The sequence below is a fragment of the Humulus lupulus genome, chromosome 2 (assembly GCF_963169125.1).
Source record: "Humulus lupulus chromosome 2, drHumLupu1.1, whole genome shotgun sequence".
Lineage (NCBI taxonomy): Eukaryota > Viridiplantae > Streptophyta > Magnoliopsida > Rosales > Cannabaceae > Humulus > Humulus lupulus.
In genome coordinates this window covers 44,035,636-44,107,724 of record NC_084794.1, presented here as the reverse complement: position 1 = coordinate 44,107,724, position 72,089 = coordinate 44,035,636, and the positions used below count along the sequence as shown (strand labels likewise).

At 36.7% G+C, this 72,089-nt stretch overlaps 1 protein-coding gene and 1 long non-coding RNA gene across 9 annotated transcripts; both read left to right on the top strand.

The window, feature by feature from the left end:
- The first annotated feature begins 24,423 nt into the window (after window positions 1-24,423).
- LOC133817731 (NADPH-dependent diflavin oxidoreductase 1) lies at window positions 24,424-29,651 on the top strand. 8 transcript variants are annotated; one of them, XM_062250319.1, is made up of 12 exons: window positions 24,424-24,719; window positions 24,844-24,921; window positions 25,030-25,134; window positions 25,327-25,418; window positions 26,037-26,221; window positions 26,411-26,508; window positions 26,910-26,984; window positions 27,126-27,236; window positions 27,668-27,793; window positions 28,092-28,211; window positions 28,548-28,764; window positions 28,855-29,651. In XM_062250319.1, the coding sequence occupies exons 1-12, from the start codon at window positions 24,447-24,449 to the stop codon at window positions 29,382-29,384; spliced, it is 2,010 nt and encodes a 669-aa protein (XP_062106303.1). In that variant the 5' UTR covers window positions 24,424-24,446; the 3' UTR covers window positions 29,385-29,651. The 8 variants fall into 8 exon arrangements, with proteins under 8 accessions (XP_062106303.1, XP_062106302.1, XP_062106304.1 ...); XM_062250318.1 differs by having other exon boundaries at window positions 24,425-24,719; window positions 26,405-26,508; XM_062250320.1 differs by lacking the exons at window positions 24,424-24,719; window positions 24,844-24,921 and having other exon boundaries at window positions 25,039-25,134; window positions 25,327-25,751; window positions 26,405-26,508.
- A 5,317-nt stretch (window positions 29,652-34,968) lies between these two features.
- On the top strand, window positions 34,969-36,251 carry LOC133817730 (uncharacterized). Its single transcript, XR_009885688.1, has 2 exons — window positions 34,969-35,435; window positions 35,527-36,251. It is a non-coding gene; the product is annotated as an uncharacterized LOC133817730 (long non-coding RNA).
- Window positions 36,252-72,089: the final 35,838 nt, after the last annotated feature.

Genomic DNA, 72,089 nt, shown 5'->3' with positions numbered 1-72,089 from the left:
TGACATATGATATATGTTTGGTGGCATGGCTTACTTATGTATGGCACTGACTTATAAGTCATAATCAGCAATGGTGTTAGATCCATCTGTGAAGCTGTGATTTATGAGTCAAGTTCATAATGGGTTGAACACTGGTTGTGTTTTACTGACCTAAGAGTCAGAAGTGGCATAGTGTCATGAACGCCGAGCCAAATGAAGATTAGATCTAATTGATATCAGCGTTGAATGACTCATATGGGGTATTAATGCTGGACCGACCAGAAGGTCGATGAAAATCATAAGCGCTTGCCTAGTCTAAGACTAGTTGCTAGAGCCAGGGCCTAAGGCCTAGGAGACTACTTGTCACATGGCTAGGAGGGTATGGGACCTCCGAGATGGACTTATTAGTCATCTGATTGAGATTGACTTATCAGTCATCAGACCGGGATAGACTTATCAGTCATCTGACCAAGATGGACTTATCAGTCATCTATCTTTTATCCCGGGCTATCAGCCCGATATTGTTACCGGAACCATCAGTGTTAAATCACTTATCTGAATGAGACTGACTTGATAGTCATCCATTCAGGAGGGCAGGATTCTTTATCCTAGATACCCATTGCTACGTGGTTTTTCTTGCCTGCTTGGCTAGGGCTATATCTGCTAGGCGTATGCCTTATGATTTGATGACATGTTATTACTATTCATGAGCATATTGAGTTTTCTTACTGGGCTTCGGCTCACGGGTGCTATGTGGTGCAGGTAAAGGCAAAAGAAAGCTGGACCATCCTTGAGTTGGAGAGCTTCTGTGACGAGGTGTACATATGCAGCTGCTCGACCATCAATGCCGAGGTTTGAAGAGGAACTAGGGTTAAACCCTGTTTTGCCGCTTAGATCGGCCTGTTGTAAATATTTTCTTGTAATGGACCTTTAAATTATATTTTTGGGATCCCAATGTATATAATAAACGTTCTAATGAAACGTTATATCTTAACCAAATTTTTTTTGAAACCCTAAGTCGCTAATCATACTTAGTTACACGATTTTAGCCAAATGACTCGATTAGCGAGTTTAGCACTGTTTATAAGGCACACCGTAACGGTCCCTGGATTTGGGGCGTTACACCAACCCTGAGTCGAGCTTGTCTTTGGCAGCAAGCGTACATGTTCAGTCAATCTCAAGGAACCATAAACCTTGGCACGCTCTGATACCAAGTTGTAAGGCCCTACTACCCTAGATTCGTTACCATGTGATTTTAAAATGTGTCATTAGCTCGCTAATTGAGGTTTTAGCCCAAAAGTGTGATTAAATTAAAATAAAAACTCAATTAATGAAACTCCTAGAGAAAAGTTTTGGACATTCATTTAAATTATAAAAGTGTTTCATTGGGATCCAAAAATACTGTTTAGAACTTATTTACAACTCAAAAGTGAATGTACAGTTGACCTAGGCGACAAAATCAAATATTTATAATGTTCCTCGAAACAACCCCAGCTGTGGTGGCCGGTAGGCCAAACATATACATGTCGCTCCATGCCCTCCAACTCATGCTTGGTCGGCATTTCCCTTGCCCTTACCTGCACCATATAGCACCCGTGGGCCAAGGCCTAGCGAGAAAACTCCACACACATAGCACATAACAATTCAATCTAGCAAATGCATAATTTTAAACAGATAACACAGACTATTTACATAGCGGCTTATGCCGACCAAGATGCTTTACTAGGCACCCGGTTCACGGTCTTCGTCGAACGGGTGAGTACAACACCCTAGATGGCCATGCCATGGTGGTTTGCATTCAGCATGTGTGACAGTCAGAATCATGTGATCTGTAGGGGGAAAGACCGGGTAAAGCTGTGCAATCCCACATCGCCTGGGGAAGGTCAAGTGTGATGATTCTAAGATTGTGTAGGCATGGGACTACATAGTTGAAGAGGACTTAAATGGATTGATGGGTACTACCTATGCCAACAAGATGCATCTTCTTTTCGGTAGCCCATCACTTGAGAACTCTAAAGTTAAGCGTGCTTGACCTGGAGTAGTCTCATGATGGGTGACCTCTTGGGAAGTTTTCCCAAGAAGCATGTGAGTGAGGACAAAGCATGCTGGAAAGACTCGTGTTGGTTTGTAGGGCCAGTTGTCATTCCAGGAAGCAGCCATAGTGATGTGGGGCATCACAAATGGTATTAGAGCCTTGACCCAACCGAAACCGATGGGGACATCGAACCCCTAAGGGGGGGTGATTGTGATAGACAGAATCCCGTGATCTGTAGGGGGAAAGACCGGGTAAAGTTGTGCAATCCCACATCGCTTGGGGAAGGTCAAGTGTGATGATTCTAAGATTGTGTAGGTATGGGACTACACAGTTAAAGAGGGCTTAAATGGATTGATGGGTACTACCTATGCCAACAAGATGCATCTTCTTTTCGGTAGCCCATCACTTGAGAACTCCAAACTTAAGCGTGCTTGACCTTGAGTAGTCTCATAATGGGTGACCTCCTAGGAAGTTTCCCCAAGAAGCGTGCGAGTGAGGACAAAGCATGCTGGAAAGACTCATGTTGGTTTGTAGGGCCAGTCGTCATTCCAAGAAGGCCATAGTGATGTGGGGCGTCACAACATGCTTGTTGTCGTTCCCGGCCTTCGCCGATCCTGGCTGCAACGCCCCAAACTCCAGGGACCGTTACGGTGTGCCTTGTAAACAGTGCTAAACTCGCTAACCGAGTCATTTGGCCAAAATCGTGAACTAAGTAAGATTAGCGGTTTTGGGATTAAAAACTTTGGTTAAGATGTAACGTTTCACTAGAACGTTTAATATATACATTGGGATCCCGAAAATATAATTTCACAGTCTATTACAGAAAATATTTACAACAGGCCATTCTAAGCGGCAAAACAGGGTTCAACCCTAGTTCCACTTTAAACCTCGGCCGTGGCGGACGAGCAGCTGCATATGTACACATCATCACCTAAGCTCTCCAACTCAAGGATGGTTCAGTTTCCTCTTGCCTTTACCTGCACCACGTAGCACCCATGAGCCAAAGCCCAGCAAGAAAACACAATAAAGCATGATATACTATCAACAATGATCATAATAACCATTCAGGACTATCAGTCCAGGCAAATAGGTGACAATAGCCAAAAGTCACAATAATGAGCATAGCTCCCTCTAGCCATGTGACGATAGGGTCACTAGGGCTTAACTGATAGTTGATTCTTTCATAAGTTTGATCAGGACAGGTGCATGGTGAATGGTCACCAACATAACCTTCCTCCCGACTCTAGAGTCGTGCTATGGACAACGTCCCCTAGCCATGTGACAAACAGTCACCGGGGTCGTATACCTTGGCTATAAACATCTGGTCATAGACCAGGCAAGCGCTTATAAGTTCTTCGACCTTAGGGTCGGTCCCGCATTAATGCCATGGAGCTATTCAATACGTGATCATCGACTTTAGGGTTGGTCTGGCATTAGTGCCTTAGAGCCACTCAATGCACAATTCTCGACTTTAGAGTCGGTCTAGCATTAATGCCATAGAGCCATTCAATGCATGATTCATCGACCTTAGGGTCAGTCTAGCATTAACTCCATAGAGCCATTCAATGCGTGATTCCCGACTTTAGAGTCGGTCCCTGACTAGTCAGTGTCATACACAAGTAAGTCATGCCGCCAATCATATATCACATGTTCCATATCCATAAACAAGGTATTCAACATGCTTACTAAACAGGTATTAGTACAATTAGGACCATGCATAAACACAGAGGCTCAAGCCTTAACGATATCATACCCAGTATATAAAGCATGTCCCAATCACATGTTTCTCATGCATCATATGCAATATATCCAGCAATCCAACATGCACCAATAGCAGCCATGCATGTCACGTTTAATAATCAACTGACATGCATCAATAATAACCATGCATGTCATACATAATAATCAACCGACATGCATCAATAATAACCATGCATGTCATACTCAATAATCAACCAACATGCATCAATAATAGCCATGCATGTCACATATACACAGGGTGCAGTTTTCTTACCTCAAAGTCGAGCTAGAACTAGTAAAAGAACGGCCCTTGAGAATGATCAATCCTTTGGTCCTTTAACAGTCACCTAGTCATAACCAAATATGGAATCCCATCAATAAAATAAATCATAAGAATGTTTACAATCTAAAACCTCACTCCCGGGATCCATCCCACACTCTCGGGACTCTCAATCTACCCAAACGGGGTAAAGGAACCAACCCCCAAGCCTTAAAAGTCCTCCCGAGCCCAAAATATGCTTGCTGGAAAGTGCACTAGCGCTGGGGCGCTCCCTAATGGCGCTGGGGCGCTGCCCCAAAGTCAGAGAGCACCAGAAACAGCTCTGCCTAGCGTTAGGGCGCCAGGAATGGCGCTGGGGCACCATCAGCAAACCAGAAACTTTTCTAGTCTTCTCCCCTGCAATTTCCCTTGAAAAACAAACCTCCAAATCAATCCCAAATATCATCAAAACATCAAACTCAACCCCCAAACCTCATCTACACCACACCCTCATCAAAACCCAAGCAATCTTACACAAGAACTTCCATGAATTCTCATAACTAACATCTCAAATTCCCAACTGAAAACCAACTTGAAAAACAGGGTAAAGCTTAAGTTCTTGGATGAAACCTTACCTCAAGTTGGATTTGAGTCCTCTTCAATGATTGAACTAAGTTCCTAAGCTCCCACCTTTGATTTCCTAGCTTGATTCTTCAAGTTGGCTTCAAAAATTCCAAAGGATGGAAGAGGAGAAATGGTGTACGGGAAGGAGAGAAGGCCTGAAGATGAGGATGCTCTGTTTTGGTCTAAAGGTTTCTACAGCCTTGAATTGATATATATCTTAGGGGTGAAAAGACCATTTTGCCCCTAGGTCAAATAAAGGCTTCCAAAGACTCCCAAGGGTAAAATCGTCCTTTCCCGCCTATCTCGTTAATTATAATTAACACCCTCCAATTCCCATTATTCTCAATATTCTCAAATACCAATAAATCATATCCCATTATCTTTTTATTCCTGATAATGTTCTAGTCATCAAAATGACCCCGAGACTCACCTCGAGCCCCGAACTTAAACCCGTTATGACTAGACCGAACACTTACATCTCATGATCGTCTCATGCCGATTAGCTCGAACCAATCCACCTTATAATGTGGCTATATTAATTAATCACAACCATGCACCCAAAATATACAATTACGCTCACAGTGGACAAATTACCAAAGTACCCTTCTTATAATAAATACTCCCATATGCATGCATTCACCATCATATAATAATATAATTCACGTAGAGATGCATATAATCATAAAATAACATAATAAATCAATTATGGCCCTCCCGGCCTCCTAATCAAGGTCATAAACCTTATTAGGAAATTTGGGGCATTACACTGGCCTTCGTCGATCAGTCATAATCACACATGGCATGACAATTATAGATATTCACACATAACATTAAACATGAATAATCGGGCCATGCCCTACTCTATGGGCACAAATAGTTTTCTTACCTGTGTCCCGAGCTGACAGAATAGTGTGATCCCGAGCACGATCCCCTAAACGCAAGCCTAAGCTGTAAAACCTAGTCATAACGCAATAATAATAAATATCCATCAAACCCTAAACCAATTAAAGACTTTGGAATAATATTCTAGCTTCTGGGACCTCGAATACTACTAAACCAGGTAGTTGAATCCTTCCCGAGCCCTTAAGTTTGGGTTCGCGAGCTTAAAACCCTATTTTGGTCATTTCGTCATTCAAGGCAACATCATCAGTATAAACACCCCAAAAACTATCCCATATCTCATTAAAATCCACAAACCAGCCGAAAGTTCAAACCCCATGAAAACCCTTAAATCACAGCAGAAACTCAACAAGAACATCAGAATGAAACCCTTACCTTAACTGAGAATCCGACCCTAAGCTAAACTCAAACACTTCAAGCATCAATTACCTTCAATTCCAAGCTTCATCCTTGAATTTAAGTAAAACCCCCAAGTTAAAGAGAGAGAGAGAGATAGAGAGAAAAGTTGAGAGTGTTGTATTTTTTCCTGGTTAGTTCTAGAGTTCTAAGGTACCAGTCCAAGTCTACCCTTAAAAAATGACCAAATTACCCCTAAGTTAACCCTTAGCCATTTAATGCATCCAAGGGCAATCCCATCATTTGCCACATTCCCGCTAATTCCTTGAGTAGTCCTATAAATTCCCAATTAATCCTGACATACGCAAATAATCGCTAAATAGCTACCTGTTATGCGTAACCCCGAACATGTACTACATTTCCAAAACACCCACGGGCTTACCCCGAGCCAAGTATCTGATCTCGTTGTGACTATTCCGCTAATCCGCTCCCTAGGATCGTCTCAAACCACACATTTCGAATATATCTCCGCAATATTGTGGTCTCAGACATATCACAACGTAACACACACATAATCAAATTTATGCCATCAACGGGCCAAAATTACAAATATGCCCTTGTTAACAAGAATAGGCTCACATGCATATTTAATTTACCTAAACATGCATATCTAGTCATAATATATCATAACTCAAGTAATTAAGTACTAATGCACATATATCGCAATTAATTACATAATAATACGATTAAATCAATTATTACCCTCCTAGCACGCTAATCAAGGCACTAAGCCTTATTAGTAAATTTGGGACGTGACACTCTCCCTCTTTCAAACTATGCTCCTTCGTACCTCAACCCTCCACTAGGATAAAGTTAGAAATTTCATTTATCTTTAGCCCCTTGACTTTGAAGAGGTTTTAACACTAAGATGAAGGACTTCTTTCTGAAGGCAAATGGACTGCGTTGGAGTTGGGGCACCAGAAAATTTTCTAACCTTTAATAATGATTTTGGGAAAAAGGACTTCTGACGGACCAATGGTATGACGGGGGAACAACCAACCCTAGACCATTTGGTAATTTTGACCTACTCATATAAAAAAAAAAATTGGGTTATAATTTCTCTATTTGCGAAAAACAAAGATTGCCCCCTGTGTAGGGACGCCCTTACTTAAAAAAACTCCCTATAAGTATATAACTAAGAGAAATTATTTGGTACTCCAACCTAAAAAGGGCATCCTGCTAGTTTTCAGGAAATCTTGAATAAATTACGATGCTAAAATCAGGTTCAAGCTGTGTTACACGCATTAAAAAAACATACATGTGCAATACTAAAACCTGTTTTTAGCATGGTGAATTATTCAGAATTTCTCGTAGGATGCCTAAAGGATGTCATGCATAATATTTTAAATTATGATTTCATATTCAATATAAGAAAACATGAAAAATTAAGAGTGTGCATATTGAAACCAGAAGATGAAATACACATAATTACTTACATGTACGCAGCAGGAATATTGACTCCTCCCTTTCGATTCTCTAACCTTTTATCATTTTTCCTTGCTAGGTATTGCCAAGAATTGAAACTATGATAAGAACTATACCATGATTTTCCACGTCTTTCTCTGATCAAACCTAATTAAGGGTGGGCTTGCTCTCAACACATGAGATAAAAATTCTTAGAGAGAGAGAGATGGGCGAAAATGGGTGCTAAGGTTTGGTGAATTTTTCTTACCCAAAAGTCTAAAATAACTCACACCTTAGCACCTCTATTTATAGTTAAAACCTAGGTCCATAAGTTGGAAAAGTTAATTACCAACTTAATGGTGAATATTAGCAAATAAAAAAAAAGTAAATAGTTAAGATTGTGATCAATCAAAATTAGACATAAAATTCTCTATAGTGACTGCACATATAAAGAGCCACAATTCCAAAATATTCACTTGAATTTGTTTCTAATTTGGTACAAATTCATTCTTTTTTTTATTTTTCTAATATTAATTAAATTATTATCAAATTAACTAATTATAATTTGAACATTGATTTAAATTTATTTTATCAATATCAGTACCAATTTATCAATAATAATAAAATGGCCCAAATGACTAGAAGAAACTTCTACTTAAATCTCTCTCGAGAATTTCCAATTAAATTCTCGATATTTCTCTTATTTCTTTACTCATGAATATTTCAATAAAAAAATGTGACATTATTTATTCTCGCAGACCTAGCCAACATGATATTTATAGTTGATAATTAAATCAACAGTTTGAGAATATTACGCCTGATTTAATTAGAGACGATGTGGGGATCATGGATCCATGAATGCAGCTACAACAAGTTCCCATGAGTTCATTCAACAGATAAATTTCCTCATAAGTTATTAATTTCGAATGACTCCACTATAGACTCGAAATTGAACTCTTGATTCATAGAACGTGTTTAACCATAATATAAAATACGCAATCCATTATTATAATAATTTCCGTCTATCAATTTTATATTGATGACTTACTAATGAGATGGGTTAAATTATCGTTTAACCCATCATTTGTATTTTTATCATTAACTCCGACTAAGTCCCTTGTAAATGATAAATTCATGAAGTGAATCACAAATATGAGCGCTCAATCATTTAATCATTTGGACTAAGCTATTAAGGAAGTCATATTTTCACTTCTTGTACAGAAGCTATAGATTTCGTATCTATGACACATATTATCATTCAATTGTATTACTGAATCTACAAGATGTAAGTATTAGCCACGTCAAAAAAGACAAGCTTTAACTAACAAGTAAAAAAACTCAAATAATATAATCAATATATATTATCATTTAGAATTGAGATTGACTTCACAAATGATCAACATTGTGATATTGATTAGATTTGATAATAATGATATTTATTTATCTATCAATAATCAATATCGGTCCTAGTTCGATGTAACAAAACACATCCAAATTTATCTACTTAGTTAATATTTTGGATAAAACATCACACCATCGTGTAAGTAGACCTTATCGTAGATTTCAAAATCAATGAAAATCCTATACACTAATTTAATCTTATGACATTCTTTTGAGCATATAATTACAATTATAATCCACCGTGACCTAGTCGCTATAAGTGTACGATAAATATGTTCAGGATTGTACAGTCGTTTGTATTAACAATAATCATATAATAATATATGTAAGCAATGCAAATATGAATAAAATGATATCTACCCTTTGGTGAGCGGAGTGGCTATCTTAGAAAAGCCCTCTACGAACTTCCTATAATAACCTGCTAACCCTAGAAAGCTTCTTACTTCAGACGCGTTCTTTGGTCTGGGCCAATCCTTCACGTCCTCTACCTTTGATGAATCTACTGCAACTCCATTTTTTGATATAATGTGCCTGAGGAATGCCACTTGCGAAAGCCAAAACTCGCATTTCTTGAACTTTGCGTAGAGTTGATGCTCCTTCAATCACGTCAAAATTAACCTCAAATGTTCCTCGTGCTCTACTTCATCCTTGGAGTATACTAAGATATCGTCGATGAATACAACGATGAATTTATCTAAGTAGTCCTTGAAGACCCTATTCATTAAGTCCATAAACGCGGCTGGTGCGTTAGTAAGACCAAAGGACATAACCAAGAACTCGTTATGGGCCGTCTTAGGAATATCTTCTCCCTTTACCTTGAGCTGATGATACTCGGACCGTAAATCAATCTTTGAAAATACAGTCGCTCCTCAGAGTTGATCAAACAAGTCATCAATCCGGGGTAGCGGGTACTTGTTCTTAATCGTTACCTTGTTCAGCTCACGGTAGTCTATGCACATCTGCATGCTCCCATCCTTCTTCTTCACGAATAGCACCGGAGCTCCCCATGGCGAATGGCTCGGCCTAATAAAACCCAAGTCTAGGAGTTCTTGTAGCTACGTCTTTAACTCCTTGAGTTCTGTAGGTGCCATTCGGTATGGTGCCTTAGAGATAGGCTCGGTGCTCGGTACTAATTCTATCGTGAAGTCAATCTCCCGGGTTGGCGGCAATACTGGTAAGTCATCGGGAAATACCTCTGGGAATTCTCGTACCATACGGACGTCTCCAACCTTAAGTTGTGTCTCCTTTACCACATCTGTGATGCTGGCTAAGAACGCTTGACATCCTTTTTTCCATCATTCTTTGAGCTTTGAGAGATGATACTAACGGGGTGCGTAATCCTGAAGCTTGTCCCATGAAGCATAGTTTCTGGCCGTCAGGAGTCTCGAACATCACCTTTTTGCGTTTACAGTCGATGGTTGCACCATGCCGTGCTAGCCAATCCATGCCTAGTATCACATCAAAGTCCTTGATCACTAGTTCTATCAGGTCTCCTTCTAGTTCTACATCCTCAATCTTGATCGGTACACCTAGTACTATCCGTGATGATAGAACTACTTTTCCCGAAGGAAACTTGGTTACAAACCTAGTTCTAAATCTTTCACAAGGTTTGTCTAGTTTTTCTATCATTCCTAACGAGATATACGAATGAGTGGCTCTCGAATCAAATAATGCAGAGTATATGTTATTGAGGATAGAAACATGACCTGTGACCACCTTATTGCTAGCATCAGCCTCTCCTTGGGTTAAGGCAAAAACCCTAGCAGGAACCATCTTGTCGTCCTTCTTTCCTTCTGGCTTGCGCTGAGGACAATCTCTTTTTCGAAGTCCTTCCTGACCATAGTTAAAACATTCCTTGGTGTTTGTGCGACATTCTCCAGGATGTTTCTTCTGACACTTAGCACATGGCGGGTATTCCACGTAGCCCGGCCTATTTCCCCCATTATTTGTCCGTGCCCTCTTATCGTTGTCAGATTGCTTGTTGTCAGGATGCCTTCTCTTCTGACCGTTACCGTTGTTGCCTGACTGATTGTTGCCATTATAGTTGTTGTTCTGACTGGTCTGAGGTTGACTCTGATGTCTAGGTTCAGGCTTACTGGCCTCCTCTTTACTTTCATTAGCCTGCAACTTCTCTACTTTTATTGCCGTCTCAAGAACGTCGCCATACGTAGTATTTCCCGGGTTTGGTAGCTTAACCCCCATCTCAATTTTTGGTCGAAGTCCTCTGAAAAACTTGTTCACCCTCAGAAAATCGGTTGGAACCATCTCAGATGCAAACTTAGCTAGACAGTCGAACTGACGAGCATACTCTGCCACTGATAAATTTCCTTGCTTCAAGTTGGCAAACTCCTCAACTCTTGAAGCGAGTACAGCCGAATTGTAGTACTTCTTGTGGAACAGCTCCACAAATTGAGTCCATGTCATGGTGGCAACATCATGCGATTGCTGGACAAAGTCCCACCATATCCTGGCATCCTTCTTGAGCAATGACGAGACGCATGATATACGGTCCGCATTATTGAGATTCATGTGCGTCAAAATCGACTCTACATTCCTTAGCCACTCTTCTGCCTCAAAGGGGTCTGTAGTCCCTTCGAAGTTTGGAGCGTGTTGTTTGCGGAACCTCTCATACACTGGCTCCATGTGCTGTACCGGATATGGCGCGTAGTTCGCCACTGGCCATCCCCCATATGGACCAACTTGTTGGGGCGCTGGGGCCATTTGTTGTGGCTGCGGCGGAGGCTGAGGTTAAGTCTGAGCCTGTTGTCGTTGCTGCTGCAAAAGTTCCTTGACTTGCTGTCACAATCTAGCGATCTCCGCAGTGTTGCCAGCTGGCGGTGCTGGCGCATTGCGGCTAGCAGTAGCACGCACTCCCCTTCTGTGAACTGGAGGGGCTTCATTGTTCGCTGAAACAGCGTTGGAGGCGTTTCTGTTGGTGCGTGCAGATCTTCAGAGCGACATCGTAGCAGAGTTCTAACAGTTGAAAGAAACATGTTAGAACTTTACCTAATAGGCTCTAAGGCAAAACTTATTCTAAAACAAACATATCTCAGACCTATTGATTATGACTTTTTATGAAAATTTTATAAGTCTTCTTTATTATTTAGAGTGGGTTTCTATACTTAGAAAAACAAGCCATCTTTATTTTTTCTAAGTTTGTTTCTAATCATCCTATATGACTTAATTCTCAGGCTCGAAACTTATCTTTGTTCCAAAGTTAACCATATTGAGGGAGGGCTGGGATCAGTAAAATCGATCCCACTACTATGGCCCCCTAACTCTCAATAAGGAAACTTGGTTCATTGATTTGTATCCACCCTCACCGAACTTAGTCATTATTTATTTTATTTATTATTTATTATGATTGCGAAATAAAAAAAATCAAACTCATACATGATAACAAAATAACATGATATTTATTTGGAAAAGCATTTTTCACTTATTATAACCATAAAACAAAGAAATAAATAAAACAAACAATGAAAACTAACTATTCTAAAAATCAGGATCTTCTACATCCGATCCTTCATCTAGCATATCATCATCTAGCTCTTCATAATCGTCATTATCATGTGCCTCAAAATGTCCTCTAGGAAGGTTTGTAAAAATCCTATGTTTTTGCTCATTTATAAACTGAAATTCTGATTTTGCAGTGAACCTAACTAAGAGAAAATAATATCGCATTGCTGCTGGCAGTTCATCTTCATCATCCATTGTTTCCCATATCTCTTCTAAGGCTGCTATTACTGGGTGAAAATCTTTAAACAGTCTAATTACTAATACATATTGCTATGTTGCTCTCATCATAATTTGCTTAGACTCTTGAAGATGACCTATCTCTTTGTGGAACAAAAGCAGTCTTCGAGTGATTCTTTCTAATGCTCCTACGGTATTTCTTGGTTCCCTTATTCTTTTTAAAGCCTTAATGGCTCTGATATCCTCATTGGTTAATACTCTGTTCATACTTAACTGAAAACATAAATACTAAAATCATTAGCTATACACATAAGAAAAATAACTATAACTTAAATACTTACTTGGCGGTCAGATTCGGAGCTTTGAGTGTGTGTATCAAGGAGAACTTCTTGCGAAGGAACCATTTTCTCTGATACCAACTGTAATGACCCAACTACTCTAGACTTTGGACCATTAACGAAAACTATACATAGACACTAATCCTTAACCAAACTTACAAGTGAAATGATCATAACTTTATTAAAACTTGTAAAAATAAATGTTAAACTTACATAAAACTTAAAGTAGGATATGGGATCCCATTGTTTTAAAATCAAAACATAACATAATTGTAATTAAAAGGGATTACATAACAAAGTGCGGAAAAATACACATAAAACCATAAGTAAAGAAACTTCATCCTCAAATCGAACTCTCGGCCGTTTGATTCCATTCCGCCTCAATACACATGCCCAAACTACCAAGAACCTTTCCCGCCACCAAAGCTATTTTCCTGCACATATAAACATAAAAGGAGTGAGCCTAATGCCCAGCAAGGAAAATCTAACACATAAACCATATAAATTTCATAATGTAACATAAAACATATCATAACACATATGTCACATACATACTATAATGGCCATTATTACTTGGGGTCCCATAAACTAGACAAGTCATATGGCCATTAGATTTGTGTGGGCTTGCTAGCTAAGCAAGTCATATGCCCATAAATTTATTGGGGCTTGTTAGTTGTACGAGTCATATGCCCAAGTCTACAATTATATATATTATGTTACATAACACATAATCATAAGATAACATTTATCATAACATATAAATCATATAGCATAACACATAAATCCTATCCTATTTTCCTTACCAAAATTACCGGGTTATGAGAACAGTTTTGGGACTTTGGAACACTCCTAAAAATCATAAATGGAAGGATGAGTATACTAAAGAGAATGAGATGAAAAGAATGGAAGAACTATACCATTAAGAATATACTTACCAAAAACCTTATGTTCAAGAACTTAGATTTCCTATCCAAGAATAAAGAATAAAGTTAGGGGCTGAGTAGAAAACTATAAGAACTTGAAGAAAATAATACCAAATGAACTAGAGTTTTGGAATACCTTGAATGCTTCTATAGCCAATCTAAACCTTGAACTGAAATATGCTATAAACCTTACTTCCCAAGTGTTTGGTAAGCTTATAATGATTAAGCTTATAATTCCCAACCCAAGTGTTTATACTCTCACAATAACCTAGCAACTTGCAGCCTCTGAACTTAGCTTGATGAATGAATAAATGGCTGGGTACTAGGTCCTATTTATAGAGTTTAAGAATGAAAAGATCTTCATTTAACTTGAATAAAAATAATAGCTTTTTAAGTGAAAAATATTTGAATTATCGTTCAGCAAAGGCTGAAGACTCGTTCAGAAAGATGCTGGACTTATCAAGAGGTTAAAGATTTGAATTGAGAACATTTTCAAAAACTTTCAAAATGCACTAAAGGAGGCGATATATCGCCCCCTGTAGGCGATATATCGCCTGGGCCAGCATGCCCGAGGCAATCGTGAGAAGTTTCGTGTTTTTCGTATCCCCGTGCTGCGATATATCGCACCCTATAGCTGCGATATATTGGCATACGCTGAATATTTAAACACGAAATTACACAATTTTAGCTTAATTTGAATTGAGTAAACAGCCTTGACTAAGCCCTCTAACGTTTTCAAAGCTGCTGACAGACCCTAGGATATTCAAATATTACTCTTAATAAACTTATTCCTCAAAAATACTTAATTATCATTAACATACACATGACAAGTGTTACTTTCTTATTGGGTTTATCTAAACCTTATAATATAATAAATATCACCATCAATATCAGTCATATTAATCAAACCTTAGGTTAAAATTAATATTCTTAAACTATAGGTTAAACTTTGAAAATCTACAAGTGTTACTATGAGTGTCCAAATAAATCCCGATCTGAACCAAAGTCCACAGTCATAAAAATACTACTACTATTACTATTATATTACTATCTAACTAGCTAAGTAAAGTTCTTGGACTCTACACTATTATTTGACATTTTTGGTTTTTTGGTGTTTTTATATATAATTTTTAAATTGCATAAACATATTTGAATAATTCTTGTTAAGTTGACCTCTAAAGCAACTAGCAAGTATTTGGTAGGGAAAAAAAGAAGCAAGTATTTGGTCTCAATACCTATATTTCATGCTGATTTGTTATTGGATATATTTTTATGTTCATTTGCAAATAATAGATTTAGGAAAAAAATTTGACAGCGGGCAAAAATTCAAATAGTTATGCTTGTATACTATTCGATGAAATGTCTAATCGAATTTATCCTAACCAAAACTTCAAATATGAGGCTTTCTCTGAATGAAAATTATTTGATTTTGGTATAAACTGTTTTTAATTTTTTTAGGGGTAAGCATTCTCGGATTTGTGAGAATTTTAAGGGTTATTTTTGTAGCTAATGTAATTGAATCTAATTGTAGTTCAAGTTGACAAAGACCGCTTTAAGTAGTCTAACATTTTCTATATATAAGATAGATTATGTTTGGTAGGGAAGAAAAATTAGAGGAAAGAAAGTATTGGAGAGAAAAGTGAAAATAAAGAAAAAAATAGGGTATTTGGTGGTAAAGAAAAGTGGAAATAAGAGAAAAGTAGGGAGAAGAATATTGAGTAGGGCCCACAAAAAATATCTCCCTCCAAATTGGAGAGAAGAGTCCTATAAAAGCACACAAATGAGAAATTACTAAATTATTTTTATAAAACAATTTTTATAGTAATAATTTAAGGGTGATATAGTAATTTTAAAATAAACATATTTTATTTCCTTCTTACATACCAAACAACTAAGAAATAAATGTGTTTCTATCATTTTTTTTCTAATTTTCTATCTCTCCTATATTTTCTTTCCTTCATACCAAACATATGGTTGATCTCAAAATTCATGACTACTACTCTGTTGTAATATGGGAGCAATGATTGTTGTAAATTTTAGATTATGAGCAATTTAGTTCTTTGTGCAATTTATATGTATTGGAATAAAGTGTTAAATTCTGAGTCAGATTAATTGTGAGCAATTTAAATTATAAAATACAAATTTACAGGACATGTCTATGGCCTAATGAGTACAAATCATTGGTAATTTGGTCATTCATTCTTTGTTTTCCTCTACAAGCCTATGCCATTTTTGGGGAACAATGATGCTTTTATAGTTGATTTTGGTAGATTAGGTAAGACTAGTCTTAGATTAGGTGTATGAGAGAGTAGGGTGATTATTAGTTTTATGTTTAAGATGAGAGGTTTTGGTAGGGTATTTTTTAGTTGCGAATGAGTGATATTTATGCACTTATCTCTCTGGTTATGATCATTTAGCTATGCATTTTTTTAAGCTATTTTTAGTTTCTTGGATTCAAAAAGTCTTTTTGGAAGTGTTTGGGTAAAAAAAAGTATATAAAAGAAATTAAAAGAAAAGCTTCCCAAAATAAGTTTCATTTTCTAAATTAGAATAATTTTCATAGTTCCTAATTTACTCATAAAATATCTTTATTTATTGATATCCAAACACTTTGAAAAAAATCATTAAAAAAGATCTTAATATAATAGTTATCCAAACTAGGGGTGAGCAGATTATTCGCTAAATTGCGAAAGCCGCCCAACCCACACTGTTGGGAATATATGGTTTCACTCTTTGAAAATCAACAATGAATCATAATAATAATAATAATAATGCAATTTTCCAAACCCTATATGTTAATCAAAATTCAAATTTAAAGTATGAGTGCAATTCTTGATAATCAAATAAACATGTTCATGATATGAATGTTAATCTTGAATATGAGAAACTAAATGATTAAATGATGAAAAGATAAACTTAGATACATTTAATCATCTATCCAACAATGAAAAACATAATAGAATGACAAAATACAAGATTAGGGTTAGAGAGATACAACATTTGTATTGAGCAACTTGAATCTTCAAACTTTGAGAACTTCCAAGGCTTATACACAATATGATATTGTTGTCCAAAATCTCTATTCCAAGCCTTCCCAATTGCTTGAAGCTTCAACTAAGTAAAATGAGATTTGAGATTGAACAAACCTTAAAACTCATGCAAATCAAGCAAAGCTTGATGAGTTTCTTGGAGAAAACCTTGGTCTTAGAAAGCTAGAGAGAGAATGAGTTTTAGAGAGAGAGAGAGTTGGAAAGTGTGATCAAGACTTTTCAACTCTAATAACCCATATATATAGTGTAGGCATCATTATTAGTCTAACTAATAGGATTAGAGCATTTAAAACACATCATTTGGAGTATTTTACGTAAATTGTACGACCTTAAAAGACCGCCCAGGCGATATATCACCTGACAAGCGATATGTCGTCTGCTAGGGTTTTTGAAGCCCTTCGCATTTTGGTAATGCTACGCCACATAAGGGGAGATGTATCGCCACATAGGGGGCGACGTATTGCCACCCTCTCTGACTTTGGACCCCTCCAATGGTTCTAATATTGCTCCAAATGCTTCCAAACTTTTTGGGAATGTTTGGATACCTCATTGTATCACTTTAGACCCATAAAAGTCACTTTTAGATGCCTTCTACACAATCTCATGTTTTCACTTCACTTTAAGTGAAAACCATTTAGTGTTTTGCACCTCAACGTGTAAACATCTTAACCATTATATTTAATCAATCTCAACGCACACCGCAATGCATGGTGTGATGCGATTGAGTGGAATGAGTTTTAAAAATGGCAAATATGTGCACTGCACCGCATATATCTATATTTAATAATTTTTTCTTTATATTATATTTATATTGAAAATATATTTATAATTTTATATTTTTTTAGTAATATAGTTTTATATTATTGTTAATAAAAAATGAATATACTAATTTTATACAAAATAATATAGAATATTTTTTAAAACTACCCACTTTTATCTTTCATTTACTATAGATAGCCACATATTTTATTTTTATAATTAATACTCACAATTAGTGATAGAGTGACTAAAATACCATTGGTTTACATTTACAGGCTTATAATTTACATTTACGAACGTGTAGTTTACATTTTTAGCTTGTAGTTTACATTTCAAAGCCTAGTAGTTTACATTTCAAAGGATAGTAGTTTTCATTTTAAAAGGTTGTGGTTTACATTTCAAAGCCTAGATAGAGTAAAATAGGTATTGTAATTAGAAAAGTGGGTATTAATTAACAGTTTTAAAATTTTAGGTAAAAATAAAAGGGACTGGTTGAGTAGTTTTTTTGCTAACAACTAATTAAACAAAGGCTTAAAGAAAAGAAGATTGAACAAAAATTCTTGCGTGATTCAGGTTATGAATTAACCCTAGTCCACAAGTCACTTATATTAGGATGCTAAGAACTTGCAAAGCTTAATTTCTCTTGGTTTTCAGGCAGCGTATGAGCTCACTCTGAAAGTAAAAATTGGGAACCTTTACAATGTGTGCCCTAGCACTATTTATAGGCTGCTGGGGAAATTAAGCTCATTTATTGGAGCTGATTACAATAACTCTCCCTTAATGGATTCGTTATTACATGATAAATGTACATTCTAATAGTAAATAAGCTGGTGGGCTCTAACGTATCTTAGTGGGCCCAAAATGGGGAATGTCAACTCACTATTTCATTAGGGAAACATTTCTGACACTATCAGAGTGGTTGTTGCACGTTTTTCCATGTCAGGTGACATTGTGGGATATCCATTTTGCCACGTATATGGAGTCGACACCATGATCCATGTGATAGTCAGTGTCAGAAAGCTATCTATGGTCCAGGGTCACTGTGCTTGACACTTGGCTACTGTTCTCTTGGATCGGAGGAAGGTCCTCCCAGACTTGGAGGAAGTGATAAGGGAGGAGATGGTCTTGTAGCTAGACTTTGAGCACCATCTTGTGACATGGTTCTTAAGAAGTGACGCTTCTAGGGAGATGTACTCCTCCGGTGCTGGTGAACTGTGGTGATAGATGGGCTTACGTCCCGTGGAGCCCAGAATAGGCTCTAGGAGACTTTACCAGCTTATGTGGAATCCTAATCCTCCTTAAAGTGTGCCACGTGTCACTCGGAGAAAACACGGACAATAGTTACCCCCCAAGTCTTCACTCATCCTCGGGCAGTGGAAACTTCAAATGTTGTATCTCTCCTTATAAAACTTGAAGAACTTGGTTGTATCTCTCATTTCCCTTTCTCGTGCGGATGAGTTGTGGCCTCTGGTAGTGAAATTGTTGTTTCGTGGCTGTGAAAATATTCTCCTGAGTATCGACAAGATCAGTGTACTCGGAGTATTGAGGAGTATACTTCTCCTCAGGAGCACCAATTCTCTTCGGTTTCTTATTCCCTTTGCCTTTCCCCCCGGGTTTACTCCCGCTTGGGCCCTCGATAGGTGCAACTGATTGGGTGGGAGAAGCTATTTCAACACTGAAAGCAGGCTGATAAGCGCTAAATCCAGTGGGAGCTGCTCTGTACCCAGCAGGCAAGGCATTGTAGCCGGCTTGAGGAACAACTAGACTGTATTGCGGGGCACTCATTACACTCGTCTGCATAGGAGTATAAGGCAAGAATTGGGAACTAGGAGTTGTAACCGCATGGATAGTAGGAGCTGGAAAGAAAACTGGTCCTCCAAAAGCTCCAATTTGGGCATCCTCCGAATGGATATATTATTGGGCCTGACGAATGAAGTCATCAAGCTTGTGGCATCCTCGTCTTTGTAGGTCATCCCATAGTGGAGAACCTAGTCAGTTACCACCTTCTAAGGCCATCAATTGCTGGCCATCATCAACCATCTTGGTCCTCATTGCTTCCTCCTTAAAATGTTTAATATATGCCTTGGGAGTCTCAAACATTCCTTGCTTGATGTTAGCCAAGGTATTGAAAAGCTTATCTTTCGAGCTGCTATAAACTGTCTTCGGAAGGCGGAGGACAATTGGGGCCAAGAGTGTATGGAGCACGATCTGTGTTTCTTGAACCACTCACCAGCTGGCATTGTCAAGGTTAATGGGAACCAGTGGCATCTAGCATCCTCGGAGACGCGATGCACATACATAAGGCGGTTGAATTTGGAAAAATGGTCATAAGGGTCTGAAAACTCCACTGTGTGGAGTTATGTCAGGCATCTTGAAGCCTCGAGGTAACAAGGCTTCGATAATGTGTGGAGCACACAACTCCCCAACTTCATCCTTCGAATCAGAGTCTTGGCCCTATCTCTTGGCCATCTTCAGCATTATCTTTTTTAGACTCTACAACTCTACGCGGAGAGGATCATGGTTGGAAATTTTTGCCAGATATGCCCCTTGGACGAGCATGGCTTTTCACCTCCGAGCATTGAGATTATCTCAGAGGTCCGGTTGTGGGTATTGCCCGGGTAAGTCCTCGGGAACTGCCCTATTCTTGCGAGCATTTAGATTGTCTTACAAATTAGGTTGCGCTCCAGTGGCACCCATCCTTGGGGAATCCTACTTCTGTCTCCCCATTAGACTTTATGTAATCATTGATAACAGAGACATTGATTTGTTGTCCTCGATTCACGAAGACTTTTCTCTTATTAGCTCCCCGCCCGGGGTTTCCCCAGGGCTGCTTGGGCATAAAAGGTTCTTCTCCTCCGGGCCTGACACGGTCTGTCACAGTAGGCCTCAGTGGAAGGCCTTAGGCCCCGCTGACATTGTGGGCCTGACAATTTCCTCGGACCCCGTGAACTTCCTCGAGGTCATATGCCCTTCTCGGGACATTGAGGGGCTCGGAAGCTTGATCAATCCTCTTATGCTTGTGGGGAGCCTTAACCTTATCTCCCCTATGGGTTGGAGTCACAGGTGGTACTCCAGCTAGGTGCATAGGTGGCACGCTAGCTGGCTGTTCTTGTGTCGCGTTAGCAGGGTGCCCAGGTGGCACGAGTGCTGGTTGCACAGGTGGCACTCTAGCTGGGTGCGTAGATGGCACACCAGCTGGCTACCCAAGTGGAACTTCACCCTGAGGGTCCACTTGCAGCCCTTGAGCCACCAAAGTTGTCTTCATGGCGTTAACCACCTCCTATAAGGTGGAGATGTTACCCTTTTGAGCCTCAATTTCCCGTTGTTGGGAGGCAACTTGACCCTTGAGTGCCAGCACTTCTGGTGGCTCCTCCGTTTGGTATGACTGTGAGTATTCACATTCATAGTCGTCTCCATCCTCACCATCATAACCATCGTTACCAGCCACCTCCGGATTAGCTGATGGAGGTGGTCGGCTTGATTCTCTTCCCACAGCAACGGTGGGGGGGAGCTTTGTCAGGGAGATTCCTTCTTGTGGTTACCATTGCTGCAACTCAAGCTTTCTTCAAGATCTCAATAAAAGCACCAAAATATTGACTAGCAATTTCAGTAACAACTAATAAAAACAAAGCTTAAAGAATTAAAAGTTGAGACACAGGATTTTACGTGGTTTAGGTTGTGAATCAACTCTAGTCCACGAGTCACTTGTATATAGAATGTGAAGAACTTGCAAATGTCAAACTCTTATGGAGGCTTTCAGGCATCATTTTGGCGTGCTCTGGAAATAAGAAAATGAATCAGGGATCCTTTACAAAGTGTGCCATAGCCCTATTTATAGATGGTTGGAGGCAGTTAATTCCCTAATGAGAGATAATTACAATTAGAATAAATAACATTTTTCCCCTTGAACTTTTGACACTACCAGATTCTGCTCCCTAAAATATACGGTCGGTTAAAATTTCCCCCTGAACTATTGATATTATCAAATCATGCCCCCTGTTATGATTTGCATAAAATAATTCTCATTTTCCCCCCCGAACTTTGACAACTACCAAACTGTGGCCCCTTTAATTATAAAAATTTTAAAATCTATTTTTCCATTAGTTCTTACAATATTAAAGAAAATTATTAAAAAAAAACAATAAAAGACTAAAATTATCTAAAATTCATTTTAAATACATTTAAGTTTAAAGATATTTTTTAAAAGAAAAACTAAATTGTTACAATTTAAAAAAACATATTCCATATTCCATTTTTCTTTTTTATTAATTTTTCTAAGGGTTATATTCAGCTGTGGTCCCCATTCTTTGCACTTTGTAACACTTAAGTCCCAAAAGTTGATTTTGTATCAGTTAGGTCCCCAACTTTTTCAAATCGTATCATTTAGGTCCCTAAATGCTATTTTTGTTTATTTTTTCTTTGAAAATACATAAAAAATATATAAAATAAATGGTGAATTATTCTTAAAATATTTGGACATTTAATTTATGACAGTAATAAACATAATATGAGAAAAAAAATATTTTCATGGCATTTTAAAAATATTTAATATTTTTATAAATTAAATTAATGTTTTATTAAAAAAAAAATATTCTTACATACATTGTTATTTTATAATTGATATTAATAACTATGTTATCTCGATTATATTGATATTATCATTTTTTATTATGTTTATACTTTTTTATTTCATACATTCTTTTTAAAACTTAATAATGGTGTATATAAAGTTATTTATGTGCATATATATATATATATATTATTAGTTATAAGTTGCATTATAGAAAAAATTTGCAAAATAAAAAATAAATATGTATATTATAAATATTGATAATCTCGTGATAATTCAGTTCTTAATATTAAAAATTTATAGGTAAGAATTTTTTTTTAATGAAAAACTAATTTAATTTATAAAATCATTAAATATTTTTAAAATGTCATGAAAATATATATTTTTTCAATGACATGTTTGATATTGTTATAAATTAAGTGGTCCAATTTTTTTAAAGATTGATTCACCATTTTTTATATTTTATTTATGTATTTTGAAAGAAAAAATAAATAAAAATATCATTTAGGGACCTAAATGATATGATTTGAAAATATTGAGGACCTGACTTATACAAAATTAACTTTTGGGACCTGAGTATTACAAAGTGTAAAGAATAGAGATTGCAGCTGAAAAAAACCATTTTTCTAATTATTTTCTATTCTTTCATTTTTGCCTCCTAAATTCATTTTAAAAATTGAATATATATATATATAAAATATTACAAATTTAAAATGTACTAATTTTAAAAGAAATATATAAAACTTAATTAATTAAAAACATTGAGAAAGAATGGAAAGTAATTTAAAAGAATATAATAAAAAAAGAAGGGAATATGTTTTTTTATTTGTAACAATTTAGTTTTTCTTTTGATTTTTTTTAAACTTAAATGTATTTAAAATGAATTTTAAATAATTTTACTCTTTTATTAATTTTTTTTTAATTTTTTAAGAATTAATTAGAAAAATATATTTTTAAATTTTTATGATTAAAGGGGGCATAATTTGGTAGTTGTCAAAGTTTGGAGGGGTAAAAATGTTAATTATTTTATGCAAATTGTAACAGGGGCACAATCTGATAGTATCAATAGTTCAGGGAGAAATTTTAATAGACCGTATATTTAAGGAGGCACAATCTGGTAGTGTTAAAAGTTCAGGGGGTAAAAATATTATTTATTCTTATAATTATTCTCTCTTAATGGGAGTTAAATGTAATAAATCATAAATTCTTCCCATTAACGAGCCGGTGGGCCCTTGTGTATCCTAGTACGAGGAATTCCACCCCACTTCTTTATTGGGCAACACGCTTCTGATAGTGTAAGGAGAGTAGCAACACATTTTCCCATGTTAGGCGGCATTGTAAGACATCCTACTTGTCGCTTGTATGGGATCCACACTACGATCTGTGTAACAGTAAGTGTGAGAAGGCTACTTATAGTCCATAGAGATGCATATTTTTCCCATCTAAATTGGGAATGGGGCGAGGACGAGGATAATTTTCAATCTCCGAATGTTAAAAGGGCGGGGGCGGAGATGTCACTCCCTGCCTCGACGAGGCCCAGTTTAAATAATATATATTTTTGGAATATTTTATATGTATTTATATCTTTCTTTATGTATTATTGTAGTATTTAGTAACTTTTTTAATATTTTAAATTTTATTTGAGATATTTTTAGTATTTTAAATCATAAATATTGTGCAATATTTTAATTTACATATAATTTACTATTTTTATTTTAAAATTTTAATCTAAAATTAATTTTTTTTTTTTAAATAAATGGGTTCCCCATGGGGATTCCTCGCCCCAATAGGAGATTCCCCACTCTGTCATTGACGGGGAATAAGCGAAGATGGGGCGGGGACGGTAATTAAAATTATAAATGGGGACAGGAGAGCACTCCCCACTAATTCGCTGCCCCATGTGCATCACTAGTGGTCCAGGGTCACAATACTTAACACCTGGCAACTCTATTCCGGGTCCGAAGGATGATCCTAGCAAACCTGGAGGACGTGAACAAAAGAAACGATCTTGTACTAAGACTTGGAACAATAACCAAGAACATGGTTATTGGGAAGAAGCATTCTTATGAGGACACACTCCGACACACTCCTTTGGTGGTGGTAAACTATGATTGAAGGCAAGGCTTAGCTCCAGGGACTTAATTAGCTTTTGTGAAAACTTAATTGCTCTTTAATATGTGCCACATGTCACTTGTTAACAACACGAACAATATTATTTAAGTACAAGATTTGTTATTAATTGAGTAGTTTTGCCGCCATTATCATTAATTAAAATTAAAGGCGTGGTTAAAATTTTCAATTAATTACACTTAGAGGGATGGTGAATATGCCCTCACCCGTCCAAAGAGAAAAAAAATAAGGCTTTTAGCCAAATGGGGCGGATGAGTTTTGGCCAAGTTTTTTCCAAAGTCATTTCCTTTGATCACACAACACCCCCTATTTTTTTTTTCATTTTCAGTGTTGGGAGAAAAACCTCTCCAGCGAATGAAACAAGAAAATTTTCAGCTATGGAAGATAAACCTAAGCTGTTGGTACTCTATGCGAGTCAAACCGGAAATGCTTTGGATGCAGCAGAGCAGGTGGCTCGTGAAGCAGACCGCAGAGGCTGCTCCGTTAAGCTTCTTTCCTTGGATGAATATGACCCTGTAAGTGTTTCTGTTCGATCTAAGGCTCACTTTCTCATACATCTATTTGGTTCTAGAGAAAATATTCACAAAAATTAGAATATTTGCTTATCACCGTGTTGTTGTTACCTTTTTTGTTTCTCAGGTTGACTTGCCTCATGAGAGTGCTGTAGTTGTTATTGTTTCGACTACGGGCCAGGGTGATACTCCAGATTCCATGAAGGTTTGGTTGGACTTGGAATATGTCATTATAGCAATATGAATTATGAGAATTATAATTCTTATATTATCTCCATATGGCTCTTGTAATTTCCTATTTTTATATGTGCAGGGTTTTTGGAAATACCTTTTGCAGAGAAATCTAAGTCAACACTGGCTAGAAGGGCTTCCTTATTCTGTGTTTGGCTTGGGTGATTCTGGTTATCAGAAGTATAATGTAATGATATATCTTTTCTCTTTTTATTTTGATTGTGTTATAGATGTTGGTATGTGTTTGAGTTATGCACCAGATTGTGACTTGGATCTATGGTTATATAGTTCTGGAAAATGATTAAATATCCTTTGTTTTTCTTTTTCCTTTAATATGGAGTTTACAAATAATACTTATAAATTTTTATTACTGCTTCAGTTTGTTGCCAAGAAGCTTGACAGGAGACTTTCAGATCTTGGGGCAGTGGCCATTGTCGAAAAGGGTTTGGGAGATGATCAGCATCCATCAGGGTATGACTATGCCTAGAAATTATAAGTGAAACCACAGAGAGATTAGCAAATAAGTTGTCTTTGTACTAGTTTCATACCTTTTGGCCCCTATTTCAGGATTTCAGGTTTTAATTTCTGGAGGTGATTAGGATATGTGAGCCTGATACATTCCTGAAAAAGAAAAAAAGAAAAGAGGAAAGAAAGATACTCAAATGTGCCCAATACATTACCAAATTATAACAAATAAAATGCATAATTGCAGTTTCAAGAACTTCATGGCAATCCAACTGTATCAGCTTAGCTTATGAAGACAAGTGCAATGAAAACTTAGTTACTTATAAACTGTAATCCATTGTAAGGGGTTTTGTCAATCTTCATTCTATTTCCTCCTGTTTGACCCAAAAAATGGAAATAAATAAATGAGAAAAAGTATAATTATGCTGCTACTAAATATATGTACAAATGATACATTGGCAGTACTATTTGATTCATATGTATATAAGTAAGTATTGTTAAGGCATTTATTTTTAGTAAATTTAAATAACTATCAAGTGTCTGTAATTTCCAGTTGTTGTATATTCTGTTTGCATTGTGTCCTTTACCTATAGTTTTTACCTCAAAAAGAGTTTCCATTAACAGGTATGAAGCTGCTTTAGATCCATGGATGACATCTTTGTGGAATATGTTATGTAAACTCAATCCAAAATTCCTCCCAAATGGTCCAGATTATGTGATTCCTTCTAAGCAATCAATTGGTCAGCCAAAGTTTCAGGTCAGGTACCATGTCATTGACAAGATGGATTCACAGTTTTCTTATGGTTCAGGTAACTTAGTTTATTAGGATTCCCTACTTTTGATGGTCAGTTAGTCTCAATAAGTTTATACTTCATGATATCAACACGGACACATATCTTTTGAAAGATTTATGACATTTAACAATGCGACACATACACACACTTTTTATCTTTTAAAAGATAAATGACATTTAATATTTATTTTTGCAATAGTTTCAGAACTGAAGCATAAAGAAATGCAAATTGAGACAACTCAGAGAATGGCCCCAGGAAAATTTTCACATCACAAAGATAGGCCAGACTGCTTTCTTAAATTGGTACTCAAGCTTTCTCTATCATGTTTGAAATGAAGTTTGGTTTTATTTTTATATTATTTATATTTTAGTTTTACTAAGTGACTGTTTTATCATCTTATGCATATTTAGACAAGGAATCTCTTTATACAGTGTTAGAATAAGTTATTGTTAGTTAAAAACTTCAAAGCCCATTACAGATGATACGGAAAACAAACTTAATCTATTACTGAGGATAATGAAAGCGACTCTTAGAATAGATGATTGTAATCTCTGTGGAAGTTAACAAAACCCTTCAACATCTTATGCAAGGAGAATAAGAAAGCTGGTTGTTAGCAGAAAAGCAAGTGTCATTGGACCTTTTTGTAAACTCAGTCTCTCTCATCCATATGTAACCTTATACCTCTTTTCCCTTGCCCTTGTAGGTGAAAAATCAACCATTGACCAAAGAAGGTTGTGGAAGAGATGTGCGCCACTTTGAATTTGAATTCGTTGCATCGGTAAGTTGTCTCCTTTGTTTGACTACAGTCTACAAGCCCTCTAGATCTCCATTTATCTATTTAATTCCTCTGTTGAATCAAACTTGTCATTTTTTTTACTTTTGTCCTTAGAAACTCCTCTTCATTTTTATTTTTTAACAGGTCATAGAATATGATGTTGGTGACAGCCTTGAGGTTCTTCCTGGCCAGGATCCTGCTTCACTAGAAGCTTTCATACAGCGTTGTAATTTGGATCCCGAAGCATTAATCACTGTAAGTAGTGTCTATTGGTTAACTATTGATAATACTGCGTTGCCATCACAAGTTTTGTGCTTCTTTGATATTACAAAATGGTTGCTGCTGGAAATTCTTTGAAGCATTAGAGTTGAGTGAAATAAATAGATCTAAATAGAAAAGCAACTCAAATTAGCAAAAGAAAAAATGAAGAAGATTTATGAGAAGTAATAATCATTTTAATATTTTATTATTCTAGTAAGAATAAGATTTAGAAAGCAAAAAACAATGTAGCCAGTGTTAACTGCCACGTAGGAGATAGAAGCCAAGGGGGCTGTTTGATTGTTCCTTCAGTATTCAATGTTTTCTTCATATCTTTTCTTACAGTTGCAATAATTTTTTATGTTAATTTATGAGTGTGATGAGCTTTATTTATTGTATCCTGAACATTATCAATATATAAATTATAGGTTTTTCCTGTGGATATGGAGACTTACAATGATGCTTATGCCACAATGGTTCCTATCAAGTTAAAATCTTTTGTTGAGTTAACTATGGATGTTGCGTCAGCCTCACCTCGACGGTATTTCTTCGAGGCAAGGACCCAGTACGTTTTTAACTCGTGATTTTCTTTTAGATATGTCTATAAGAAAAAACTCTGCTGTAAGTTTAAGTGAAATGTTATTTTTACCAATTTGGTTTGCCTTCACCCATACTCCCTAAGGGAATACATTGGTTCGCTCATGCTACATCAGAAAATGAAATCAAAGAGATAAACATATGTATAATATAACTGAACAAAGCATTCTCGCTCTGATCTCTAAATTCACAATATTGTACTTTTGCTAGACGCCTGTTTATTTATCTTGAATTCTGATGAAACATTTTTTCCAGGTGATGAGTAATTTTGCCACAGCTTCACATGAAAAGGAAAGATTGCAATATTTTGCTTCACCTGAAGGAAGGGATGACCTATACCAGTACAATCAGAGAGAACGGCGGACTGTTCTTGAGGTGATGTCTGGATGCATTTCCCCTCCGTTTCAGTACATTATTTGGTGATTATTTATCTCTGCAAATTGTTTTTATTGTTTTTTTCATTGTTCTCCTGATTTAACATAATGATGCATGAATTGCTAATATATATTCCAAAACATATTGATTTCTGTGTCATATTTCATCAGTATTTTTTTACAATTAAATGATACTCTATTAGATTCAGGAAAGAAAAGTAGAGATAGCTGACATACTTTCGAAGGTTTAGACAAACTGATTTTCTTTTAAGATACCAGTGGAATTGTCTAGTGACTAACATGATGGTAGGCCATGTTCTTTATTCTTGTGATACAGGTATTACGGGATTTCCCTTCAGTTAATATGCCATTTGAGTGGCTGGTGCAGTTGGTTCCTCCTTTGAAAACAAGAGCTTTTTCCATATCCTCCTCTCTCTCAGCTCACCCAAAACAAGTGCACTTAACTGTAAGTGTAGTAACATGGACTACACCTTTCAAAAGGAAGCGTTCGGGTCTCTGTTCAACCTGGCTAAGCAAGCTTGATCCTGAACTTTGTACGTTACAGAAATACTCTTAAAAGCACGGGTTTTGGCTGGCTTGATATGAGTTTCTTACTGAATGTTATTTTGTTCAATTTTAAACAGGCATCTTTGTTCCAGTTTGGTTCATCAAAGGTTCCCTTCCTCCTCCACCCCCATCACTTCCTCTAATTCTTGTAGGACCTGGAACTGGCTGTGCGCCATTTCGCGGATTTGTGGAAGAGAGAGCCATCCAAAGTGCAACCCAGGAAATTGCTCCAGTTGTGTTTTTCTTTGGTTGCCGAAATGAGGAAAATGATTATTTATACAGAGATTTTTGGCTGTCCCATGCACAAGATGGTGGGGTACTCTCCGAGACAAAGGGTGGCGGTTTTTATGTCGCCTTCTCAAGAGACCAGCCACAAAAAGTTTATGTGCAGCACAAGATACGTGAACACAGTGAGAGGGTGTGGAAGTTGCTGAGTGAAGGGGCTGCCATATATGTTGCAGGTTCTTCAACCAAAATGCCATCGGATGCGTTATCAACCTTCGAAGAAGTAATTTCCAAGGAAAGTGGGGCTCCCAGGGAAGCTGCTGTGAGATGGCTGAGGGCTCTAGAAAAGGCTGGCAAGTACCACGTAGAAGCTTGGTCTTGACATGACTTCTATCTGCCTAAACAACTAAGCTTAAAGGTACCAAATTGATTGCTACTGACGCAGAGTCATTAGATTCTAGAATTGCATTTACGCTTGAGTTATTCTGCTGCTTGGTTCCTATTTTTGTTTCAGCAGAACCCAAAAAAAATAAAAAACAAAAAAGGTACTAAATTGATATCTGATGCAACAATTGTTCCTTGATAAGAATTTTGCCACACTTGAAACAATGGTTTCATGATTTCTTATAATCTAGTATGTATTTTTTTACGAGAGAATAAGGGTTTGCTTTATACTTTTTTAGAGAAGGAAAAAAAAACTCAGGATTTCTCTTTGGCAAAGATTTGACCAATTCTTCCTCTTTATTATTGTTCACTTAAATTTTAGGAACACAACAATTAAAAATGGTTTTACTACTTGAGCGATTATCTTAAACTCAAATGATTAAAGAACTCATTAATTGAAGGATTGAATCTGCCAAGGGAAATTATAAGAGCACAGATTTTTACAGGGTTTGGTTTTACCCTAATCCATTGGATCTTGTCCAAAAGAGAATAATCCAATGAGAACATAATTAAAGGTAATACAAATCAAGACAGAAACTTTCTAAGATCAAATGCAGTAAGTAAAGATTTTACAAACAGGATATTTGATTATTTCTTCAGTCTTATCTTATTGAGCTTCCCACTCAATTCCTCACTTTAAAATCCCTTCAAAGTCTATTATGAATTTCCTTCAGATCTATTAAGTACAAGTCCCCTTAACTCGAATCGTTTACTCATAAAAACACAGCTTATCACCAAGCTTTCTTTGATCTAAGTTTCCAAGCTTTTAACTTAAAAAATAGAGCAGAAGAACAATACGAAAACACAATAAAGAAAGAAGGGAAAAGTTGAGAACTACCTAAAAGTAGTTAACTAAAACTAAACACTAAATATATTTAGTTAAACTTTATCCATTATTACCATGAGACTTACCAAATTATCCTTATTTGAACACATGATTCTAGGTGTTGTTGTAGTGTGTATTATATGTGTTATGTTATAGTTAAATTGGAAATGCATTCTAATTGTAGTGTGTCATATATAGGCGTGACAACTATATTTATAGGATTGCAATCAATATATGAAAAATTATTTTTTAAAATGTAAAAATCAAGGCTTAAAATCTAAACCATAACTTTTTAAAATTTAAACCACGAATCTTAAAATGTATACAACAATAATTTAAAATATGAACCTCAAGACATAAAATCTAAACTACGACATTTTAAAAGTTTAACATCAATGCTTAAAATTTAAACCACAACTCTTCAAAATGTAAACCACAAAGCTTAAAATTTAAATCATCACTCTTTAAAATTTAAACCACAAAACTTAGAATTTAAACCATGACTTTTAAAAATTTTAAACCATAAGGCTTAAAAGTTAAACCACTAGCTTAAAATCTAAACTACGATTTTTTAAAATTTAAACCACAAGTCTTAAAATTAACAACAATTCTTTGAAATTTAAACCACGAGGCTTGAAATTTAAACTATGACTCTTTAAAATTTATACCGCAATACTTAAAAGTTAAACTACTAGACTTAAAATCTAAAGTACAACCATATAAAATATAAATCATGATCCTTTAAAATCTAAACCACGACTCTTTAAAATTTAAACCACACATTTGTAAAATTTAAACCGCAATGCTTAAAAATTAAACCACTAGGCTTAAAATCTAAACCACAATCATATAAAATATAAACCATGATCCTTTAAAATTTAATTCACGACTCTTTAAAATTTAAATCACTAGTCTTTAAAATTTAAACCACAAAACTTAAAATTTAAACCACGACTCTTTAAAATTTAAACTACAAGACTTAAAATTTAAACTACGACTGTTTAAAATTTAAACCACAATGCTTAAAACTTAAACCACGACTCTTTAAAATTTAAATCAGGTACAAGACTTAAAATTTAATCCACAACTCTTTTAAATTTAAACCACAAAACTTAAAAGTTAAACCACAAGATTAAAATTCTAAACCGTGACCATATAAAATATAAACCACGATTCCTTAAAATTTAAACCACAAGTCTTTAAAATTTAAACCACAACTTTTTTAAAATTTAAACCACAAGACTTAAAATTTAAACCATAAGGCTTAAAATTTAAATCACGACTCTTTAAAATTTAAACCACAAGGCATAAAAGTTACACTACTAGGTTTAACAAAATAAAATGTATATATTTTTAGCTATTAATTTAACTATGTATTTGTTGAGTTTATTTGTTATTAAATATTATTCAAAGTTATTAACTAACAATAAAAAGAGTTGGATTTGATGGTTGTGCTACTTCTTATGCCCTCTAAGAGGGCATGAGTTCGACTATTGGTAATTGCAATTAATACAATTCAAATTTTTTGCAGTAGGCCTGGAATGAAAGTAAGGATTAATAAATGGGTAAAAATTAAAAGGGTTTTCTAAAATTGTGCACCCAATCTAATTTCTTCCCAAAATTCCTAATAAGGATTAGTATGTTGATTAGTGTGCTTGGATGACATAATTGGAATTATCGTGGAATTATGTGATTTTAATTAAATATATATGTGGTTATGTGAATTATGTGGGTTATATTATGATATGACTGTTTATGCATGTTTATGTGTATTAACTGTGCTTAAAGACCCGCTTTTGTTAAAAAAAGACATTTCCGTAATTTTGACCCGTTGAGGGTGTTGACCCTTGATTTAGTCAACGACACGGAGTCAATAAAAATGATTGAAATAAGGTCAACTCAACTCAAGAAAAGACTTGACACAAAGATTTATAGTGGTCCAGTCCCAAATGATGGTAATGACCTACATCCACTTAGTGTTCTTATTAATGTGTGATGAGAACTTGTGATCAATAAACGAGGGTTTACTGAGTCTCACAAGTTCTAAAAATAGATACAAAGACTTGTGCAAAAACACTAATTTTCTTTCCTAGTCCAAAGATCCCTCACATGAGCCTTTTGAGTCTTATTTATAGGCTCAAGGATCTTTCTATGGGTCGATGGGCCTTGTCCATTTTTAATAGAAACACATCTGAATAATTAGAAATTACAATTTTTACGTAAATGCAAGATCAAATATCTTTAGAAAATATCTACGATCAACCCTGGTCACCTATGAAACATGTCCTCTACTGTATGAATTCTCCTCTGGTCGATGGTCGACCAGAATGTAACCACCTAAATAGTCACACGCATCCCACGTGCGTACTAATCCGGCCACGTCAGCAACTAAACCTTTTTTTGGGTAAACATTTGCCCCCCAAGTTTATTTTACTGCGATCAGCATTTAATAAACTTGCTCGACCAGCTATTCGTCTGACCTGTCACATCTATCAGCACCTTTTCGAGAAAGCAAACAATCATAACCTTTACGGTTTCCCAAAAATATTCTGACGGCTATTGCAATTCCCCATACATCGAAATCTCACTCTCATCATTACTTTTCAACAGCACCATGATCAGTATAAATATATTACCTTTCCAACTTTCACTTTTTACCGAAGCTTTCTCTCCTTAAGAACTCAGAAAAAAGTTCCAAGAAAACCCCCAGAAAACCTCCGTGATCCGAGACGCCGTTGATCAACTTCGAGCAAGAATCTACGTGTTTTATTTTACAAATCATACTCCAAGTAAGCTCTGAACCCACCTTTTTCTTTTATGTAATCTAGAATAGATTTCTTAGCCTCCATTGTTCTTGAGAACAAGATTTTCCGGTAATCGGGTTTAGACAAAGGTACATGAAAACATGCTAGAATAAGGATTTTAGATAGTATAAAATACTAGGTGAGGCTTAGAAATCAAGGTGGGACATAGGAGTACTGATTTAGGGTCCAAAATCGAAGAGAAAATTCGTTTTTATTGTTTTCGGAAAAACTGGGTTTTTCCCACCTGTTTTTCGAAGTCGAAAAGTTTTCTCGAAAAAAACTTTTCACATTCACTTTTTTATCTATTTTTTCAAACTACTCGCGTGTTTATAGTGTTTATACTAGGATGTTGTTGATCGTATAAAATCTTAACTTTTATATACGAGCAACATTATTCTTGTTATTCTCCTTCTTCTATCTATTGGTCGTAGATTCTCACTTCCCTTTTGCTCTTCTCAGATATTCATGCATGATCCTTGGGGAGGTGAGAGACCAATAGACGACGATCTTCTCACACTGTTGTTTGAGGATCAAGAACAACCTTCCTTAGCCTTTCCTGAGTCTTCAACTCCACAACAAAACCCTACACCCAATTCTTCAGCCAACCAACTGAACATGGGTCATGTAAAATACACTGCTCGTAAGAAAAAGAAAACCAAAAATTCACCTTCTAACCATCCAGCAACCAATAATGAGGGTCCGTCAAACGACCCTCAACCTCTAAATATTTCACCCCCAGACATTCAGCCAAAAGCCCGACCTTACGATGGCCCCCGAGCAGAAACAGACTGGTACGTTGCTCCTCCTAGTGTCATATCGACTAGGATGGTGGCCAAGTATTCCAAGAAGTACGGGCTTCCTGGTATTACTTTACACAAACTCACACCTGACCAAAGGGCAAACATGCCCGAAGGCGCCTTCAGCGCCTGGTCGAGGTATCACATTGAGGCAGGGCAATCTTGCCCTTGCACGATTTTTTCCAAGGGGTGGCCAATTATTTCGAGGTCGCCCCCTTTCAAATAACACCTAATGGGTATAGAGTACTATCAACACTCTATATCCTTTACAATCACAAAAAATGGCTTGTGCCTACCCCACACGAGATCAAATATTTGTTTGATCTTAAATCCAACCCCAACCAAAACAATACGGGGTTTTTACACTTCCGTCACCAGGAATTTGCTCGCATATTCCTGAGTGATGTTACCTATAAGTCTAACGTAGGAAAATACTTCTAGGAGTACTTCATCACTACAGACCTGGTTGCTGACAACTTGGCCTTTACACGAGGAGGTAAACTTTTCAATCTTTGGTCGTACTTTTCTGGTCGTACTTTTTTCTATTCCTTATCCTTAGTAATTTGGCGTTGCGTCTAGGTCCATGGTACTGACCAGACCCCACTCCAGAGATGGAGATGAGGGCCGCAGCCCTGGCCAGCATGACGAACATAGAAAAGAGCATCAAGGAGCTGGTTACTGAAAGCAATTTAAGGCTGGTCGGCCTTTCGGAACCTCATCAAGAAGTGAGGGAATCCACCACAGGGAGTGCCACTGGAGAGGGCACCAGACAGGAAATCCCTGAGCAGCAGCAAGATGTCTCACAACCCCCGAGGCGACGAGCAACTGGAGTGACCATCCAAGAACCGTCTAGCGATCCTCGGGCCACTGCTACCCCTGCCCACCATGGGAGGGGAAAATAAAAACTACCAGAATATACCAGCCCTATATCTGAATCCTTTGACGAGAACGGTATAGACCTCTCACTCTTAGATAACTTGCCTATCCCCTGTCACTTATTCGATAGGGATGGCAACTTTAAATTTGCGACCAGTAATTTTAATTCGGACTTCTTCGAGGCAGATAGTGAGTGTAGCTGTAGTTCTATAGATAATATATTGACTAGTAATAATAGCTCGGGTATACTACTTATAATTTCTCTTTGCATTATTTCATTATGTCCCTAAACTATTTGGTCTGATCGCTTGTTTTTATTTTGTAGTCATGCCGTCTGAAGATGCTTTCAACATGTATGCCTCGGTCGAAGCTCCGTCAAGCAAGAAAAGACCGAGTAAAAGGCATCCGGGGGAGAGCAGTAGTGAGCATTCCAAGAAAAAGCTCGACTAGAAGACCCTCCAGCTCCAAATCCTTCTAGAACTACAACTCCTCCTCCGAGCAGTGGCCTTTCCTCCGAGCAGGCAGGGAGATCCTTGGCCGCTGATTTGCTGAACAACGTCTTTAACGCTACCCACGAAAAGCTGCAAAGACTGTCCAGGCACCGCCGCAGCCAGGAAGCCTTTGTCCATCTTCCTCCACTGAAGCACAGCCAGGTCATGAGCCGCGGGCTTTCTGAAGTCCTTAATGTAAGTGTTTTTTTTTTTTTTTTATTGAGCAACATTTTCTCTAATTGCCTCTAACCGTTTCACTCTTTTTTTTTTTTTTTTCTGTTCGCAGGGTATCCTGACCATGAGCCATAGTTAGCGTCGTGCTGAGGAGATCGAGGCCAAACATGATGAGGATACCAAGGTGTGCGAGGAGAAGGTTAAGGCGGATGAAGACAAAGTCACCAGTCTAACCGAGGAGTTGAAGAGGAGCCAATAAGAGCTGGCCAAAGTTGTTGCTGCCAACGAAAAGTTTAAGGAGGTTTCGAAGAAAAAATTCAAAGAAGCAACCAAACTCCAAGAGGACCTGGCGGCCAACATGAAGGAGGCTACCGAGCTAGAGGAGCGGGTCCAGCTGCTCAAGGAGACCAATTCTCAAAACCTGGAGAGGTTCAAAGGAGCAACTTTCAATTGCTTCTATCTGTTCTGGAAGAACAACCCAAGAGCGAATTTTGACTACCTTCCCGAGCAGATGAGGCAAGTCGAACTGGGGAAGTGCGTTGCTCGCTTGGAAGGAATCTCCTGAAATTTCCTTGGCGATAGGCATCGATGGAGCCGAAGAAGATGCAGGGACAATAGTCGACCAATACCCTCAGCAAGACCCTCCTCCAGCCGCACAATAATTTATTATTTTTTTTAACTTTGTAACTAAAATATGCAAACATTGGTTCGTAATGTTGAGACAATTTTGCTGCATAATGCAGCTTTTCTTTTAATTTGAATTACATCCGAGCAGCAATTGACCGCGGAGTAAAGAAATTTCATTATGATATTATAATATTTGTATTTCTATTATAACATCTATTCGTATGACAAAACTTAGCATAACACTGTCTAGATTTTGCAAAATGTAACTAATTTTTTTGAAAAATACTCTAAGTGTCGCAGTACGCTGTTGATATACTCTAGATTTTCCCTTATTTTGCTCGTGTGTTTACATATACCTGTTGATATGCTTTGCTCACTTAGTATCTTATATGCCCCCCAAGTCATCGAAGAGCTTAAGGTTCTCGGTCACTTGCCATGACCAAGTCATGTTCGAACATTACTGCTCACGTACTTATAAACAATTAACGATGATATAGCAAAACAACACACGTAATGAGCAAATACTTGTAATAAATACAATAATTGGCAAGAATAACTGGCTGCGCACAATTCATTTTATTTCTCGTAATAAAATGGACAAAATCATGTTTGTATGATTGATCAAGAATTGATCTTACACTTATAAGTGACCAGTCATTTAACTGACTAGCCCTTGTTCATAAAATTGTAAAAAATAAAGTTAATACAAGCCAATTCTTTAAAAAGAATTGTTTATTGATAATACTTGCATAGGTGTTCTCCATTCCAATAGTGAGGAATGAGATCTCCATTTAAGCGAGCAAGTTTATATGTGCCTGGTTGAAGGATCTCTTCAATCTGATACGACCCTTCCCAGTTTGGTCTGAGTACTCCAGCAGCTTGATCGCGAGTGTTGAGAAAAACTCTTCTAATTACCAAATCTCCCACGTTAAACTTCCTTTCACGTACCTTAGAATTAGAATATTAAGTGACCTTTTGCTAGTAAGCTGCTACCTGAAGTTGAGCTTGCTCGCGCCTTTCATTGACTAAGTCCAAAGACTCCATCAATAATTGATCATTAGTGCTCTGGTCGTATGTTAGCCTTCTATGTGATGGTGGATTTATCTCAATAGGCAACATGGCCTCATACCCATAAGCCAAGGAAAATGGTGTATTGCATGTTGCTGTTCTGTGGGATGTTCTATACGACCAGAGTACTTCTGGTAATTGTTCTGGCCACGCCTACTTTGCTTATTCGAGCCTTTTCTTCAGTGTGTCCTTTAGAGTTTTGTTAATGGCTTCAACTTGTCCATTTTCCCGCGGATGAGCCACCGATGAAAAACTCTTTATAATTCCATGCCTTTCGCAGAAATCAGTGAAAAAATCGCTGTCAAAATGTGTGCCATTATCTGAGACAATTTTCTTGGGAAAACCATAGCGACATATGATGTTTTTGACAACAAAGTCCAATAATTTCTTGGTTGTTATTGTTGCAAGTGGCTCAGCTCCAGCTCACTTAGTAAAGTAGTCAACAGCAACTACTGCATACTTGACATTCCCTTTTCTTGGAGGTAAAGACCCGATCAGATCAATTCCCCATACCGCGAATGGCCATGGGCTTTGCATCTGTCTGAGCTCATTTGGGGCTGCTGGCGGTATCTTGGAAAACCTTTGGCACTTGTCACATTTTTTAACGAAGTCCATAGAGTCCTCATTCATGGTAGGCCAGAAATACCCTTGCCTTAGAATCTTTTTCGACAAACTCTGCCCCCCAATCGGATCTCCACAGAAACCTTCATGGACCTCTTGCATCAGTTCCCTGGCATTCTCCTTAGGAACACACCGCAAAAAAGGCATTGAATAACCTCTTCTATGCAAAATTCCATCGACCAGAATAAATCGAGTCGATTGTCTTTGAAGCGTCTTCGCTTTGTTCCTTTTTGACGGCAACACTCCCCGTTCAAGATATTCGATCATGGGTGTCATCCACGTGTCTGACGCCTGGATCATTAGCGAGGATTCTTCCATTTGAATGCTTGGTGACATTAAATGTTCAACTGGTACTATGCTCAAGGCGTCGGCCTCTTAGCACTTGCCAGCTTGGCCAAGGCATCAGCATTCACGTTCTGATCACGAGGCACTTGTTGGAGAGTATACCTTTCAAACTGTGCCAATAAGTCCTTTGATTTGTTCAAATAAGCAACCATCCTGAGACCCCTAGCTTGATACTCTCCCATGATTTGATTAACTACTAACTGGGAATCACTATATATTTATAGTGATTTTATACCCATATCCTTAGCTAGTCTTAATCCTGCGAGTAGAGCTTCGTACTCGCCTTCATTGTTGGATGCTGTAAAGTTAAATCTGATTGCACAGTAGAATCAATGTCCCTCGGGTGTAATTAGGATCAAACCTGCTCCTGCGTTGTGCTCGTTGGAAGAGCCGTCTACAAACAATTTCTAGGCAGGAGATTGATTTTGACTTTTAGTTTCTATTATCGGTTCGCTGATAGGGAATCCGGTGAATTCTGTGACGAAATCTGCTAGAGCTTGTCCTTTCACAACCACTCTTGGAGAATAAGAAATTTCGAACTGCCCTAGTTCGATTGCCCATTTTAATAACCGACCAGCGACTTCTGGTTTTTGTAAGACTTGCCGTAATGGCTGGTCGGTGAGCACCGTGATGGGGTGAGCTTGAGAGTAGGGTCGCAGCTTCCTAGAGGCCAAAATCAAGCAATAGGCCAACTTTTCTATGGGCGAATACCGTCATTCTGCTCCCACTAGCCTCTTGCTTACATAATATACTGCTTTCTGAATGTTGTCTTCTTCTCTGATCAAAATAGTGCTAGCAGCATACTTTGTGATTGCCAAGTAGATGAACAAAGTTTCTTTTTTGACCGGATTGGAAAAAATTGGTGGTTGCGACATGTGGAATTTTAGCGCTTGAAAGGCATGCTCGCACTCTTTTGTCCATTCATACTTCTTATTGCCCCTGAGTAGATTAAAAAATGGAACACACTTGTCTGTTGACTTAGATATAAATCTACTCAAGGCAGAAATTCTTCCAGTTAGTCTTTGAACATCTTTAATCTTGACAAGAGACTGCATCTCGATCAGTGCCTGAATTTTTTCGGGATTAGCTTCGATTCCTCGTGAGTTTACTATGAATCCCAAAAATTTCCCTGATCCAATGCCGAAGGAACACTTAAGAGGGTTCAACTTCATCTGATATATGTTTAAGAAGTTGAAGCACTCTTGCAGGTCCTTGATGTGTACATTGTATTTTTTCGACTTGGCCAACATGTCGTCGACATATACTTCCATGTTAACGCCGATCAGCTCTTTGAACATATGGTTGACTAGTCGCTTGTAAATGGCACCAGCGTTTTTCAAACCGAATGGCATTATTTTATAGTAGTAAAGCCTCGTATCTATTCGAAAGCTATTGTGATCTTCATCAGGTGGGTGCATACTGATTTGATTATATCTAGAGTATGCATCCATGAACGATAAAATTCCATGCCCTGATGTAGCATCGACCAGATGGTCGATTCTTGGAAGTGGGAAACAATCCTTCGGGCAGGCTTTATTAAGGTCTGTGAAATCCGGGCACGTCCTCCACTTGCCATTCGGCTTGGGAACTAGTATGAGATTAGAGACCCAAGATGGATAAAACGTTTCCCTGATGAACCCATTTTCCTTCAGCTTCTTGACTTCTTCTTTTAGGGCCTTAGATCTGTCTTTGTCGAGCAATCTTCTTTTTTGTTGTACAGGTGGAAATTTTTTGTCTATATTCAAGACATGGCTGATCACCGTTGGGTTTATCCCAACCATATCATTATGCAACCAAGCAAAGATTTCCTGGTGCTTCTTCAAAAACTCCACCAGTTTGTGTTTCGTTGTTATCTCTAAGTTTTTACCGACTTTCACAACCCTGGTCGGATCTGTATCTTCTAATTGGACCTCCTCGAGGTCTTCCACGGGTCCAACGTCCTCTTCAAAATCCCTAAAGCGTGGATCTAAATCTCTATCCTCACTTTGGGCAACACCCTATTTTGTGACTTGTTCACCTGATTGGGCTTGTGTTTCACTTATTACTAGCAACCTTTTTCCGTCACTTTCTCCCGATCCGCTTCTTTTTGCCTTTGTGATTGAGGAATTATAACACTCCCGTGCTTCTCGCTGGTTTCCCAACACGCATCCAATTCCTACATCGGTTGGAAACTTCATGGCCAAATGCCATATTGAGGTCATGGCCTGCAGATCGACGAGAATGGGCTTTCCAATCACAGCATTATACGCAGATGGACAATCAATTACTATAAAAGAAGCGAGTAATGTCATGTTCACAGGTGCGGCCCCTGCTGTGACTGGGAGTCTAATTGACCCTACTGGTGCAAGCTCCTCGCCAGAAAAACCATAAATGGTTTGGTTGCATGGCTCCAAATATTGCACTGATAATTTCATTCTTTCTAGTGAATATTTATAAAAAATGTTGACCGAGCTTCCTGTATCCACCAACACTCATTTTACCATCATGATGGCGATCTGAACATCCACGACTAGCGGATCTGAGTGGGGAAATCGAACATGCTGAGTGTCTAGCTCGGAGAAAGTTATTGATTCTTCCTCTGTTCGAGCTTTTTTGGGAGTTTGCTCCTCGATGTTCATCATTTCAGTATCTTGATCATGATGCAGGGTTCTGGCATATCTTTATCTTGCCTTTCCACTGTCACCTGTTATGTGCGTTCCCCCACAGATGGTCAACAATGTACCTGCAACCGAAGCTGGCTATAAAGGAGGTGAGCGTTGGTGTATGGGTGCCTGCTCATTGCCTTCGTGAGCCTCTTGCTAAGAACCTCCAGCTGCTTGAAAATATCTCCTCAGATGTCCTTGCCAGATAAGGAACTCAATCTCGTCCTTGAGCTGGTTACACTCGCTGGTGTCATGGCCGTAGTCGTTATGAATATGACAGAACTTGGTAGTATCCCTTTTGGATATATCTTTCCTAATAGGAGCTGGCTGTCTAAAGGGAACAGTAGTGTGACTGGCTTGGTATACTTCCGCTCAGCTATCGACCAGAGCTGTGTAATTGGTGAACCTTGGTTCGTACCTATTATGCTTTGGGCACTTGCCATTAGATGTTGTCGGCTCGTTGCTCGCCCTTTTCCCCCCATTATTCCATTATTTTTGCCGTTGCCATTGGTTTTCCCAGATCCATTGGCAGCTTTGGTGGGGTCCTCTTTCTGGCCCTGGTCATCTGTAGGAGACTTTCCTTCATTAGTGAAAGCCTCCTCAGGTTTAATATACTTGTCTGCTCGATCTAGAAATTCTTGTGTACTCTTGACTCCATTCTTTTGAAAAACTACTCCAGAGGGGTGAATGGCGTCATACTCCAGTGGTGAGAACCATCATCTTTCCCTCGTCCCCAACTGTCTTGGCCCCAGAAGCTGCTCGCATGAATCATTGGTTGTACCCCTTTAGGGTTTCTCCAACTTTCTGACGAATTTCGACCAACTGATTGGCCTCGGTCGGATGTATTCGACCATCATAGAATTGTCCATAACTCATTTACGAACATCTCTCAAGAAACTATATTGGCTGGAGGGAATTTGAAATACCACTCTTGAGCAGTTTCAGATAAAGTGGCAGGAAAAATTCTGCACCGAGCATCATTTGACACTTTCTGGATGTCCATATATATCTCAAACTTATTAACGTGAGATACAGGATCTTCCAATCCTGTAAAGTTGGGCAAAGTCGGCATTTTAAATTTTCTTGGAGTTTTTGCTACAACAATTCTATGCACGAACGACGTGCCCTTTCTCCGATCAAATTCTATATGGGATGACCTATTCCCAACCAGGACGACATGATTTACGGCATCTATCTAGGCCTGTACAACATCCGGTACTGCTGGAGCAACCAGTGCTGGGGGGAAGTACTCGTCGTGCCTTTCCCTTCGATCATTAAGTATATTTCTCAGATCTTCTTCCCTATGCCTTTGCTCGCTTACCCCTAATCGGTCAAAGACATTGGGTTGTTTAGGTTTCCCCCCAACATACTGGCTTATTGGTTGATTCTCCATTGGTGGAGGGTTCTGTCCTTCACTTCTCTCCCCCTGTCGTCGACCAACATTCCTCCTGCCAAAGTCTGCTTCGTTATAATCATGACCATCTCTAAATTGTGACCTATGACGGTGTGACCTGCTATTCACACTATTTCCTTATCTCCCTGTTGGTACGTCCTGATAGACAGGGGGAGGTCTGCATTGGTCGGTAGGTCCCCTGACATTGCTATGTCGTGGGGGATCTTTGACCGCAAGCCCGACTCCATCTGTCTTCTACTTCCCGAGGGACGTGGTCCTCTACTAGGAGGATTTTGTTCCCCAACTGTCTGGTGTCTAGGGCTCCTAGGATGCTGCTCGGCCCTATTTTGCCTCTACTGTTGGGCATTATCTCGACCAGCGTGATAGGGTGGTTGTTGCTCAGGATCCTAGACCGACCTCTCCTGTTGAGCAGCGGGGGGTTGTTCTAGCCTTTGAGGATCCCTTGGTTGCGGTGGATTATGGTGATATTGGGGATGCTCTGAATGTGGATTTGCTTGAGGGTGAGTCCTGGGTGGTTGATCCAGTTGGTAAGCAGGCGCGGGCCATCCTCGTGCCAATTGAATGGCTGCTTCCAAGGCTACAGTGGCATCCCTTTGTCGGCGGTCCATGTTAGCTTGTCGCTCATTCATTTCTTGGCGCTACTGGTCAATCTCCCTTTGCTGCAGCACCATTGTTTCAGCCACATTTTCTTGATTAGCTCTCAAATTAGCTAATTCCTCTTGAAACACAATCAAAGTCGTCCGCAAAGTCTCATAATCCATCTCCTCCTCTTCCAATTTTACCTGTGGCTCATCCTCAACTACACATTGTGGAGGATTCTGATTTGGCACATTCCTAGAGGTTTTCCCAGATTTCCTAGTTGTTTTCGCCATTTGATCATCTGAAGGTCTTGAGTTCAACTCTCAATGAAAGCACCAAAATGTTGACCCTTGATTTGGTCAACGACACGGAGTCAATAAAAATGATTGAAATAAGGTCAACTCAACTCAAGAAAAGAAATGATACAAGGATCTATAGTGGTTCAGCCCCAAATGACGGTAATGACCTACATCCACTTAGTGTTCTTATTAATGTGTGATGAGAACTTGTGATCGATAAACGAGGGTTTATTGAGTCTCACAAGTTCTAAAAATAGATATAAATACTTGTGCAAAAACACTAATTTTCTTTCTTAGTCCAAAGATCCCTCACATGAGCCTTTTGAGTCTTATTTATAGGCTCAAGGATCTTTCTATGGGCCGATGGGCCTTGTCCATCTTTAATACAAGCATATCTGAATAATAATGAAAATTACAATTTTTACGTAAATGCAAGATCAAATATATTTAGAAAATATCTACGATTAGCCCTGGTCTCCTATGAAACATATCCTCTGTCGTATGAATTCTCCTCTGATCAATGGTCGACCAGAATGTAGCCACCTAAATAGTCACGCGCATCCCACGTGCGTACTAATCTAGCCACGTCAGCAAGTAAATCTTTTTTTTTGGGTAAACAGAGGGTATAACTGTAATTTTATATGTTATGTGCTTGAGCCACATTATTATATGGATATATTCATAATATTCTGCAAGAATCGATCCTTTCGAGAAATTTAGCGGAAAAGTCACAACGGGGATAAATACTCGGCTCGGGGTGAGCCAAGGGGTATTTTGTTAATTTTACACATTTCATGAATTATGGATAAATGAAAGTGTTTGAAGGGAAATAAATTGTATGTGGCGATTGGTTGATTAATTTGGAGATTAGGAGTATAATTTGAGATTTAGTGGGAAATTATGTTAAATGACCATTTTGCCCTTGGGGGTGCTTTGAAGAGAAACTATAGGGGAAGGGTATAATGGTCTTTTGACCATGTGATTAGTGAAAATTGACTAAGGAAGGGTAGCTGCCACTCACATTTTCTCTCTCTCCATTTGTCTTAATTTCTTTCTTGAAGTGGTTTTGAAGGCAATACTTAGGACTTGAGGGAATTCTTGAATTTGGAGGATTGGAAGGAGAATCAATGGCTTTGGGAAGTGAAGATTGTAACTGATTAATCCATTTTTTTTCTTAGGGAATTCGAAATTGTACAGTTGAGGTGATGTTTATCTAACTTACGTAAGTGTTCTTTATGTTTTTGGTCGGAATGAGGATTAGTGTCCAATTGTGAGAAAATGTGGATGCTAGGCTGTTTTGGTGTTAGACTGAGCTTAGGAATGAATTCATAATTACTTTAATGTCTGAGTTTGCTTATGAATTCATGTATATGCTTGCGATTTTTGGAATTTGAAGTTCAAAGCTCATATATTGAATTTGTTTGTTGGTTAGGTTTTGGTGTATTTTTGCGGTATTTTGATGTTGGTTAGATTTTGTTTAAGTTGTGTGAAGTGCTTTGTGGTCAAAAGTATGTTGGAAATACTTGCTTGGGTCAATTTTTTGGTATGGTTATGCATGGGAAGTCGCAACTTACGATTTGGGGAAGAACACTATGATTTCTAGGTAATTTTGGGTTTTTGGCGACCTAGCGCGACCGTGCTAGGTTGGGGCTGTTGGGAATAGTGCCCATAAAGCAATTGTAGTTGACAAATATTTTAAATGAAATAAATAATTGAATTGAATTGAATTATTATATATATACTATGTCCGATATTATATGATAATATTAAGTGAATATCGGAAAATTCCAAGGTTTATCTATGTGGTCTTAATCTCATATTGGTATGGGAGGATCAAGATTAAGATAATAAACTTAAATAGTTCACAGTAAAAGAAAGTTATGGAATCTTTAGATTAATTACTGCTAGTACGTTTCACTAGTATTATGAATACATGTGACCTAGATCCGGGTTACTAGTGTAGTAGGACACTTTAGTGGAGGTACTTTGCATGCTAAGAGTATGTAGAACTGGACCAGATGTGATTTGTTAATAATTGTTTAAACATTGTTTCATAGTATTAATCAAACACATCAAATGATGATCATATACACGATGATCTTAATCTTGAGGTTACTATGAACTCCTATATATGTCATTTGATCCTTTGATTCATGATTTAAGGTTTGTCAGAATGATCAGGCTAAGAACAGTTGTTTTGTGTAAAGAACGCCCTAGACTAATACTTACAAAACATTCACATAACATAGTTTATAAAAGAATAACATTCATTATCAAAGTCTCAGGGGGACTTGTTTAAAACCATGCAAGTTGGCGCCACAACTTTTAAAATAAAACACAGGTTTTTATGCAAAGTTCAAAGAAAACCAAAAATTAAATAACTGAGTCCCACTGATAATTTAGGAAAGTCTCTTAAAAACAAAACATAATTTAAATGGCGTTCTACGTTGATCGTTTTTCCGTCCATAGGATTACCCCACGCCATACACCCCATGATGAAAGAACTCCTCACGTCACCACGCGCGCCATAAAGAAATCCTATTTGCTACCTGGAAGGAAAGTAAGGGGTGAGCTAAAAGCCCAGTAAGGAAGTACAAACAAATAAGCAAGTAAGAATACAATAAATACAAACACTAACGTTCATCTAAAACATCATGGTATATCATATCATAATCGTAACATATCATCATATCATAACATAATCGTAACATATCATCATGTCATAACATAATAGTGACATATCATCATATCACAAACATACATCATACATGATGAGCATGGATCGCTAGTTGTCCATGTCACCCTATGAGGTAAACAGGAGATCACTGGTCCTTGAATAACCTCGGCGCGTCCGTCCTAGGAGTTACGTCTCAATGTCCTTAGTAACTCGTTCGATGTATCTGACATCGTAACTGGTTTGATGTATCTAACATCCATACACATATCACATTCAACATATCATCACGTTATGACATTCATAATTCATAACAATTCATTCATACAACAATCTTACCATTCATAGCATAAAATCATAGAATCTATCTAACTTCCTTACCTCAGGTCCAAGCTAAGAATTTTCACAATCTTTCAACGAGCCTATATCATAATCAAAATAACATTTCTTAGGTTCATAAAACTACTATTTTGCCCTTCCATACAACTCATGTGTGCATGGGTCATGCACACGTAATAACAGTTACACAAAACATGCAATTATTGCCATAAAAGAATAATGCTCGTTTACCCATTTTACTAGCATGATCGTTTTATAAAAACCACATAGTTGAATAATAAACATAATTTTGGACGTAAAAGTGGATTTGCATGTAACATGCATACACGGGAACATTGAGTAATAAAGACGTTTTTCAAAAACGATAATTCTACATTTCTTACTTTTATTGTTTTAAAATCAATAGACATATTACATGCTTTATTTTTCTTAAAATTTCTAAGTTGATTAAATTTCTCAAAACATTATTTATTTTATAAAATTATTTTATTTTAGCTTAAAAATAAAATATGTGACAAATTTCATTCATTAATCTCAAATTACAAAGAATTAACCAAAAAGCTTGGATTTAATTAAAATGCCTATTTTTAATATGTTTCTTTAGAAAAATAAATTTTATCATTGTGATACATAAATGATGTGAAAAATATATTTTTAAGTGTGGAAAATATATTTTTATTTAAATTATTTAAGACTTAGTTTTATGTGACAAAATCCATATGTGACAATTAAATAACAAGTTTTAACCTTTTTAAAACAAACTTTCAGCCACCATTTATTTTATCAAAAATCACAAATAAATAGAATCTAACTATTTTTCTCAATCAAAATAAAGGAAAAATCATAACTTGTCAAAATATGCATTCATACCATTAAAAATACCATTTTTCAATATTACCATAACTTAGGAAAATAATTTATTCCAAAAACTCATCAAATTCATTTTAGTGAAATTCACTTCATAAGCCGATTCGTAAAAAAAATAGACAAAAAAGTCACAGCTGAAGGATCGGGTTGCTCCCTTCCATGGCGAAGCGGAAGAAGCCGATTCGTAAGCCTGAGATTCTCACTAATGATCGGCTTGAGTTTGTGCAACAGGAGGTTGGGCTCGGCTCTGAGGGAGGTGCGGTCGCTGATCTCGAGCAGGGTAAGGAAGCGCCTAGGGCTGGGAATGTACAAGATGGTTCGATCGATCATGAGCGGGGCAAGGAAGTGCTAAGTCCTGGGTTTGTACAGGAGGATTTGACAGATCAACATGGTAAGAATTCCAAGCCTGCTGTAGTGGAGGACGATGGTTTGGGTGCTGGGATGAGTCATGTCTCCTGGGCGGATAAGAGTGAAGAAGAAGACAGAGTAACGGAAGAGTCGTTCCAGTCTGATTCTCAGCGTCGATGGCAGCAATTCCGTTCGAACACAATTTCATTCTCTGAGCCGAAGTTAGAATTCACTGAACCTCTCTATAAGAATGGGCAGAAATTGGCTCAAGTGGATGTCGAAGAGGTGCGGATTTAGTCAGCGAACTGGAGCTCTGCAGTGGTTTGTATGGTCCTTGGAGCTAATCCTCCAATGGCAGTGTTTGAAGGCTTCATCAAGAGGGTTTGGGGTCATCTTGGGATTGTCCAAATTTCCAGGATGACTCTAGGGCTTACCTTGGTGAAATTTAATGATGAAGCAACAAGAGACCATGTACTTGAGAATGGAGTTCTTCAATTTGATAGGAAACCTGTCATTGTGAGGCCATGGATAGCAGACCTTAGTGCGATCCGTTTGATTCGCTCAGTTCCGTTGTGGATTCATCTTCATGATCTGGGTTTGCAATATTGGGGGAGTAAATGTATTAGTGCTTTGGTTAGTACGATTGGTAAACCTCTTTTAGTTGATAAATTTACTAAGGATCGGTCTCGGGTTCAGTTTGCGAGGGTGTTGGTAGAGATGGAAATTACAGATAATCCTCCCCATAGTTTTCAATTCATCAATGAACATGGTCAGGTGGTTGAGCAAGGAATAGAGTATGAGTGGCTTCCTACAAAGTGTAAGAGCTGCTCGGGTTTTGGGCATACAATGGCTGATTGTCGAAAAGAACATAAGGCAGTTTGGGTGGAGAAAGCTCACTCTAAGGTCGAGAATTCTCTTGACAAACAAGAGTTATCAGAGGGACCTAAGGAGGTGATAACTGAGGAGGCAATTGGGGGGTCTAAACAGATGGAAGCCTTAGATAAAGGTAAGGGTGATCCTTCTCTTTCGGTGGAGACTGATCCGGGGCTGAAGCAACACAGGGATGTGAAGTGGTTAACTCCAAAGCGAGTTAGCTCTCAGAGACAGGGCCAAGGTGCTGGGAGTTCTTCTATGGCTGTGGCGGTTCATCGTCAGAAAAACCAGTATGTCATTTTGCAGGAGCAGGAACAGGGAGGTATGGTTGGGTATCCTGAGGGAATCTCTTCTAATGGATAACTACTCTATCTTAAGTTGGAATGTTAGGGGGCTGAATAAGGTGAATAAACAGGGTTCTGTTCAAGAAGTTTTTAAGAAGAATAATATTGGTATTAGTGGTCTTTTGGAGACTAAATTACATGGGAAAAAACTTGGTGAATTTATGTAGCATAAATTCCCTAACTGGGAGTTTTATTCTAGTCCAGTAACTGAGGGTAGATTGTTAATTCTTTGGCAGAAAGGGATAGCGCGTTTGAATATTTTGGAAGACACTCCTCAGTTGGTTCATTGTCAAGTTAATTGGGTTGGTCATCAGGAGGTTTTCTTTGTTTCTTTTGTGTATGGATTCAATTCAGTGGAAAATAGAAGGAGTCTTTGGCAGGATTTAACTCGTATTTCGGGTTCAGTCAAAGCGTGGTTGGTTCTTGGGGACTTTAACGCTCCCTTTTCAGGAGGTGATAGGTCAGGAGGCAGTGTTATCTCTAGTTCCGAGCTGGCTGATTCTATTGATTGGAAGAATAATGCTAAAACTGAGGCTATCAAGAGCATAGGCTCTTTTTTCACGTGGACAAACAACCAGGCAGGCTTAGCTAGAATTTATTCTAAAATTGATCATGCCTTTATTAATGAGGAATGGCTGGATAAGTTTCCTCAATGCATGGCTGTGTTTCAATGGGAGGTGGTGTCTGATCACTGTTCTTGCTTAATTTCGAATTTCCCCTTGAAATTGATGGGAACAAAGTTGTTCAGATTTTTCAATTTCTGGGTTAATCACCCTGATTTCAATCACCTGGTTATGGAAAGTTGGAGAGTTCCTGTTCTTGCTACTGGTTTAAAGGCTATTTTTATAAGGTTAATTCGGCTGAAACACCAACTTAAGAAGCTCAATAGGGACAGATTTGGAGATATTGGCACCTGTTACCAATCAGCTCTTGAGGCTCTTCAAACGGCTCAATTAAAAGCTCAAGAGAACCCTCATAATCTTCAGTTGCAAGAAGTGCTTAAGGACAGAGCTTCTGATTACCACTATCAAGAGCATATTTATCATAGCTTTCTTGTCCAGAGAAGTAAAATTAATTGGATAAGGAAAGGTGATGTTAATTCATCTTTTTTTCATTCTTTCCTTAAAAAGAGGAAAGCAGATAATTCCATTGTGTCTGTTATTAATGAACAAGGCTTGCTGGTAGATAATGGCAAGGAGGTGGTAGACCATTTTGTTAAGCATTTCCAAAATCACCTTGGTAGTTCAAGCTCAGCTACAGGGATTGTTAATCAAAACAGTATAGCTACTGGTTCTAAACTTTCAGTGGATCAGCAACTTTACCTCCTTAATCCCTTTACTGTTAAGGAAATTAGAGCTGCTTTGTTTAATATCCCTAGTACTAAATCTCCTGGTCCGGATGGGTATGGCTCTGGCTTCTTTAAGGCTATGTGGAAGGATATTGGCCAAGATATTTGCTCAGCAATTCAACATGGTTTTTCTTCTGGTCAGTTCCCAAAAGAGCTTCATGAAACAACTTTATCCTTGATCCCTAAAGTGGTTAATCCAGCTAGAGCCTCTGATTATAGACCTATCACGTGTTGTTCGACCTTGTATAAGGTCATGGCTAAGTTGCTTTGTTCTCGGCTAGCAGTGGTGCTTCCCTCTCTCATTCAATCTAACCAAGGTGCGTTTGTTCGTGGTAGATGTATTGCGCATAATATCATGATTCTGCAGGACTTGATTAAGAATTATGGTAGAGCTCTCACCTCTCCTCGTTGTGCGATGAAAATTGATCTTAGAAAGGCTTATGACACGGTGGATTGGCAGTTTTTGGAAAACCTCTTGAAGGCCTACTGTTTTCCTATGAAGTTTATAGGCTGGGTAATGAATTGCATTAGGAATACTTCTTATTCCTTATTGATAAATGGCCGGGTGCAAAGTAGTTTCAAGGGGAAAAAAGGTATGCGTCAAGGGGATCCGATGTCCCCTCTTCTCTTTGTTCTCATCATGGAATACATGACTAGGTGTTTGCAATTGGATGCCAGATCTCCTTCTTTTCGGTTTCATCCTATGTGTAAGAGCTTGAAACTCATTAATTTGTGTTTTGCCGATGATGTGATTCTGTTTTGCAAGGGCTCTTGTATGGCTGTTAATGTTCTTAAGAAATCTCTTAGAAAATTTAGTGAGGATTCTGGTCTATCTATTAACACCAAGAAGTCCCAGATTTATCTTGGAGGGGTGTCGACAGAGGTGAAGAGTGAGATTCAGCAGCTGCTTCAGCTTCCAGCAGGGTCTTTCCCTCTTCACTATCTTGGAGTGCCTTTGAGGCCTACCAAGTGGAAGCACGTAGACTGTGAAGTTATAATTCAAAAGATGAGAACTAAGCTTTTTTCTTGGTCTAGTAAACACCTTTCTTATGCTGGCCGATTACTGTTGATTCAATCTGTTTTATTCGGTTTGAGGAATTTTTGGATGTCAGTGTTCATTCTGCCTTAAAGCATAGTCAAAGAGGTTGAGAAATTATGTAGACAATTTCTGTGGGGAGCCTCTGAAACTCGAAGCAAGCTTCACTTGGCATCTTGGCATCAAGTTTGCATGCCTAAGGCTTATGGTGGGCTTGGTCTTAGGGATGGAGCTAGCTGGAATAGAGCTTTGCGGGCTAAGTATGTGTGGGCAGTTGCAACTAAGCAAGACTCTTTGTGGGTTAAATGGGTCCAACATGTGTATCTAAAATGGGCTAACTTTTGGGACTATGGATTGAAGCAAGACTCTAGCTGGTATTGGCGTAAACTCTGCTACCTCAGGAAGAGATTCAGTGAGCATGAGATTTTGGCTGCTGGCTGTTCTGGGAGTTTCAGACCATCTAAACTGTACAACAGCACCCTAAACCAGCAACTCGCTGTCTATAAAAAAGTTGTTTGGTGTCGCACTTCTCTCCCTAAACACAGGTTTTTATTATGGATGGTGGTCAATTCTTTTCTCCTAACTAGAGACAACTTAACCAGGTGTAATATTCCTATTGAGAGCACTCTCTGCCCGGTTTGTGAAGAACAAAGGGAAAGTCATGGCCATTTATTTTTTGATTGCTGCCTGTCCAGGAAAGTCTTGACCTGTATTTTCTCTTGGATTGGTTTTCATGCTTGGTCTACCAGTTTCTCAGACTGGATCTTGAGACTCAGTATTGGTCACAATGACAGTATGAACATGGTTCTTAACATGATCCTTGCAGCTGTGGTTTACCAAATTTGGAGGAATTGAAACAGATGCATCTATGATGGTTATTCTCTTTCAGCAAACTGTATAGCCAAAGACATTATATCCTTAGTTCAAATCAGATTAGTTACTGTTAATAGTAGAAAGTCCCTCCCTCATGTCAAGCTATTTTTAAGGAAGCTTTCCTGTATGTAATTTGAGGGTGTTTCTGGTTTGTTTTCTGTTGGTTGTTGGGTAGTTTTGCTCTTGTGTTGTAATTGCTTGTTTGTTCAATGAAGCTATTTCTTCTTGACCAAAAAAAAAAAATTTACTTCATATTTTCTTACAAAAATTCCAGCAACTATTTTTATCATTAAAAATCACCATATTCAATTTAAAAGCTCATATTTTCTCAAAAATCAATAAAAATTCTGTAGGTAATTAATTGAGTAAAATATCATTTTAATGAGACTTAAAATCCCCTTTTTAATTTCATAAAATTAACATAACATCAAGAACATTACTTATGCATGCAAATCATCTTTTTATCAACTTTTACCCAATTATTTACAAAAAATCAGCAAGCTTAATTCCTCATGAAACTCATCTTTTATCCCAAAAATTTCACATAAAATCATACATTTCCAAAATCTCATCATACTCTTATTATATACATGATTCTAATATTACTAACATATTCACATGAAATCTTGTAAAATCCCATTTTTTTCTATTCCATTGAATCTACACATGAAATCCAACAAAAACAATAACAATGGCAATAACATACATCTTATCATACACACCATAATCGCATATGCCTTTATATTAACGTAACATGTTTCTATCATTATTTTCATGCATCTCATAATTTATTCATTCACAATATAACATGCATCCTATCAAAATTTCATGGATCCAAATATCAAGATTGCCAATTATCATCTTACCCATATTACATAGGTCCTAAAACATGGATCTAATATATTGAAAATCATACAACATCACACAAAAATATCAAGAACATCCTTAGGTATGCCTAGGCCGAAATCTCCCTATATGCATTCATAAATTATCACTAATCATTATACATAGAAAGATCAACACCAAAACCCTTTTATACACTAAACCATAATACCCTTCATGCAAGATCAAACAACTCATCATCAACAAGATAACAAGAACACAAAGTACCCATTTTTTTTCTACCCAAAACATGAATCCCCTTTAACCATAATCCCTCTAATAATCTATTCATCAAAACCATCACAAAATTTAGAAAGGATTTCAATACCTCTTCTTGATAGAAAATCAAGAATCAAATCCAACCAAGAGTCCAATAATCCTCCTTGCTCAAACCCTAGGGGTTGTATATTTTGAATGATCAAGATGAAGAAGAAGATGAACAAGGTTAGAAACAACCCAATAATAATACTAGATTAATCATAAGGAAAAATAACCAAAAACCTTACCCTAGCTTGAACCCTTTTTTCTTCTTCTTGTTCCTTTCTTTCTTCTCCTCCTTCTCTCTCTAGGTCACGCCCTCTCTCTCTCTCTCTTCTCTCTATAATTCGGCAGCCCAAGAGCATAATGCTCTTCCATTTTTCCCATTCCCTCTTTATCCTAATTTTCCCATAATGACTCAATAAAAGAAAAAGGTAACTTTCCTATTCTCTTCTTATTTTCTCTTAATTCCTTTTTATTTTTCTTTTATTATAAAGGATAGGAGTCAAATGATAGTTTCCCAAATGGTCTATCCTCATCCAATTAAATCTCATTCTCTCAAAAGAAAAATGAAAAAAAAAAATCAAACAAATCCCCTAATATCCTTCACGCCACCTACATGCCCTTTTCCTTCCATTATATTTATTTTCCTATCAATTAAATAAAACTACACAAAAATATCAAATAAAAGCCAATTATAAAATGTGTATAAAATCCACACATGTGCATCTTATCACCATGTACTAGCACACACTAAAACACTAGAGTGCATCACTATCTTCCATGCACCTTAGTGCACTCAACCATAGCTCACATAATTACCTCAATTGTCACACTTATTTAAAATGTAACACTAATAGTAAAATAAACATGTTACTCAATTATTCACTTATTAAATAAATTAACCAAACAATTCTAACAATTAAATAAAATAATAAACAATCTAATAAAACAAATAATCAACCAAATAAAATAACAACACTTAAATAAAACAATTCATCACACTTAACATTTAAATAAAATAAATCACAAAAATTTAATTAATCTAAAAAAAAAAAATTTGGTGCACTACATTTTGGGAACTCAATGATGTATATGGCTGGGGAAATAGTTTAACAGATACTAAATCTATACTCTCTTATAGATTGAATAATGGTTCCCTATTGGGTTGACTTTTGGAACTGAAAAGGTTATGAGCGCTCACGTCACAAACTTGTTGTGACACAACATTCACTAGTAAAGTCAATGGTACTCTAGGAACAAGATATAGCTAAAAGGGTAAAACGGTAATTTTATTCTCTTTTAATTATGAACCATTAATAGAGGATTAACCCTGTATGTAATGATTGTATCAATTGACACTTTATTCTTAATAAAGTACTCAGTAAATATATGTCTATAATTATCAAGAGTTCATTCTCATATTTTTAGTGGCGTAATCATGAGATTAATAAATGTGATTAATTAATCAAAGATCTTTGATTAATAATGTAATATTTATTGGAGCTTGATATTATAGGTCCATAGGTCCCTTGAGTGACTCTACCAACACTGTATCAAGGTAACAGTTGATACAATGGTATAATTTTAATTTGGGAATTTGAGAAGAATTTTATTCTTCAGGTCAAGTATACAATTATATAATAATTGAGGTTGAATAATTAATTTAGAATTCATTATTAAATTTTGAAAATATATTTATTAATTTAAATATATAAAATTTTGAATTTCATATATATAAATTAATTAATTAATTTTTGAAATTAATTATTTTATTTGAGTGGGAGAAAATAAAATTGGTAAGTCAAAAATAGTTTTTGATTTATTGAATTTTAAAAGATGATGATAATGATGATCATCAATTTGAATTTAGAATTTAAATTTTGAAATATGGTTGTCATCTTTTCCTTAAGAAGATAAATATCTTACTTTGTGGGAGATTGATTTAGTTAAATAATTAAATAAAAAAAATGCAAAATCTCTTAATTGGAAATAACAGTACACGCCTGACACAGTCCAAGGACTGTGCCATGCGATACCACTATACAGATATTGTATCTGTGTAGTTTTTATTTATTTTTATTTAATTATTTAATAATTTGAAAATAGTTTTTTTCAAATATGGTAAGTTAGACTTTTACCTAAAATCTAATCCTTTGATCATCATCAACATTATTATTATTATTATTATTATTATTATTATTATGAAAAATAAGGTAATATAAATCTCCATATATATGATATAGAAGAATAATAGAAAACACACAAGAAAAATACATCAGATACAACAAAATACAATTCAGAATAGTTCTCATATGTTTTTGTTAGATAAAAACTCTCTCTATTTCTTCTTCTTTATGCTAGTCATTCTCAGACTATAATCCAAGTTCTCATGTGTTGAGAAATACTTGTGATTCCTAAAATACAAACTCATGTTCTCTATGTGTCGACACACATCTTGAGGTGTAACGAACACTCCAGAAGATCGTGGTTTGAGTGCTCAAAGCTTTGGATAGGAAGATCGATAAAAATACGAAAAGACTCAATGACACTTGATAGGCTTCAAGTGGTAAAATTTTATGTTCTTGATTTTTTTTGTCTTTATATATTATATATAAATATATTGTATATTTATATATATTTTTTGCATGATTAATAGTATTGTATGATAATGTTTCTGGATTATTTTCTTGGTCATATAAATTGTTTATATGATTATTGAAAATTTTTATGTTGTTGTTCTATTGTTTCATAGTAAAATTAAAAAAAAAAACAACGGGCCCACCACGCGCAAGTTTTCACTGTGTGTTCTGATTGGTCTTCCAACAATTGGTACCAGAGCAGGTCATTAATCTATACATATTATTAATTGTTGTGTGGGGTTATATGCATTTTTATATTATATGTGATATATGTTTGAATGAGTGGATGTTTGTTTTCATGATGATATGTGTAAGGGTTGTGCCCGAGCCCCGAGCCCAAGCTGATGCCTGCGCTCCAGCCACACGCCCAGGCAGTCTCGCCCCTGCACCCAGCAGTTGCGCCTGTGCGCCCCGTCACCTCCCTGCGCCCCTGCCGCGTCCCACGCGCATGCCTCCCAGTGCCCGCCCACCGCGCCTCCTGCGCACCTCAACTGCGGGCCGCCCACTCCCATGTCGGACCACCGCCCCTTGGTACAACGCCTAATGTGTTGTTACCATAAACATATTTTTTAATTATTTATTTTATTAAAAATCAGAAATTGAATTAAAATTGTTTTAATTTGGTAATTTCTTTAATTGAAATAATGGTGATTATTTACCAAAATTAAAAATGTTTTCATTTTTATCTTCCATAATTAGAATTGTTTTAATTAAAATATCCAAAATTAAAATTATCTTGAATTTTAATTTATTAAAATTAAATTGTTTAATTTTATCTTTTGAATTAAATCACCCAAATTGAAATTGGGCCTTAGAAATTTTTGGGTGTTAAAACCCAAAGTTTAATTATTTTAAAGGTTTGTTTAAAATAATTAAAAAGTTGTATAATTCAAAATGGATATGGAAAAAGAGTGTCATTGTCTTAAAAGACTACATCTCAAGGTTGAAGAACAAAGTACTCTTCATCAAGCCTTAGTTAGTCTAAGTTACATTTTTTCAAATATATTTTTGCAAGTGTTGTAATTTTTTCTAGAAATACCCAAAAGTTACCATACCTGCTTTTATTTTATTTATTTACTATAAATGTTTGCATGTGATTAAAATGTTTAATATTTTTTTCATGCATTATAACATGCCATTTATATATCTGCATAGTATGCAACTAGCATGCATTACATTCGTGTAGAAACATGCTATTAGGAACGACCTATATTATTTGTTATATGTTTATATGTGATAATTCATATAATAATAAATTTAGTCTTAATTAGTTAAGATGGTAAATCAAAATTAAAGATGTTTAATTTATTGTTTTAATGAAAATATTTTATTAAAATAAAAACAATATTCTCTTAATTAAAGCAAAATTAGAATTAGAATTAAAGGCACAATTTTAATTATTTTGCTTAATTGGATTAGTCATTAATAGAATATCATTTGGTAAAAATAACTAAATTTATTTTTACAACTAAATTTAAAAATATTGATTTTGTGAAAAACACACTTTTCCAAAATAGTGAGTGGGAGAGGGAGTTATGACAATAAGTCTCATGGTCTCCATTATTGGTTGAACACCGAGAGGCATAGGAAGGGTCTCGTGTCCCCTCCATTTGCGGCCTCCCTAAGGAAAGACTTCCGAATATGTTTATTTTATCTCAAGGCTGGCTTCTCTTATGAGAATATAATTAGTAATGTATTTCAAGTTTGACTGACCCTGAGGCACACTCTTGAGTTAAGTCATTAATTGAAAATAATGGGTTACACTCCAAAGGTGTATCTAGGCTTTCCAGCAAGACTAGTACATCTTGACCAAACTAGCGGTGGTTCATAAGTCAAAAGAGAAAAAGGCGTTTTTCAATTTTCACTAATGAAATTGAGATTTGTCTCAAAATTAATTTGGAGTTAGTCTGACCTACCCTAAGGTGGTCCATTAACTTTTCAAATTAGCTTATCGTGGATTAGTATTTTTTTTTATGTGTTTTTATATATTGCATTCATGCATCATATTTACTTTTCCATATAAAATCTTATATTTATTATATATTTAATTCATTATATTTAATTTATTTATTTCCAGCAATAATAATTAATCCTCTTAATCCTGATCTAGTACTTGAAAACTTGGGAAATCAAACCTACCTCATTGACAAACTCTTGGAAATGATTCCATTTAATCTTAATCACATGAGAAGTTGGTACGATGTGATTCACATTGTCTTCAAACACAAAACTTGTATGGAGCGATCTATGATCTACCACCAGAGGATCTAAGTTTTTCATCTAGCTTTGATGAACATGAAAAATATGGTGAATGGATGAGATCGAATCACCTGGCACGTCAATGCATGTTATCGACCATGCATGGCAACATTAGAGAAATATATATGGTTATTGAAATTGCATGCGAGATGTGGGCCATGATAAAGGATGATGCTATAACACATACTTAATTTTTGAAATACAGGATAAATTCGATTTACTCAAAAAATCTTCTTTAACATTTCTTGAATGTTTGATTCAAAATTATGCCACTAATAATATTTTTCATATGTTCTTGTTTTCAGGGATGCAGAAATCTTTTGAGAAAAAGAGTAGTTTTATTGAAACCAAAGCGAAGAAGAAATGATGAAGACAATTGAATAAAGAAAAGATTAGTTTACAAATTTATTTTGTTTAGTTTAAAACAATTTAAATTTTTTTCATTTTGAAATAGTTGATTTTCATTATGAAAGAAATTAATAAGTTCTTTTTCTAGAAACTATGTTTTTTAGATTCTTTTATTTGATGAATGAACAAGTTTAGTATTTCTTTTGAATAATAAATTCAGTTGTTATTTTTTTGAAATATATTTGTTCCACCTACTTCATAAATGAGTATAAATGATAATTATGAATTATTCATTATTGTGAAAATCATAGATTCAATAAGACATTTTATTCCAGCCCCAATTAAGTGAAACATATATGTGAATTATTTTTGTTTGGTTTGTAATTAATTAGACACATAAAATAAATAAAAGACCGTCTTTTATTTCAACCATTCAATGGTTCTCTCCCTGCTTATATAGTATGTTAATTAAAGTTAACCAAAAGACCTTTCTCTAATAAATGATCAAAAATCACATAATCATTCAACTAATACATAGAGATGTATGTTGAACCTTTTAATGTTCAAAGTTAAAAGAAATAATAAATGGAGAGTCAATATTGATTGATATTTATTTTAGATATGTTTAAACTATGATCAAATGCAAAGAAAATTTCTAGAAATTTTTCATGCAACATTCAAAGTAAAGTCACTTAGAGACTTGTTTGATCTGATCAAAAGGAAGTCCAAACTTGAATTTAGAATTCAAGTAGTTTGCATGTGAACTTGGAATTCAAACCCAACTCACATACAACTAGAATGCTAAGCAAAATTAGTATTTTGAAAATGGAATATAATGATATTAGATAAGATTAAATAGTTAATGAGTAGTCATTATCGTCTTTATTATTTCTATAATTTTAACACTTGTTATACTCTGTACATGTTTGATTGTACAACATCGAAGACTTAGAAGTTGAGATTCACAAGTGGTTATGTGAATGAAAAATTGAAATTTTTCCATAAAGTCATTTAGTAAAACAATTTAATAATCATAAAAGATTACAAAAGAGTTTGTATCTCTTTAAATGCTACTTTAATAAAGCATGATTATTATAATCACTATATTTTCTAGTTAAGTCTATACTAGAAATAATGACTGCAAGTCAAGTAAGCGAGTTACTGATAAATAACAATGATAAAACAAAAGAATATCACAAATTCTGTAAAACATTTTTGTAGTAGGAGCATTACTTAGTAGATACTCCATTTACAAATGTAAAGATAGTTAAATTGTGTGTAGTACAATCTAACTATACTTCATTCACATACTAGTATATGAAATGAAAAGATTTACAGAAAATAATGGTTGAAACACCATGAATCAAGAAATGGAATTTAGAATTTTATGACATCTGGATTCTTGAACATCCAACTAAAGTTCATTGAACTTCAATTTAAAATAGGATATTCAAGATGAAGAGGAGAACAGAGGAAAGTACATATTTTCTAACTTAGGTTAATAGTCAAAGGCTATTAACAGAAAGAAGAATTTATTGCTTGAATAAATATCTTTTACTGCAACCAAACTTGAATCTGTTTACAGGCTCTTATCCACTGCTTTATGCATGGATTATGAGATTAATTTAAATGGATGTCTAAGTAGTCTTTACTAGAATGGCTGACATGATAAAATCATTTGAAGATCTCGACCAGAAAAAGATTCTGTTATGATTCTTATTCTTGATATTGACAAACGTTCTAATCATGAGGAATGATGTAGAGAAGTCATCAATAGAAAAGAAATAGTTAGCTGAACATTTCTAAATATTGGATTTAGAAAAGCCAATAATGTTCTGTACATTCAATTCTGTAGAGATTGAAAGAACAATCCTTAGGCCCTGTCTCAAGAAACTTATATTGATAAGAAGCTTAAAATACTTTAGTTTACAAAATCCAAGAAATGCTTTTTGCCTTCCCGATAAGGAGGATGTATTCTCTAAATAATAAATGTTCATTTATTCTTTTACTAGAAAAGAGTACATGAGACAATATTCCTAAAACTCAGTGATAGACTGTTTAATGTATCGAATGTTATATTTTCGAATTGACATTTGTTAAACGGTGTGAATAGTCAGCAATTATCAATCCTTTATGGATTGAGTCATTGAAAAATTATAAGGACATAGTTTTGAGTATCTTAAATATAATGGAGATTATATGTATGTGCATTTAGTTAGAGACCTAAAATCCCAATGGATGATATGATATTAAATCTTCAAGATTGATATCAGAATTAGATTTCGTAACTGTGGAGGAAACACATTAATCTAGAAATGAGTTTGACATTTTAGATTTATATGTTTCACCAGAAAAAGCTGATGTATAACAGCTAAGAGCAGGTAAATAGGCTATTTGATTTAGTTAAGTTCTTCGACATTTTGGAAATGTTTTCAGACTAGAATAAACAGCTAGTATCTCATTGCGAAAGCAATGGAGATACAACTATTCTAGAAGAACTACAAATCATGATAGGGTAAAGCACATGAAATAAAGTATCATTGAATACAAGACAATTTTACATAACTGATGTAATAATCTTGAAGATAACTTCAAAAAAGTTTCTTACAAATCTGTTACAAAGACTTTCTTAGACAAAATCATCCAGGAGAATATGATTGACATATTAAAATAGATGCCTCAATTTGCTTTAGGGCAAGTGAGAGATTGTTGGGAATAATGGATTTAAAGTAATTGTAGTCGAAAAATGTTTTTAATGAAATAAATAATTGAATTGAATTATATATAATATAGACTATGTCAGATATTATATGATAATATTAAGTGAATATCAGAAAATTCCAAAGCTTATCTATGTGGTCTTAATCTCATATTGGTATGGGAGAATCGAGATTAAGATAATAAACTTAAATAGTTCACAGTAAAATAAAGTTATGGAATCTTTATATTAATTACTACTAGTACGGTCCACTAGTATTATGAATACATGTGACCCAGATCCGGGTTACTAGTGTAGTAGGATACTTTAGTGGAGGTACTTTGCATGCTGAGAGTATGTAGAACTGGACCATATGTGATTTGTTAATACTTTTTTAAACACTGTTTCATAGTATTAATCAAGCACATCAAACGATGATCATATACATGATGATCATAATCCCGAGGTTACTACGAACTCCTAAATATGTTATCTGATCATTTGATTCATGCGTTAATGTTTGTGAGAATGATCAGGCTAAGAACAATTATTTTGGGGACTCAATGATGTATATGGCTGGGGACATAGTTTAACAGATATGGAATCTATACCTTCTTATAGATTGAATAATGGTTCCCTATTATGAGCGCTCACGTCGCAACTTGTTGTGACTCAACCTTCACTAGTAAAGTCAATGGTACTCTCAGAACAAGATATAACTAAAAGGGTAAAACGGTAATTTTATTCCCTTTTAATTATGAACAATTAATAGGGGATTAACGATGTATGTAATAAATATAGCAATGGACACTTTATTCTTAATAAATTACTTAGTAAATATATGTCTATAATTATAAAGAGTTCAATCTCATATTTTTAGTGGAGTAATCATGAGATAAATAAATATGATTATTTAATAAAAAAGCTTTGATTAATAATGTAATATTTATTGGAGCTTGATATTATAGGTCCAAAGGTCCCCTGGGTGGCTCTATGAACACCATATCAAGGTAAGAGTTGAAACAAGGGTATAATGTAATTTAGAAATTTGAAAATAATTTTATTCTTCAGGTTAAGTATATAATTATATGATAATTAAGGTTGTATAATTAATTATTAAATTAAAAAAATATATTTAATAATTTAAATATATAAAATTTTGAATTTCATATATATAAATAAATAAATAAATTATTTTATTTGAGTTGGAGAAAATAAAATTGGTAAGTCAAAAATAATTTTTGATTTATTGAATTTTAAAAGATGATGATAATGATGATCATCAATTTGAATTTATAATTTAGAATTTAAATTTTAAAATATGGTTGTCAACTTTTCCTTAAAAAGATTAATTCCTTATTTTGTGGGAGATTGATTTAGTTAAACAATTAAATAAAAGAAAAATACAAAATCCCTGAAAAAGGAATATCAGTACACGCCTGACACAGTCTAAGAACTATGTCATACGTGTACCACTATACATATATTGTATTTGTGTAGTTTTTATTTATTTAATTATTTAATAATTTGAAAATAATTTTTTCAAATATGATAAGTTAGACTTTTACCTAAAATCTAATCCTATCATCATTATTATTATTATTATTATTATTATGAATAATAATGTAATATAAACTCTATTTATATGATATAGAAGAAGAATAGAAAACACACAAGAAAAATACATCAGATACAACAATATACAGTTCATAATAGTTCTCAGAGATTTTTGTTAGACAAAATCTCTCTCTCTCTATTTCTTCTTCTTTATTCTAGTCATTCTCAGACCATAATCCAAGTTCTCATGTGTTGAGAAATACTTGTGATTCCTAAAATACAAACTCATGTTCTCTATTTGCCCACACACATCTTGAGGTGTAGAGAACACTCTGGAATATCGTGGTTTTGAGTGCTCGAAGCTTTGGATAGAAATATCGATAAAAATACAAAAAGACTCAAGGACACTTGATAGGCTTCAAGAGGTAAAAGTTTATGTTCTTGATTTTTTTTTGTGTTTATATATTATATATAAATATAGGGAGCGACTACAACGCATCCCCTTTTTTTGTAACACCGGTCCTTTTTCTGTTTCGGCACCTGAATAGTTATAATCCCAAATTTTTTTATATGATGATGTACATTATAGCTATCTAAAACATCCTACAAATTTTCAAGAAATTCTGAATAAATTATGGTACTGAAACATGATATAAACTGTCTGTTGCACGCGTGCCTGTTTTTTTGTGTACTCGTGTAAAATTTGACAGTTTGAACTCTGTTTCGGCTTCGTAAACTATTAAGAATTTCTTGAAAATTTGTAGGATATTCTAAATACCTACAATGTACACCGTCATATCAAAAAAATTGGGATTATATCTATCGAAGTGCCGAAATAGAGAAAAGATGCACCGGTGTTGCAAAAAAAAGGGATGCGTTGTAGTCGTTCCCTATAAATATATTGTATATTTATATATATATACATATATATATATTTGTTGCATGATTATTAATATTGTATGATAATGTTTCTAGATTATTTTCTTGGTCATATAAATTTTTTATATGATTATTGAAATTTTTTATGTTGTTGTTCTACTGTTTCATAATAAAATTAAAACAACAACGGGCCCACCACACGCAAGTTTTCGTTGCGTGCTCAGATTGGTTTTCCAATAGGGGTGTGACTGCGCTAGTGTCCCAGAAAGTAAGAAATTTGAATGTGATTTACGGTTTCAGAACTAGTAGCGCGACCGCGTTGGGGTAGGGCACGACTGTAACGCCCCAAACTCCAGGGACCGTTACGGTGTGCCTTGTAAACAGTGCTAAACTCGCTAACCGAGTCATTTGGCCAAAAACGTGAACTAAGTATGATTAGCGGTTTAGGGATTAAAAACTTTGGTTAAGATGTAACGTTTCACTAGAACGTTTAATATATACACTGGGATCCCAAAAATAAAGTTTCAGAGTCTACTATAGAAAATAATTACAACAAGCCGTTCTAAGCGGAAAAGCAGGGTTTAACCCTAGTTCCACTTTAAACCTCGGCCGTGGCGGACGAGCAGCTGCATATGTACACATCATCACCTAAGCTCTCCAACTCAAGGATGGTCCAGCTTCCTCTTGCCTTTACCTGCACCACGTAGCACCCGTGAGCCGAAGCCCAGCAAGAAAACACAATATAACATGATATAATATCAACAACGATCGTAATAACCATTCAGGACTATCAGTCCAAGCAAATAGGTGACAATAGCCAAAAGTCACAATAATGAGCTCAGCTTCCTCTAGCCATGTGACGATAGGGTCACCAGGGCTTAACTGGCGAGAGATTCTTTCATAAGTTTGATCAGGACAGGTGCATGGCGAATGGTCACCAACATAACCCTCCTCCCGACTCTAGAGTCGTGCTATGGACAACGTCCCCTAGCCATGTGACAAACAGTCACCGGGGTCAAATACCTTGGCTATAAACATTTGGCCATAGACCAGGCAAGCGCTTATAAGTTCTTCGACCTTAGGGTCGGTCCCACATTAATGCCATGGAGCTATTCAATGCGTGATCATCGACCTTAGGGTCGGTCTGGCATTAGTGCTTTAGAGCCACCCAATGCGCGATTCTTGACTTTAGAGTCGGTCCAGCATTAATGCCATGGAGCCATTCAATGCATGATTCATCGACCTTAGGGTCGGTCTAGCATTAATGCCATAGAGCCATTCAATGCATGATTCTCGACTTTAGAGTCGGTCCCTGACTAGTCAGTGTCAAACACAAGTAAGTCATGCCACCAATCATATATCACATGTTCCATATCCATAAACAGGGTATCCAGCATGCTTACTAAACATGTATTAGTACAATTAGGACAATGCATAAACACAGAGGCTCAAGCTCTGAACGATATCATGCTCAGTATACAAAGCATGTCCTAATCATATGTTTCTCATGCGTCATATGCAATATATCCAGCAAACCAACATGCACCAATAATAGCCATGCATGTCACGTTTAATAGTCAACCAACATGCATCAAGAACAGCCATGCATGTCATACTCAATAATCAACCAACATGCATCATAATAGCCATGCATGTCATACTCAATAATCAACCAACATGCATCAATAATAGCCATGCATGTCACATATACACAGGGTGCAGTTTTCTTACCTCAAAGTCGAGCTAGAACGATTTAAAAGAACGACCCTTGAGAACGATTAACTTTTAGTCCTTTAGCCGTCACCTAGTCATAACCAAATATAAGGTATCATCAATAAAAATGGTCCACATAAGTTCCCAAATTAATATCTAGCCTCCAGGACATCAATCCCCACTTAACCGGGTACTAGGTTCAACCCCGAGGCCTATGGTAAGCATCCCTAGGCTAAAAACACAATTTTGGTCAAATCTGCCCTGATGGGCCGCGGCTCACCCTCCTGACAGAGCCATTTTCACCTTTAAAGCCATCACAGGCTGCGGCACACCATAGACAGGCCGCGACTCATTTCGCAAACCAGCAAAGAAACCAGCACGCTCCAGCCAACTCTCCCCTGCGTTTTCCTCTCAAGCCAGCCCTTCAAACTTGTCCCAAACCCCAACCTAACACCCAATTCAACCACCAAACATCCTCTACAACTCACCCTCATCAAACCCAAAGTAAACATCACCCAAACCTCCATTAATTCAAACTTTCTACAAGTTAGGGGTGTTCCTGGTTTGGTTTGGTGCGGTTTAGAAAAATTTTGAAACCAAACCGCTCATGCGGTTTTTTCAAAATGAAAAACCAAACCAAACCATTAAAATTAAAAAACCAAACCAAACCAAACCATAAATAAACGGTTTGGTGCGGTTTGGTTTGGTTTTAACCATATAACTAAATTATTAAAATTTAAAACTTTTTTTATTATAAAATAATTAACTAAATAATTATATTTAAATAATAATAGTTTTAGCTTTACTTTTAAGACCATAAAAGTCTACAAGAAGCTTATTGTCTTTGTTGTTGTAAGTTTAAGTATTTTGAATCATTTTATAGAAGTAAGAAAAAAAAATGTTTACTTTCTAAACAATGTGGGACTTTACATTTCTCTTTTTTTAGTTTTGGAAACTTGTGCGTGTATTAAATACCACTAAAAACATATCCTAAACAATTAAATTGTTTGGCTTGGATGGTTTGGTAGACTTTATATTAACTTAAGTGTAGGGGTTCAAACCTTTGAACCATCATTTCTAAAAATTATTTTTTTAGAAAAAATCACGGTCCGGTCCGGTTTAATTGGTTTTAAAAAATTAGAAACCGTGACCAAACCATTAAATTTGAGCGATCCGGTTAAACCAAACCATCGAAAAACGGTTTCATTGGTTACGGTTTTTGGCGGTTTGGTGCGGTGCGATTTGGTTCCAAACCGCGGTTTGCGGTTTATATGAACACCCCTACTACAAGTGATTCACAAGTCAAAAGCTAAAACTCAAAACAGAGTATGAACCAGAAATTAATGGTAGAAACTTACCCCAAACACGATTTGAATCCTTCCCAATGGCTGAACTCAAGCTTAACCTCCCCAAGCTTGACTCCCTAGCTTGCTTCCTCAAGATAGGCTCTCAAAACTTAAAGAAGAGGGTGAAGGAGGACTTGTACAGGAAGGAAGGGAAAAAGAGAGGAAAGGCTCTGTTTTAATATCAATCCACAGCCTTCCAAAATTCCTAAGGCTGATATAAATCTTTAAGGTCAAAAGACCATATTGCCCTTAAGCCAAATAAATCCCTCTAAAAGCTTCCGAGGGTAAAACCGTCCTTTCCCGCCTATCTCGTTAATAGTAATTAACGCTCTCCAATTCCCGCTATTCTCAATATTCCCATATACCAATATATCATATCCCATTACCCTTTAATTCCCGGTAATGCTCTAATCATTAAACTCACCCCGAGACTCACCTCAAGCCCCGGACTTAAACCCGTTATGACTAGATCGAACACTTACATTCTCATGATCGTCTCATGTCGAATAGCTCGAACCAATCCACCTTATAATGTGGCTATATTAATTAATCACAATCATGCACCCAAAATACACAATTACGCCCACAGTGGCAAAATTACCAAATTACCCTCATAATTAATATATGAACCCATATGCATGCATTCACCATCATATAATAATATAATTCACATAAACATGCATATAATCATTAAATACTATAATAAATCAATTATGGCCCTCCCGGCCTCCTAATCAAGGTCCTAAACCTCATTAGGAAATTTGGGGCATTACAACTATCCCCTCCTTACAGAAATTTCGTCCTCGAAATTTACTGAACATCTCGGAACCGGAGTCCCACTCACTGAATATAAATTCCTTAGGTCATTTCCTGACTTCAGTATTTCAATAGCCTTACCTTAACCCAAGGTACATTTTGTTCAACAGAACCTCATTGCTTACGTCACAGTCTGAACTGGCTATTCCTTACCGGAATACTTAACCTAACCTTCAGATCCTCATAATTCAACTCATAGGTTCCTTCGGCCCATGCCCATTGCATGGAAGCACAAAACTCACTGTATACAACTGTCAGTGCCAAAAGAAGAGGCTGATTCAAAGTCACCCTGTTCAGACCCATTTAGGATCCAACTGCTGAAACAAACTAGGGCTTAATTTGAACTGGGGTTTCCTCACCCCTTTTCCCCATAATGATACCTTAGAGAAAACACATTCTCCTACTTGGAATTCCACATTCCAACTTTCCAGTTCAATAATACTGTTCTGTCTATTCTGAGACATGAGCAACCAAAGTTCAAGCTCCAGCAATCTCATAAATCCCCTGAACTACCTCAGGATCCAGATATATATATTACCTCACTCATCTTATAAGATGTTCCTCCAATAATAATTGGATAACCCTCTTTCTCTGATTCACCACCAGTCTTAGAGTGATAATCTGTACTGAGTTCCATTTATATACTCATCGCCTTCCTAACCCTTCCAAAACCTGGAAGTCACAATAAAGTCTTCATCTGATAAGATAGACCTTGAGTTCACGAAGGCTCTCTATCCTTCTCACAAGGAGACTCAATTATTGATCAGTTGTACTATTCACCTATCCTTACTGATATGATAAACTCACTTGGACTACCAGTCCACAATGACTTAATACCCACTTCATACCGATCCATCAACCTGGGAATCCCACTGCGACACTCATCGCGATGCTCACTCATTCCCACTATGAAATACCCAAAGGCTGTAATGGCCTTGCTGTTTCCTGACATTCTGTCTCAGTCTGTTAATAGGTTAAGAGCTTACACGTGCCTCAATATATGCCTCTTCATCCCAGGCCATCACTATAAAATTTCCATATCATGTTACCCTTCCATGATGCCTGAATGAAACAAATAAAAGAATAGCATGGGATTCATCCAGAATCCCTCAGTTAATCTCAATGTCCATCGGATCCCAAATCCGATCTCTATATCACCATAAATTCATGTCTGTCACTTGACAACCTTTAGCTAGTCCAGCTAAAGCTTTCTGTTCAACCTTGCCCGTTTGTGGCTCACTTTACCATCTTTCCTTTTATCTTTCTTGAGATAATAATCTCAAACAATAAGCTGGCCACTTGGCCTGCCAGAAAATCCACCCAGTCCTAGTCAGATTCTTTAATCAACATGTTGCATAGGCAATCACTTTTCTCTATCTCTAGGATGTCATAACAATCCTCTAACTGATCCTGGTCTATAAAGACCCAACACTTTCTCCCCAAGGCACCTGAAATATCTTTACTATCCATGGACACTCCTGTCCCCAAGGCACTCTTCACTCTTGGCAATTCTCCGCAGAGAAAACACCACTATTCCATCGTCCAAGACGATCATAAATCCCATTCAAGGCTACCCTTGAATACACTATTCATCTGGTTCACAATCACTTAGCATCAACCCAATTCTCAAGATATACTCAGCACTCGCAGTGCTCTAATCTGATACTAGCTCAATCCTTTACATAATTTTCTCACTCTGATCTCTAACTGGTCTTAACCAGATCCAAGATCCACCTTAAAAGATTCCATCTTACTCAGCAACTAACTCCTTAATTCTTATAACCCCACTGAGCCACTCGAAACAATGTTCATATCTAATTCCATCTCTGGTACTAAACCGATCGTCATTCTAATCTTCTTTTAATAAAAAGAAGGCTTGGCAGACTGCCTGGAAACACATTTAAAAACCCACAGACTAATCCAGTCTGTCATGATCTCACTAACACAATCTAAGTGGTATCCACCACACTGGCTAAGAGTTCCATGCACCTCCCTGCACAAACTCTAGCTCTCACATCCGGTATCATAAACATATCAAATCCATGCACGGCGCCAATTGTCACAAGACTTTCCGCTCACAAGCTCAAGAATTGCTACACTTTCCTTGCCATTCAAAACTGCTCTTTAATTACTTAACTAGTCCAAACCCTGGATCAAACCAAAGCCTGTCATAACCAGCTTTATCAGGATCCCCGATGAGTCCTTGCCATAACTCAACTTGTCTCTTAAATTGCCAATACCGTATTACATTTCCCATCACAACATAACCATGTGATCCACATATATACCATCAATATACCTTCTCTATATACATACCAACAAAAGAATAACATGGCGCCAAAGCCAAACAAAATAATTCACAACTCAGAACTAGAAAACCGACATGTCATCCTCGAGGAGCTAGTCTCGGTCTCAGACTCTGATTGCCCTGGAATAAACACTCGAGTTGGAATCGAGCTGTCTATCCCCCTTAGCTCACGCTCTGTCCCTCGACTTGGGCAATCCTTCTTAAGATGCCCAACCATTCTACATATGAAACATGCCTTTGCTCGGCATTCCCCCAGATGATGCCTCTTACACCGAGTGCACTTTGGACGAGTCTTCCAGCTTTCTTTCTTACTTGCTCTAATAAGTGGAGGTACCACTATCTGAGCTCCATGCTCTCCAACACTCTGCTGCCCAACCTGATGTCCTGTGCTCTCAACAGCAAGAGCCTTCCCTACCACCTGAGCATAGGTAGAGACTTCATGCACTGGGGCAACTCTAATGCCCTGAGCTATTCCAGGATTCAACCCCTGAATAAACCTTTCCTTCCGAGCTATATCTGTGGGTACCATGTCTAAGGAAAACTTGGCTAACCCATCAAATTCAGTAACATACTCAGTCACTGATACATTACCCTGAACAAAGTTAAGAAACTCATTCATCTTGGCAGTCTTAACTACATCACAATAATACTTCTCATTAAACAGCTGTCTAAATTCTTTCCAGTCCATCACAGCTGTATCTCGTGTCTGGGATACTACCTCCCACCATGTCCGGGCATCATCCTGCAGTACACATGTAGCACAGATCACTCTATCGTGACCCACCAGTCTCATACTATCAAGAATGGAGCTGATCATACCCATCCATGCTCAGCTCTTAATGGATCTAGGCCTCCCTCAAAGATTGGAGGATAAAACCTCACGAATCTTCCACAGAGAAATTTCCATCTGTTCTCAACCCTAGGCTGAGCTGAAACTGATGCCACCCCTGGCATAGAAAAGGAAGGGGTACTCCCCAACAGACTCCGCTGTTGCTTCAAATACCTGATCTCTTCCTCCTGCCTCTGCAATCTTAATTGCAAATCTGTAAGCGTCTGCTGAACATTCAAAGATCCAGACGAAGAACAGATACCCTGGCTGTAACTCCCAGCCCCTGTATAACCATCACCAGGCCTCATAATTTGCCTTGAATATAAACCTGTTGATTCAATCTGCAATCAATAACTTGATCCATTAATCACAATTAGCATATCAAGGGCTTTCCCCCACGGGATAAGTCTTACCACACCACAACCATAATCCACTTGCAGTGCTACAAACATGCCCATGGCATTCATACATACCCATAATTCCTGCTCTTCCAATGCTTAAACCATGCTTCTAACCCCAGCATGCAATAACACAATTATATATATATTCACAGAGCAGGTAACCATATGATCACAGTCATATATACATATATATTCATGAAGCATATAATCATATAGTCAAGAGCCAGGCTCTATCAGAATCTCATGCTCCCTAATACAATATGCAGGTAAAGCATTCACATTTTATTCAAACGGCTATGCACATAGCTACAGAAATAGTTACCATTCCTTGAGTGAAGCTATCTTCAGTGATGAATGTACATGCCCAGCTTGTCTTCAGGAGCCATAAACCTTGGCTCGCTCTGATACCAAGTTGTAACGCCCCAAACTCCAGGGATCGTTACGGTGTGCCTTGTAAATAGTGCTAAACTCGCTAACCGAGTCATTTGGCCAAAAACGCGAACTAAGTATGATTAGCGATTTAGGGATTAAAAACTTTGGTTAAGATGTAACGTTTCACTAGAACGTTTAATATATACACTGGGATCCCAAAAATAAAGTTTCAGAGTCTATTACAGAAAATAATTACAACAAGCCGTTCTAAGCGGCAAAACAGGGTTTAACCCTAATTCCACTTTAAACCTCGGCCATGGCGGACGAGCAGCTGTATATGTACACATCATCACCTAAGCTCTCCAACTCAAGGATGGTCCAGCTTCCTCTTGCCTTTACCTGCACCACGTAGCACCCGTGAGCCGAAGCCCAACAAGAAAACACAATATAACATGATATAATATCAACAACGATCGTAATAACCATTCAGGACTATCAGTCCAAGAAAATAGGTGACAATAGCCAAAAGTCACAATAATGAGCTCAGCTTCCTCTAGCCATGTGACGATAGGGTCACCAGGGCTTAACTGGCGAGAGATTCTTTCATAAGTTTGATCAGGACAGGTGCATGGTGAATGGTCACCAACATAACCCTCCTCCCGACTCTAGAGTCGTGCTATGGACAATGTCCCCTAGCCATGTGACAAACAGTCACCGGGGTCAAATACCTTGGCTATAAACATCTGGCCATAGACCAGGCAAGCGCTTATAAGTTCTTCGACCTTAGGGTCGGTCCCACATTAATGCCATGGAGCTATTCAATGCGTGATCATCGACCTTAGGGTCGGTCTGGCATTAGTGCCTTAGAGCCACCCAATGCGCGATTCTTGACTTTAGAGTCGGTCCAGCATTAATGCCATGGAGCCATTCAATGCATGATTCATCGACCTTAGGGTCGGTCTAGCATTAATTCCATAGAGCCATTCAATGCATGATTCTCGACTTTAGAGTCGGTCCCTGACTAGTCAGTGTCAAACACAAGTAATTCATGCCACCAATCATATATCACA

Coding starts and splice junctions, on each gene's coding strand:
- LOC133817731 (XM_062250318.1), top strand. CDS start 24,447: ATGGGGCGGATGAGTTTTGGCCAAGTTTTTTCCAAAGTCATTTCCTTT. Junction 24,922..25,029: donor ATACTCCAGATTCCATGAAG/GTTTGGTTGGAC, acceptor TTATATGTGCAG/GGTTTTTGGAAATACCTTTT. Junction 28,212..28,547: donor AACGGCGGACTGTTCTTGAG/GTGATGTCTGGA, acceptor CTTGTGATACAG/GTATTACGGGATTTCCCTTC.